The following is a 59,983-nucleotide window of genomic DNA, read 5'->3' as shown; positions in this document are numbered from 1 at the left end:
ACATGCAGAAGACTTGGTTGAGTGGATGACCAAGCCGTCCTCATCCTCCTCATCCTCTCTCACCCATGCTCAGGGTACTTTGTCTGGCAAAGCAGCTGCCAACGCGGCCTCTTCCCTCGGCTCAATGCCATCAGTGACTCCTTCCCTAGCCCCACCATGTCCTCCTGAGGAGTCCCTCGAACTGTTTGACCACAGTGTTGGGTACATGCTCCAGGAGGATGTCCAGCGTTTAGAAGGCTCTGATGATGATACTGAGCTAGATGAAGGCAGTAACGTGAGCCCAGAGAGAGAGGGTGCCCAAGAAGGACAGCAATCTGGCAGTCATGTTCCCCCTGCTGCAGCATACTGCCAGGTTTTCTCCAGTGACGAGGAGGGAGGGGATGATGAGGTCACTGACTCAACGTGGGTGCCTGATAGGAGAGAGGAGGAGGAGGAGGAGGAGGAGGAGGCATGTCACCAACGATGCAGGATGCCCTCCAGGGGCCAGCCTAAGGGCAGCACATTGACTGCATCACACCCCAAAGCTCCGCTTGTGAAGGGCACTACTGTCTCTGCACGTTATTCCAAAAGTTCTTTGGTGTGGGCCTTTTTTGAGACGAGTGCATCAGATCGCACCGCTGCTATTTGCAACATATGTCTCAAGCGTATCTCGTGTGGCCAAAACATCTCCCGCTTGGGCACCACATGCTTGTCCAGACATATGTCGACCTGCCATGCAGTTAGTTGGCAAGCGTACCTAAAAGACCCACACCAAAGAACAAAGAGTACCTCTCCTTGCTCCTCATCAGCTGGGATGTCCAACCCCACTATACCTTCATTCCTCTCTGAGACCTGCACTGAGAGGAATGAAGGTGTAGAATTAGGTGTGTCACAGCCAAGTACTTGCGGGCAATCTGCTATCGGTACACCGACGTCAGATTGTACCAGGCAAATTTCCCTGCCCCAGCTGCTGCACCGCCGAAAGAAGTTCGCTCCCAGCCATCCACATGCCCAGCGGTTGAATTCTAGCTTGGATAAATTGCTAGCACTTCTGACTGCTGCCTTTTCAGTTGGTAGACTCTGCCCCTTCCGTGAGTTTGTGGAATGTGCGGTTCCTCAGTGGCAGGTTCCCAAACGCCACTTCTTCTCATGGAAGGCGATTCCGGCTCTCTACCGGCATGTGGAAGGCAATGTCTTGGCCTCGCTGGACAGGGCAGTCAGCGGTAAGGTGCATATTACCGCTGACTCATGGTCCAGCAGGCATGGACAGGGACGTTACCTATCTTTCACTGCACACTGGGCTCTGCTGGCAGCTGGGAAGGATGCAGGACAAGGTGCAGTAGTGTTGGAGGTTGTTCCGCCACCACGCCTCCAAAATTCTACTAGTGGTGATTCTGCCACACCTCTCTCCTTCACCCCCTCCTCTTCTTCTTCCTCCATGGCCTCTTCCTGTGCTGATTTGTCCTCGGAACCAGCGGGGCTACGCAAGTACGCAGGCAAAAAGATGCCATGCGGTGCTTGAGCTGGTGTGCTTGGGGGACAGGAGCCACACTGGGGCAGAGATTCTGTCAGCTCTGCAGGGGCAGGCTCAGAGGTGGTTGACGCCACACCAGCTTAAGGCAGGAATGGTGGTTTGCGACAATGGCACCAACCTCTCGTCGCCCTCCAATAGTGACAACTGACCCATGTGCCCTGTTTGGCTCACGTCCTTAACTTGGTGGTGCAGCGGTTCTTGGGCAGGTACCCGGGCTTACAGGATGTCCTGAGGCAGGCCAGGAAAGTCTGTGTGCATTTCCGCCGGTCATATAATGCCAGTGCTTGGCTGACAGACCTCCAAAAGGAATTTAACCTGCCCAAGAACCGCCTAATCTGTGACATGCCCACCAGGTGGAACTCAATGTTGGCCATGCTGCAGCGGCTGCACACGCAGCAGAGGGCCATCAATGAGTACCTGTGCGACTATGGCACCAGGACAGGGTCAGGGGAGCTTGGTTTTTTTTCCCCACGCCAGTGGGCCATGATCAGGGATGTATGCACTGTCCTGTCATCATTTGAGGAGGCCACGAGGATGGTGAGCAGTGACAGGGCATGCATCAGTGACACTGTCCCCCTTGTCCACCTGTTGGAGCACACGCTGCGTGGAATAATGGACAGGGCACTTGAGGTAGAACAGAGGGAGGAAGAGGAGGACTTCCTTAGCTCTCAGGGCCCCCTTTATCCGGACAGTGTTCCTGCGTGCCCACCGATCACACAGGAAGAGGACGAGGAGGAGGAGGAAGATTGTGTCAGCATGGAGGTGGAGCCTGGCACTCAGCAGCAGTTTTCAAGGGATCATTTACAGTCCCAAGAAACACATGGACTTGTATGTGGCTGGGAGGAGGTGGCTGCGGATCATGTCGTCCTTAGTGACCCAGAGGACTCCGGACCGAATGCCTCAGCAAACCTTTGCTGCATGGCATCCCTGATCCTGCAAAGCCTGCGGAAGGATCCTCGTATTTGTGGTATCAAGGAGAAGGACCAATACTGGCTGGCAACCCTCCTTGATCCACATTACAAGGGTAAGGTTGCGGACCTTATCTTGCCATCACAGAGGGAGCAGAGGATGAAACATCTTCAGGAGGCCTTGCAGAAAGGTTTGTGCAACGCGTTTCCAGAGCCTGGGGGGTTACAATTTCCTGGTCCTCCTGGACAACGTGTTGCTGAGGCTTCGGTCAGTCAAAGAAGGAGCGGTGGAGAAGGTGGCCGTCTGACCGATGCATTCAGACAATTTTTTAGTCCGCAGCCCCAAGGTATGATCGGTTCCAGCAACCATCGCCAGCGTCTGATTCACATGGTACAGGATTACCTAGGGGCAAGATCAGACTTGGACACCTTTCCCACCGAAAATCCTCTGGGTTACTGGGTCTTGAGGATGGATCACTGGCCAGAGCTTGCACAGTATGCAATTGAGCTACTGGCCTGTCCTGCATCCAGCGTTCTTTCGGAACGCACATTCAGTGCTGCTGGAGGCTTTGTAACCGATCACAGGGTGCGTCTGTCCACCGACTCGGTCGATCGACTGACCTTCATAAAAATGAATCAGTCTTGGATCACCACCAGCTACCAAGCACCTGATGCTGATGTAACCGATTGATTTTTTGTTTAATGTGAGATCCCTTCAAGACTCCCTATGCTGATGCTGAGTGACTATCCTGTTATGCTGAGTGATTATCCTCTTTCTCCTCAATGATCACGCTGATAGCTTGGAAGAATATTTTTGGTTCTGGGCACCACCACCAGTGGCTAAGGCCCAATTTTTCTGCCCCTGTTTAACAGGGGCGTGTAATTACAATTTTTGATGCAATACTTTGCAGCAGGGCTCGTTCCTGCGTTCCAACTAGGGTATCTGTGAGGGGTTGCAGTGTTGTGGCACCACCACCAAAGGCCCAATTTTTCTGCCCCTGTTCAACAGGGGCATGTAATTACAATTCTTGATCTAATATTTCACAGCAGGGCCCTGTGAGGGCTTACAGTGTTGTGGCAACACCAACACCTAAGGCGCAAATTTCTGCTGAGTATATAGGGCAGGCCCCTACTTTCAAACATCCAACTTACAAATGACTCCTACTTGCCAACAGGAGACAACAGGAAGTGAGATGAAATCTACCCCTAGGAAGGGAAATTCTCTCCTGTAAGAATTAATATGGGAAAAACTTTTCTCCTTTACACTGATGCTTTATCACTAAAAACCCCACATTTTCAAAAAACATTTGTCATTGGGACAGAAAGTGAGGTGAAATCTTCTGAAGAGGAGCACAGACAGCAAAACAAATGTCACAGGGGTGATAACCCTTCCCTATGTTTTCCAAAAAGCTTAAAAAAGATTTTTTGGCTGGAGCTAAACACGTTAAAAATGTACCCGTTCAAAATGACAAACAGATTCTACTTAACAACAAACCTACAGTCCCTGTCTTGTTTGCACCGCCTGTATACTGCTGTTCAGAGTATATAGGGCCTGGGGGCCCCACACCTTTCTTTTTTTAATTTGGGTGCAGGGTTCCCCTTAATATCCATACAAGACCCAAAGGGCCTGGTAATGGACTGGGGGGTACCTATGCCGTTTGTCTCACTGATTTTCATCCATATTGCCAGGACCCGACATTACATTAAAGCCGCAAGCAGTTTTAAATGACATTTTGTGCAGGGACTGTTCTAAGCACGGGAAACACGCGCCACTTTACAGGCATACTATAGACACCCCCCAGGTATGATATTTAAAGGAATATTTCACTTTTTTTTTTCTTACTTTAAAATCACTGCTCCCGAAATTATGTCCGTTTTTAAAAGTTTTTTTTGCATTGATACATGTGCTCTGGGGTAGGACTTGGGTCCCCAAACACTTTTTAGGACAATACCATGAATATAAGCCTTTAAAATGAGCAATGAATGAATTTTCGAGTCCCATAGATGTCAATGGGGTTCTAACGTTCGTGCAAATTTTCAGTCCGTTCGCAGGTTCTGGTGCGAACCGAACCGGGGGGTGTTCGGCTCATTCCTACTCTCCTGGCCGGCAGCTGCCGCTCCGTTCGCACATAGTGTCAGAGGCGCAGTGGCGGTGTAGGACTGTGTCTGTGTCCCGAGTCCCGAAAGAATGGAAGCAAGCAAACATTCATTGATGGGCCCTGGGGAGGCTGCATTTGATGGGCGCTGGTGAGGCTGCATTTGATGGGCGCAGGTAAGGCTGCATTTGATGGGCGCTGGTGAGGCTGCATTTGATGGACACTGGAGAGGCTTCATTTGATGGGCGCTGGTGAGGCTGCATTTGATGGAAGCTGGTGAGGCTGCATTTGATGGGCGCTGGTGAGGCTGCATTTGATGGGCGCTGGTGAGGCTGCATTTGATGGGCGCTGGTGAGGCTGCATTTGATGGGCGCTGGTGAGGCTGCATTTGATTGGCGCTGGTGTGGCTGCATTTGATGGGCGCTGGTGAGGCTGCATTTGATGGACGCTGGTGAGGCTGCATTTGATGGGCGCTGGTGAGGCTGCATTTGATGGGCGCTGGTGAGGCTTCATTTGATGGGCGCTGGTGAGGCTGCATTTGATGGGCGCTGGTGAGGCTGCATTTGATGGGCGCTGGTGAGGCTGCATTTGATGGGCGCTGGTGAGGCTGCATTTGATGGGCGCTGGTGAGGCTGCATTTGATGGGCGCTGGTGAGGCTGCATTTGATGGGCGCTGGTGAGGCTGCATTTGATGGGCGCTGGTGAGGCTTCATTTGATGGGCGCTGGTGAGGCTGCATTTGATGGGCGCTGGGGAGGCTGCATTTGATGGGCGCTGGGGAGGCTTCATTTGATGGGCGCTGGTGAGGCTGCATTTGATGGGCGCTGGGGAGGCTGCATTTGATGGGCGCTGGTGAGGCTTCATTTAATGGGCGCTGGTGAGGCTGCATTTGATGGGAGCTGGTGAGGCTTCATTTGATGGGCACTGGTGAGGCTGCATTTGATGGGCAAAGGTGAGGCTGCATTTGATGGGCACTGGAGAGGCTGCATTTGATGGACGCTGGTGAGGCTGCATTTGATGGGCGCTGGTGAGGCTGCATTTGATGGGCGCTAGTGAGGCTGCATTTGATGGGCGCTGGTGAGGCTGCATTTGATGGGAGCTGGTGAGGCTTCATTTGATGGGCACTGGTGAGGCTGCATTTGATGGGCGCTGGTGAGGCTGCATTTGATGGGCGCTGGTGAGGCTGCATTTGATGGGCGCTGGTGAGGCTGCATTTGATGGGTGCTGGTGAGGCTGCATTTGATGGGCACTGGTGTGGCTGCATTTGATGGGCGCTGGTGAGGCTGCATTTGATGGCCGCTGGTGAGGCTGCATTTGATGGGCGCTGGTGTGGCTGCATTTGATGGGCGCTGGTGAGGCTGCATTTGATGGGCGCTGGTGAGGCTGCATTTGATGGGCGCTGGTGAGGCTGCAATTGATGAGCGCTTTATTAAAAAGGTGGGGTATGCATGGACAGGGCAAAGGAGGTGGAACCAAGGGGGGTGGCAAAATGAGGTTTCGCCTAGGGTGTCAAAAATCCTTGCACCAGGCCTGGATCCAGACCTCCTAAATTTAGACATTGAGTCCAATCAAGAGCTGTCCATTGGAGGAGTCCCATGGAGTTAATGGACTGGACTTCCTCCACACTGGGGGGGAGCTGACTACTAGTTATAGGTTTGGGTGGTTGCTATTTTTTGGTACAGATGGACCTGGAAAGTTTGTTTTGTGTCATAAGGGCAAACCGGGACTTTTAAGACCTTCTGATTTCAGGCAAAGGGGCACCTCCCCGGGGTTCTCAGCTACTTGTAAAAGATTCAGGGACACGATGTAGATGCCACTCCACATGTGTTGGATGAGACCAGCAGGTGTGAAGAAAGGTGCCCAGTTCATAGCTACCATCCGAAACAGATAGGGGAGTGTCCTGTGATCTAATCTAGTGGGGACATAATAATACGGGTTTGAGAAGGCAATTTGATGGCGCACCAGAATTGTGACCACATTTCAGGATGCAAAATCATTTCATAGAAAATTCTCTGCAGCACCGGGACTGATCCAGACAATCACCAGCCAGATATCTTATCAATGAAGACCTCCATCAGAAGACAAAGAACAGGACCCGGTGTGCATCCAACACAATGTCACAATTCGAATTGTTTCTATCGAAAGTATCTTCCATTACACAAAACATTTAGATTGGTATTGTACACTCCATTATCACATCTGGTTTAGGGTTCAGCCTGAGGGGCCCCTCGTCTTTTCCCAACAGCCCCTCAATACAAAAGATGAGGACTCACATGAAACCATAATGAATAGAAGGAGGTGGGAAGGTGGGAAGACGTGTTGAGGGGCCGATGGGAGAAGGCGAGGACAATTTTTAACAATATTAGATAAGATCCCCTTTTTTTTTACTGAACTTGAGATGATAAGGTGTTGAAACAATGTTTACTTTTTAATCCTCAGAAATTCTGATTATTTTAAAGTGTACGTCAAGGCAAAAAACTCTGAAACACAGAGTGGACATTGGCCTGTATGTAAGGAGAGGCCTGGCTTATTTCCATGTGGCCATCACACAACTGGTCTTCACCTCTACTAAGGATCTCAGGGTGTCATGGTTGTGTTTCCCACAACCCATGTACTAGGCCTCTCCTCCTCCTGGTCACTGCATACATTAAGCCCTTAATGTCTGACATAATCTCACACAGGCCTATGTTTTACTTGTGGTCCCAATAGAAGCTCCAGCAGCCCAACTGATCACCCGGGGCTCATGAGACACAGGGGCCACTTGATGCATGATACATGAGGGGGCTTTCTCTCATCAAGTGGGGGTTTCCTTGTCTGCTACCACCACCCACTCCAGAGCTGACCAGGCTTGCACCAGTAAAGTACACAACTCTTCTCCCCCAGCCATTGGCTGTGCTCACACATTACTTTCAGTAGATCACCACACAGAGGCCTCTAGTATTTTCTTTACTCCCCAGCCATATAGCAAACAGTCCATCCGAATGGACTTTTCCAGATGATGGCAAGACGAAATATGTCAGTGTTTTATATCACTGGATCTTGCATAACAGTAAAAGAGAAAGGTGGTACTCGCAACCAGTTCCAAGTCTGCAATCTAAGTTCTCGAAATCTAAGAGCAAAGTCCTCCACAGTCCCTTCCCCAAAGGGGAAACCCCTTTGTCGTCTTTTCCAGGCAGACTCCCTCCATCCAAGCTCCTCCTATGTTATAAAGCAGTACCCCGCATTGCCACTCCACCAGAAGAAGCAACCTTCCACTCTCCGACATCCACACTAACACAGACTGTGAATGTAGCCTATAGTCCTCCTTGAGATAACACACCTTCACTCCTTGAGCATTCATCACTATAAAACAACCCAAAAAAGATTTTGCAGCGAGTACAAAAATCCTGTTTTCTTTGTCATCTATTGAAGGACATCCAAAAGCAGTTCAACTGAGTGTTAGGCTCAACATCAAACAATCTCTCATAGGTACAATGTAAACAACGAATTGGGGAGTTCCTGCAAATCAAGGAGTTGCCTGAAGGACCTTATGTCTGTAGCTGGCGTCAGAAGAGGCCGAAATTACCACCTTGTAGGACTTGGAGAACCTGTGAACAGAAGAACAAGTGTCAGCCCTGCTAACCTGCACACCAAGGATCAATTGCATCCAAATGTTTTTTTATTCAAAGAATGGTCACATCACAAAACGGTGTAGTGCAACTTTTTGGAGCCACGCAGGACCCCTTCATCAGGCATGTGAAGGGGACCTGTGTGGCTCTGAAACATTGCACTACACCGTTTTGTGATGTGATCATTCTTTGAATAAAAAAACGCTTGAGCGCAATTGATGATCCTTGGTGTGCTGGTGAATATCTACACATCGCATAGGTTCCAGTATCCAGCTGGCTGTCACTACAGCACCCAATACTCTAAGAGCTTATTCCAGGAATGTGGTGATGGGAATATGGACTGTAGCCCTGCTAACCTGGGAAATGCCCAAGAAACACTCAAAGCCCTGGTGGAATAAAGCATAGAAGCTGACCCTTTGGACCATAAGCTTGCACAATTGTCTGTCTGAGTCACCTAGAAATTACTTAGAAAGTCAGGGCTCCCTTTCCTGGGCCCATTCGGAATGACAAAAGGAGAGTCCATCTTGCAGAACGAAATAGCAGAACTGAACTGAACACAAAGGGGGAGGGACAATGTCCAAATTAAGGTCAAATACAGAAACCCCCTTAGGAATCAAGTAAGGTCCATTTCTTAAGATTACCTTGTCCGTATGTAGAACCAAGCAGGGTTCCTGGCTGTGGGACTTGGCTTCAAATATAGAGCTTTCAGGGGCCCAATCTAACATGCAATGTAAGCTTTTTTTCCCCACTTTTATCAAAAGAAAGACATTGTACAGCAGGTTGCACACATAGAAGTCCTTACCAGCACAATACAAGATTTTCAGCCTCTTGGCTATATCGGTCCACCAGACCTTCACTCACTTCAACCTCCTTGCTATACTAGACCTTCAGGCCTTCCTCGGCTTCCTGGCTATAGTTACCACCAGAGCTGCAGGCTCTCCTTAGCCTCCTGGCTATACTGGCCAACCAGACCTTCGGGCTCTCCTCAGCCTCCTGGCTATACTGGTGCACCAGACCTTCAGGCTCTCCTCAGCTTCCTGGCTATACTGGTGCACCAGACTTTCAGGCTCTCTTCATCCTCCTGGCTATACTAGTCCACCAGACCCTCAGGCTCTCTACAGCCTCTTGGCTATACTGGTCCACCAGAGCTTCATGCTCTCCTCAGCCTCCTAGCTATACTGGTTCACCAGACTTTCAGGCTCTCCTCAGCCTCCTGGCTATACTGATTTTCAAGCTCTTCTCAGCCTCCTGGCTATACCGGTGCACCAGACTTTCAGGCTCTCCTCATCTTCCTGGCTATACTGGTCCACCAGACCTTCAGGCTCTCCTCAGCCTACTGGCTATATTTGTCCTCCAGACCTTCAGGCTTCCCTCAGCCTCTTGGCTATACTAGTCCAACAGGCCATCAGGCTCTCCTAAAACTCCTGGCTATTGGGTTGTCAAGCTTGGGCTACACATGCTGCCTGTCTGTTTAAACTCCATCTCACTGTACACTGAACCACTCACGTCTCTTTACAGATGGTCTGGTTAAAGACCCGGTCTCTCAGGCCTGGACACACATTCCCTGCTTGTCTGTCCACACTCACCTGGGGGAGAGGTAACCCAGTCTGGCTACACTAATTCCCAATTCTGTATCAACACCAGCTTGGCAATCAGCCACACACTGGAACAGGAAACTTTTCATTGCTGATCCAGCCATTACCTGCATCCTCCTCCCCAGAGCCCTCTGATAAGTTCAAAAGGAGACTTGTGAAGCACTGAAAGGACCAACTTAAAGTCCCATAGGGGTAGAGGGGATTTAATTGGGGAGCTACACAGAAGACACATTGTACAAAGATTAGAGATTAGGTAGTCAACTGTCTCTGGAAAGGAAAGGTAAGAGCAGAGATCTTGGCCTTGATGGTACTAAAGCTGGCCATGAATGATTCTTTGTTTCAATCAGCCAAAGGGATGGATGGAGGAATCCTTTCCACTGTGCCATTGAATTCTGACAGTGGGGACTCCTCTATCATAGCACACTGATCAGCACTGCAGCCGGTTCCCTGCAGCCACTGATCAAATGAAAGTTTTCCAACAGTTCTGTTTGACAGAAGTTTATCGTTAGAATGACAAACTGCCATAGATGGATTGAAATTTAGCAAACCCCTGCTGAACCAGTCGAATTTCATCCCATCTGTTGCCAGCGTAATGATCAAATGGTAGAGCTAGGAAAGAAAGGATCCATCCCATAGAGAAACTGTTGGGGTGAAGGCCTTTAGATCCACAACAAGCAAAGTTCACCATCCATATCCGATGACAGACCTTGTGGGAGGTAGAATTCCTAGCCTTTACCATTGTAGGAAGAACAGTCCCAGAGATGCTATGCTGTTAAAGCCAGCGACCAAGAAGCAGGTTGGTAAATCGGTCCATGGGACAGAAGATCTGGACAGGCTGACAGAGCCAACACTGTTTTACCAGTTCATCGCACTTTCCTGGGTCCAATCGATAGTCAATGAGGACCACCAGAATGTCCTTTGATCCTGCAAAGCAGCCAAGAAAGAAGCTTCAGGGGTGGAAAGGCTTAGATAAAGGGGTACTGGTCCCACACAGCTACCAGTGTATCTACTGGTTCAGTCAGAGGATCCCTGGACCTGTAAACAAACCTGTCCGGTATGTTGTTGAATCTACAGGCCAGGAGGTCCTCTCTTGGGTCAAGATGTTTCTGGCTGAGAAAATATACCTGTCAATTGTCCACGCCAAGTATGTACACGTTGGAAAGAGCCGGAACATGTTACAGGATCATGCTACCTCTTTTGGTGCAGTGGGACAATGTGTTCCTTCATGATGGTTGTCATATTGTCTGACTGAATACAAAGTGAATAAGCCAAAACAAGGTCACACTTATACAGGAGAGCTAAACAACCGAAGCTCCAGGATGTTTATGGTGGGATGTGATTCCACCAACAACCATGTTCCCTGTACCCACAGGCTGCTCAGGATTGCCTCGGTGGGGGCAGCGGGGTGGATGGAGTCTTAGGCACTCCGGGGGTGGAGGAGCTTTCTTCTGGTAATGCTATATTTTATGGAGTTTATGATATTTATAGTACATTTTACTCACTTCCTTGTTACGCAAGAATAAACAAAGTAACAAAACGACTGAAAGCAAAAAAAATAAATAAGAATTAAAAACTAAAATCAGAAAAAAAATTGTAAAGGGGAAAAGGGAATACCTAAGATCAACATCGCTGGTCCAATCCCAGCTTCACCCGCCATGATCTTTATAGAAGTGTCAGTCAGAAAAGGAAAATAAATCTGGTGAGAAAAAAAATGAAAAAAAATAATCAGCAGAAGGACATCATCTAAGGACACTAGCAAAAAACAGAGCCTCACAGAGTGGGTGGGGTTATAAGGATACACTGGGGGTGGTCCCAGCAAAGGAAGTGGCATAGAACCCAGGGTCTATGAATCAATTCACATTGTGACATTCACTCAATGACACCCGCCGACTATCTGCGAGTGTCATTGCACACAGGATTGGCTGCATTTTTACAGATGGTAATTGCCTGTAACTGTGAAGGGAGGGGATATGGCAACGGGGGGATGGGAAGTAGATGTCGGAGATATGTCCTTCTTTGAAGTTTTTAGGAAACATCTCTGATGTCCAAATCCTCAAGCAAGTGGAATAGTAAGCACCTTGTTAAGGAGTGAGATGGCTGTAGCTACAGCCGGATGGACCACTTAGTGCCAAGCTCCTCATTAAAGAGGTACAGCACCAACAACCACTCGAGGGGTGTACAAACTCTCTCAGGGTGCTTCCAGTGTTCATACAACTAAATAAGTGGACATGATGGGAAGATTTTAGAGGCCTTCAGGGCCCTGTAGGACCAAAGACCAAAAACAGGACTTCTGAAATGGACAGGCCGATGCTCCAGTTTTAGGGTACGGCACATCAATAAGAACTGAAATGATCTCCTAATTTGAAGTTAATAGCAGAGGACTCCGAATCTTCGGTGGAAAACTCATCAGTCTTAGGCAATCCCGTAAAAAGTTTCCACGGTCCAAGGCTTGGAAGCAAACAAGACCACAGTCATATAAGGCACTGCCAGGGTTTGCTGCCTCGGTGGTCAGGGTCAGACATAATCTGAGAGAAGGGCAGGCCCAGCAACCCCTTATGTAGCAAGAAAAGGACTCAGAGGAGGTGATAAGACTCCAACACTAAAAGACTCCACATATACCTTATAAAAGGGGTGCGCTGAAGGCTGACCCCCAACCTATTAGACTCCAATACTAAAAGAAGGCTGAAGAAACGCTAAAAGAAGGCTGACCCCAACCCATTAAACTCCAACACTAAAAGACTCCACTCTATGTATAGCTTATAAAAGGGTCGCACTGAAGGCTGACCCCAACCCATTAGCGGTAAGTGTGACAGGGACCCCTGATCTAGATGGGCTGTCTCCTTGTATGTAATCGAACATGTTGCAGCCACCAGTTCAGTAAGCAACGTACAGGTCCAAGCAAGTGGGCTATGGTCTTGAGTAATCATGGAGCAGCTGGTAGCTGGCAGAGAACAGTCAAGACTGAAGGGATGAGGTGCCAGAGGTGTTGAAGCGTTCCTGCAGTCTGGTAGTAACAATAGATCTGGCAATGAAGTTCCTTGTGGCTCTTGTAGCAGGAGCAGCAGCAGGGAGATGTTGCCTTGACACTACCCGATGGGAGAGTCGGTGAAATGCACGCCGCACTCCACCCAGCAGAATTACATCAGCATTCAGTCCTACAGCGTTAAACCCTTCCATGGCAATCCAACTGGAAAAGAGGAATTCAAAATAAGCACCCAGTGTCTACAGAACATAGGAGAGCTCCCGGTGGCCGGCCAAGGATGGCCCACTCATAGAAGTGAGTCTTCAGAGACAAAGCAAGTGCAATGGCAAAGCCCATATCTCTGGATCTGGAAAGATCTCAGCAGCTACCTTGGGCAGAACCAGTCTGGGGAGCCCTCCAGTGCCCGAGGGTCCCTGTGAAGTAACAGCAACACTAAAAGTCAAGACTGACTGTGTTGGATAGCTGTGAGAAAACAGTGAAGAGATCTGCAAAGGCATTAAGATAGAGCTTGATTCAAGAGAAAAAAAGTTGCTAGGAAAAAAAACGTAGACTAGGTCTTATAACTGCAGAACTTAGTAGGATGTCCATCTTCCTATGACATCAGTAAAACCTGAGGCATGCTGGGAGTAGGAGGAGTGATCCCAGGGCCAGCTTTTGCTTTTTTTTGCTTGTCCAATACTTCCTGTGTCCCTCCAATAGATGAGAAGAAAATGTATTTCTTCTACCAATGTAGGGCAAAACATGAAGTTAAAACTGCCTCCTCGGGCCATTTTCATTCAGTCATCTGCTGTCAGTGGGGGGGGGGGGACCTTCTGATAGGATAGACAAATGGTCCCAATTACTATTATTGCCCAATAAACTGGTTCTGGCCCGCTGCACCTGTGATGTGACGTATTTTGGGTTTCTCCTTGGGGTCACACGCGCCTGTCTGCATGTGGGGTGAATTTCCATCATCTCAGAGGACCGTGCATTCCGAGATTGAGTAAATAACCATTCCCAATGAGAAATGATGAGTGATTTCATGTATTTTTCTAGACGTGCACACCTTTTATTAGGACTCAATCATTTCCTATTTATTCTTCTCTCTCCCTCATAGTGGAGAATGGCCAGTCATCACCGTCCCTCCACCCTGACTTGTTCTGCTCCCGGTTCGGTTTGCTTCCTAGAGGAATGTTGGTGTCTGGACACTTAGTACATCTAAGCTTGGACTGTTTGAGGAATCCAGGTGTCTAGGCCCCTGGTGCTCAACCTGTGGCCCTTTGGTAATGGAGTTTGTCCCTTGGGCCTAAAAAGGTTGCTCAGTGCTCTACCCACCTAGGCTCTTATTTAAGGTCCAAAAACAGTCTCATCAAAGTAGAAAGCGGGAGACTAAAAAGAGCCTCCATAATGAAACTCACTGCGGTATATGTACAAAAAAAGTTTATTGATACAGACCATAAAAATTCAATCAAAGTAACACAAAAAACATACAGAACCTTCACCTTACCATGATTAAAAAAAATTCATGACAACGTTGCCAAGAAAACGGATAAAAACAGCCTGGGCGCCCAAGCATACACACACACACACCCTAAATAGCAATCAATTGACCCGTAAATGAAGGCTGAGCTATAACATCAATTGACACCCAAAGTCCAATAGGTATGAGAAATTTCATCCAGAGCCTGAAAACAAAAGGTCAAGTAGGGAGGGATCAACATCTGGGAATACAGTTCAGAGTGGAGAAATCAAGACTTCAATCCTGATGGCAAAGAGACATCGGCACCGCATAGCGTGTGGGACATGGGAGAAGGTTCAGTATCTCACAGAAGTGAGTAGACCCCTCACATTTGTGTAAATCTTTTCTTCTATCTTTTTATGTGACAACACTGAAGAAATGACACTTTGCTACAATGTAAAGTACTGAGTGCACAGCTTGTATAACAGTGTAAATTTGCTGTCCCCTCAAAATAACTCAACACACAGCCATTAATGTCTAAACCGCTGGCAACAAAAGTCAGTACACCCCTAAATGAAAATGTCCAAATTGGGCCCAATTTTCCCTCCCCGGTGTCATGTGACTCATTAGTGTTACAAGGTCTCAGGTGTGAATGGGGAGCAGGTGTGTTAAATTTGGTGTTATCGCTCTCACTCTCTCATACTCATCACTGGAAGTTCAACATGACACCTCATGGCAAAGAACTCTCTGAGGATCTGAAAAAAAAGAATCGTTGCTCTACATAAAGATGGCCTAGGCTATAAGAAGATTGCCAAGACCCTGAAACTGAGCTGCAGCATGGTGGCCAAGACCATACAGCGGTATAACAGGACAGGTTCCACTCAGAACAGGCCTCACCATGGTCCACCAAAGAAGTTGAGGTCACGTGCTCAGCGTCATATCCAGAGGTTGTCTTTGGGAAATAGACGTATGAGTGCTGCCAGCATTGCTGCAGAGGTTGTAGGGGTGGGGGGTCAGCCTGTCAGTGCTCAGACCATACGCCGCACACTGCATCAACTTGGTCTGCATGGCTGTCGTCCCAGAAGGAAGCCTCTTCTAAAGATGATGCACAAGAAAGTCCGCAAACAGTTTGCTGAAGACAAGCAGACTAAAGACATGGATTACTGGAACCATGTCCTGTGGTCTGATGAGACCAAGATAAACTTATTTGGTTCAGATGGTGACAAGCGTGTGTGGGGGCAACCAGGTGAGGAGGACAAAGACAAGTGTGTCTTGTCTACAGTCAAGCATGGTGGTGGGAGTGTCATAGTCTGGGGCTGCATGAGTGCTGCCGGCACTGGGGGGGGCTACAGATCATTGAGGGAACCATGAATGCCAACATGTACTGTGATATACTGAAGCAGAGCATGATCCCCTCCCTTCAGAGACTGGACCGCAGGGCAGTATTCCAACATGAGAAGGACCCCAAACACACCTCCAAGACCACCACTGCCTTGCTAAAGAAGCTGAGGGTAAAGGTGATGGACTGGCCAAGCATGTCTCCAGACCTAAACCCTATTGATCATCTGTGGGACATCCTCAAACGGAAGGTGGAGGAGCGCAAGGTCTCTAGCATCCACCAGCTCCGTGATGTCATCATGGAGGAGGGGAAGAGGACTCCAGTGACAACCTGTGAAGCTCTGGTGATCTCCATGCCCAAGAGGAGAAAGAAAATATTTACAAAAACGTGACTGAGAGGTGTACTTACTTCTGTGAGATACTGTACCTTCTCCCACGTCCCACACGCTATGCGGTGCCGATGTCTCTTTTCCATCAGGATTGAAGTCTTGATTTCTCCACTCTGAACTGTATCCCCGGATGTTGATCCCTCCTTACTTGACCTTTAGTTTTCAGGCTATGTGGATGAAATTTCTCATACCTATTGGACTTTGGGTGTCAATTGATGTTATAGCTCAGCCTTCATTTACGGGTCAATTGATTGCTATTTAGGGTGTGTGTGTGTATGCTAAACTTTTTTTGTACATATACCACAGTGAGTTTCATTATGGAGCCCCTTTTTAGTCTCCGCTTTCTGCTTTGCTGAGACTGTTTTTGAATCTTGTAGAACCTGGAACCCCATCCATTAATCGGCTGAATCGGTGGTGTACACATTATTATTCATTTTCAGTGATGGTATTTTCCCCTAAATTTAATGCTCTTATTTAAGGTCAACAGTTCATTGCAGTGGCTTGTTTGTTAACAGTTTGGGTTTTTTCTTATTAATAAATGGATATTGCTGAGAGGAATATAAAATGTGACATCAATAATAATAAGGGGGCTGTATGGAGCACCGATATGTAAAAGGGATCTCTAATACTCATGTAATATGTTCTTTGTAGTATGTCTGTGAGTTCTTACCATCCCCCTAGTACCCTAGTGTCCAAATTGTAGCCCGAGGGCCGCATGCGTACTTATCCGTGGTCCAGTGCCACGTCTTCTCCACATTGCAGGGCTGCCATCACCTCCACCTTCTTCTCAGAGCACCACAGCCAATCAGTGTTCAGACATCTTCTTGAAGGGCTAGGTGACTCTTTGGAGTTTAAGCAACATGTCACTATGTCTCATCTGAGCCGCCCCCCCCCGGTACAGTTTGTGCCTGTTTGCCCTAGACGGTTACCTGCCCTCCGGTGCCTCCAGCAACCTCAGCACGTCAGTGCCTTCATTGCCCCCACCAAAACCTACATCACCAATTTTTCCAGTGACCCCACAGCACCCAGTCTCATGCAGTGCCTCTTTTAAATCCAGTTCACCTTTAGCAACTCTACCGAACCTGCATCCCTAAGCAACATTAAGAACGCTTCCGTATTTTCTGGACTGTCTCTCTCCCTATGGAAATGGACCCAAGTTCATGACATCTATAGTATTACATACACTAAAAAATCGCCGTTATTGTCCATTTTTTATCAGTATCCTTTGTTAACCCAATTGATGGCTTTAAAATTAATTTACAATGGGGTGTTATGTATTACTGTTCTACAAAAGTCAACAGGAATGTGTGATCTGGTGATCCACTGCAGAAGAATGAACTCATCTAAAGTCCCGGGAATCCGTGATCTGGTTTGATGGTATGGACGCTGAAGGGAGGTCATCATCCCCAGTGGAGACACTCTCCAGGAACCAAAGAGGGAACAGATCTTCTCCTACCTGTAAAGGAGAGGGATCCTGTGGCAAACATAAGGAGGTAAGTGAGAAGGGACCACCAGGCAACAAGCTCACTTCCAGGACCACATATGAATACAGGTTTCCCCTCCAGGTTACATTTTGTTTCCTCTGTCCGGAGGAGAAATGTGTTGCCTGGAACCTAATCTAACCTGGAGGGGAAACCTGTTTTCATACGTGGTCCTAGAAGTAGGCTTGTTGCCTGGTGGTCCCTTCTCACCTACTTATGTTGGCCACAGGATGCCACCTCTTAACAGATGGGAGGAGACTTGTTCCCCCCCTCCCACTTCGGTGCCTGGATAGGGTCTGTAGTGGGGATAATGACCTCCCTTTGCAGAGTCCATACCGCCAAACCATATCTCACAGTGCCGTGACTTCAGATGGCAGCATTTGTTTACCCCAGTTGTCTTCCCGGATAGGCTACGAGATATGGAAGATCCTCCAGAGGACACTTCCATTTCTGTGTTTCCTCTGTCCGGAGGAGATGAGTTGCCTGGAATATAGAAACTGAAGTGTCCTAGAGGATCTTCGTGTTTCCTGACCTTGGGGAGGAACTCCATATCTCACAAGCTGTCCCTGAAGATGACTAAGGTAAACAAATGCCACCATCTAAAGCCCCAGCACTGTGTCGTCTGGTGATATAGTTTGGCGGTAAGAACTCTGTGAAGGGAGGCCAGTGCGGACCTTATCCAGGCCCCCAAAGGGGGAGGGGGGGGGGGGGGGGGACAGGTCTCCTACCTGTAAGGAGGGAGGGATCTTGTAGCCAATATAAGAAGATGAGAAAGGGCCACCAGGCAACAATCCCACTTCCAGGACCACGTATGAGAACTGGTTTTCCCTCCAGGGTAGGTTCCAGGCAACACATCTCCTCTGCACAGAGGAAATACAGAAACTGAAATGTACTGGGAGGATCTTCTTTTAATCTTTAACCCGACAATCTGTTTCTGGATCCTGGGGAGGAGCTCTATCTCTCATAGGCTGTACTGGAAGAAGATTGGGGAAATTAAATGCCGCCATCTAAAGTCCCATGAATGGGTGATTTGGTGACACATACTGTAGAAATACGAACTCCACCATCTGAAGATTACAAATATAGAAGACACAGATATGGAGGTGTCTGTAGTGCATGTTTATTGTTCTTTACATGCAGAGATTGTAAATGATAAATCCAGAGATTTTCAGATTTTATTGCACTAAACCCATTTCCAGCATTCTTAGGAAGCCCCGAACGCACATTTCCAGGATATAGCCGCCCCCTTAATAAAATCTCTTATATTATAAAATTACATTTGTCACAGAAGACCTGGACAGCTAAAACGATATTGCACACAAAATTAATGACATCACTGAAAGCACGATGAGTACCGACAATTCATCTCAGATATTCCTATAATCTTCTAAGTACCTTTAAGTTTAAACCCTCAGCAAGTGCAAGAAAAGGACGGCAATTACTGCAAGATTTGTGGTGTTCAATTTATACACCCCCACCCTCTTAATGTTTTCCCAACAATACAATAGGCTGAGCCCAATAGCTCCTGGATGAAGGCCATTAAGAATCCTGCTTTTCCCTTCTTGGGAGCTGCTAACCAATTCCTGGCTCTTGGGTCGTCACACAGCAGCAACTTACCACCAGGCGTAGGTTACAGCTTCAGGACATCTTATGCTGCTTAGGAAGTGATCTTGAGGGGCAGATCGGTCAGAAACCACAGGTGTATGTAATAACAAATGGCTCTCCGATGAGTAATTCATCTCATAATTTCTTGCAGTTTCATTTATCTAATTACAAGTATGTGACTGTGTAGTAGGTATGGCACATTTTTTATAGTTTGAGTGGCAAAAACTGAAATTCTCTTAATATGCAGATTAGTAGATGATCTCTCTGTAGTGTAACCCAATGACAGCACACTTATTTCTGCCCCCCGGGCTGAGATCAATGCTCTGCCATTCTTCTGAGAACCCTTTTTCATTAAAATTCTTATCTACCCTTTGAAGACCAAAGGAAACTACCCTGAGATCTTCACAATGGTTGGCACTTCAAGGCTAACCATATGAACATTACTATACAGGAACATAGCTGCAAGGTTAGTGTTTTCCTATTATGTAAACTATGGGATGCACCGTGTCTGGTGGTGACACAGTGAATACAACAAACAGAAATGACTGGCCTGAAAGCTGCACCCTTTGCAGTACCTTCCAATCAAAAAAAAATAAGATCAAACAGAACTTACTGACCAGGCCTGACAGCTGCACCCATTGCAGCACCTTCCGAATCAATACAACTGACCAGGCCTGGGATATGCCCCCACCACTGTAGCACCTTCTAATCACTGTAACGGACATCAGACCAAAATGACTAAGATATGCACTCACTGGAGCACCTTTCAATCAATGCAATAAAGGATAAGTTCACCTTTAAAAATAAATTGCACATCTTTTTGCAGGTAAAAAAACTGCATTTATTATTTTTTTTACGTGGAGCATGGAAAGCATTGCACCCGTAATCAGCAGATCGGGGGTGCCATACAGGACTTACGCAGACTTCTCAGTGTATCTGTCTGCTTATACCCCATACGGGCAGACAGATACACGCTGACAGGAAGAGACAATAAACTACCAGAGCACTTAACCGCGCCATGGTAGTTCATTGAAACTACAAGCTGACAGCCACAAAGCCCGTTTGGACTTTAATGAATGGTGGGGCAAGGCGGGTGGAGTCTCGCATGGTCACATCTTATTCAAACAATGATAGCGGGCACCCAGAGAAGATGCCTGACCACTGTCACTAGGGAGGGGGGTAGAGGAGGAGAGGCTGTAGCTGCTGGAACATGTTACATGTTCCACCCTAAATACAGGCGGAACATCTAACATGTTCCAAAAAGTGAACTTATCCTTTAACATCAAACTGACCAGGCCTGAGATCTGCCCTCCATTGTAGTACCTTCTAATCACTACAACTAACACAAAACAGAAATGACTGACCAGGCCTGAGATCTGCCCCCATTGTAGTACCTTCTAATCACTACAACTAACAAAAAACAGAAATGACTGACCAAGTCTGAGATCTCCCCCATTGGAGTACCTTCCAATCACAAGAACACCAAAACAGAAATTACTGACCAGGCCTGAGAGCTGCACCCTTACGGCACCTTTCAATAACAACACCAAACGACTGGCAGGGCCAGAGAGCTGCACCCACTGCAGTACCTTCCAATCAAATCACTTAGAGGGTGATTTGCATAGCTGTATGAAAACACCATCTAAGTCCCTTGTGACATTGCCCAGTCACCGTGCAACAAAAAAATAATTTAAAAGCTTAATTTAAAAAAATTAAATCTTAATTTCTACTATTATCCATAGTTATAAAAACAAGACAAACAGCTTTACAGAGGAGTCTGAACATGTAAGTGAAGCCCAATCTAAGACTTCTAGTGTCATACACATCATAAAATCCTTGCCAAGTGGTTGGCTGCAGAAGCCCCATCAGATGAGGACATGCCCTCATTTCTATCGTTCTATGCAGATTTATCTCATAGGATGACAGAGACAGACATCCTTCCAATTGGAGTGTCATCAGAGAACTTTACACACATTTTTGGCTCTCTATACAGAGGAGGATTTTGTATCAAAGCACACAGGAAGTCTACGTTTTCGGAGCATTCTGAAATATTTTTGGTGCTACAAAAGCCTATTGAAAAGTCAGTCCCTTGAATGCCTCGTGTATGGAGGGGAAACCAAGAGGGAAATCACCAGCACTCCAAAAATGAGTTTGGAGGATTTATTCAGAACACGGCCAACATTTTGGGGGCCTCGCAGAGCTACCTTCCCTTGGGTGACAACTCAACAGAAGGTATACACAGCCAATGATAACCCATAGAGTCCCCTCACTCTGCAATGACATCATAATCTGGCCAAAATGAATGCAAAAAAAAACACCTTACTATGCCCCATTATGGATTCCATCAGATGTTCTGATTTTGGAAGAGTACACAAGCAACTGACTCACTGTTATAAGGCAACAAAAGCCCCAGTTATAGTACATTGCTAGTATACCTTACATACAGTGCTTTGAAGAAGTATTCATACCCCATTGACATTTTCCACATTTTGTCATGTTACAATCAAAAACGCAATTGTATTTTATTGGGATTTTATGTGATAGACCAACACAAAGTGACACATAATTTTGAAGTGGAAGGAAAATGATAAATGATACAAATAAATATCTGAAAAGTGTGGGGTGCATTTGTATTCAACCCCCTTTACTCTGATACCCCCAACTAAAATCTAGTGGAACCAATTGCCTTCAAAAGCCATATAATTAGTAAACTGAGTCCACCTGTGTGTATTTTAATCTCAGTATAAATACAGCTGTTCTGTGAAGCCCTCAGAGGTTAGAGAACCATAGTGAACAAACAGCATCATGAAGTCCAAGGAACACACCAGACAGGTCAGGGATAAAGTTGTGGAGAAGTATAAAGCAGGGTTAGGTTATAAAAAAAATCTCCCAAGCTTTGAACATCTCACGGAGCTATGTTCAATCCACCATCGGAAAATGGAAAGAGTATGGCACAACTGCAAACCTACCAAGCCATAGCCGTCCACCTAAACTGACCGGCCGGGCAAGGAGAGCATTCATCAGAGAAGAGCCAAGAGGCCCATGGTAACTCTGGAGGAGCTGCAGAGATCCACAGCTCAGGTGGGAGAATCTGTCCACAGGACAACTATTAGTCGTGTTCTCCACAAATCTGCCCTTTATGGAAGAGTGACAAGAAGAAAGACATTGGTGAAAGAAAGTCATAAGAAGTCCTGTTTGTAGTTTGTGAAAAGCCATGTGGAGGACACAGCAAGCATGTGGAAGAAGGTGCTCTGGTCAGAGGAGACCAAAATTCAACTTTTTGGCCTAAAAGCAAAACGCTATGTGTAGGGGAAAACTAACACTGCCCATCACCCTGAACACACCATCCCCACTGTGAAACATGGCGGTGGCAGCATCATGTGGTGGGGATGCTTTTCTTCAGCAGGGACAGGGAAGCTGGTCAGAGTTGATGGGAAGATGGATGGAGACAAATACAGGACAATCTTAGAAGAAAACCTGTTAGAGTCTACAAAAGACTTGAGACTGGGCGGAGGTTCACCTTCCAGCAGGACAACGACCCTAAACATACAGCCAAAGCTACAATGGAATGGTTTAGATCAAAGCATATTCATGTGTTAGAATGGCCCAGTCACAGTCCAGACCTAAATCACATTGAGAATCTGTGGCAAGACTTGAAAATTGTTGTTCACAGACGCTCTCCATCCAATCTGACAGAGTTTGAGATATTTTACAAAGAAGAATGGGCAGAAATGTCCTCTCTAGATGTGCAAAGCTGGTAGAGACATCCCCAAATAGACTTGCAGAGAAAGGGGGTTCTACAAAGTATTGACTCCGGGGGGCGCCATACAAATGCCCCCCCACACACAGATTTATTTGTATCATTTATCATTTTCCTTCTACTTCACAATTATGTGACACTTTGTGTTGGTCTATCACATAAAATCCCAATAAAATACATTTACGTTTTTGGTTGTAACATGACAAAATGTGGGAAATATCAAGGGGTATCAAAACTTTTTCAAGACACTGTATATATGTATATTACATGCTATTATGTTTTCTGCTTGTTCATGTGGGCGGGATTATGACATCATTAGGACATCGTGGAGGGACTTCGATTGCTATGGGTCACCACTGACTATATGTGTTTATAGGAAGGGGACCCCTACGAGGCCCTAAAACATTGGACTATATGACATTGCGTGCTGAATAAAATCTTGCACATAAAATTTTGTAGCGTCACTGACCCCCCCTTTGCTGCCGGTTTTGCACCGCGCCCATTACATCACTACGCGCACCCTTCTGAATCATATGTGGTCCAGCACTGTCAGAACCGGGCAGCACCCCAGAAAATGTTGTTATATGGCAGGAGAAGAACATCAGGTGAAAGTTGGACTCCGGGCTCCCCCATCTCCCCTCTAACTGCTCACCTAAGACCAGGGTCACCTGATGCTCTGCTCCCGAGTCTCCTCTCCTGCTTACAGCAGGTGGTCCATGTCACTGCCCGTATAATGTGGACATTTCTTAATCAGTTACCTCCAGCTGCAAGGTCCTCTAAAGGCAATCTGCAACGGTAACGTCAGAGCATGGGGGACCGTCGAGGACCACTTGGCCCAGCAACATCAGCAGCGCTCGATTAGCAGCCCCCCAGAAACAGCACCAGCAAGGGTCATGGACGATGGACTGAGGTGCGTAAATCTTGGTTCACGTGGTAAAACAAACATATAGAATGGATTATAGAGGAATGGGGAAGGGGGTTATGTTTTGCCCAGGCCTAAGAGCTGCACCCATTGCAGCACCCTCCAATCAGATCACTTAGAGGGGAGATTTCCATAGCTGTATAAAAGCATAGAAATACTACAGTCGCTGTGCAGCAAAAAACGAGTGGATTCCCATAGGAGGCTCAACAAACACACAGAATCCACAACTGCTGCCAGTTAAGGGTATTTGTGACCCAAGGGTACCGCTGGCAGGGCCAGGGGATTATGAGGGTTGGGCCATGGATTATTATTAGTAATTAGCTCTCTCCTGACTGGCCAAGCTCCTCAATGCTATACACATGATCTGAATGCCCATGGGTTCCCAGCTGCACAAACTAAGCTACATGACTGGCAGAGAGGCATGGTCGCTCAGCGAATCTTGTATTTTCCAGTTCAGGGTGGAGACTGGACCGGATCCCAGAGCCAGCAACTGCAAGTGCTTAGCTCTTCCCTCTCATTGGCTCAGCAGATAAAGTGCACATCAAGTCCTGAGAGACGTCCTCACTGCAGAGAGCAGGAATCCTTCTCCTCCACCTCCACCTCCTCCTCCTCCCCTTCATGGTCATCCTCTTCCTCGTTCTGTTCCGGATGCGTCTCTTCATCCTGCAGCTTGTCCCTCAACTCCATCAGAAGGTCCCGACTCTCACTGGCTGGCAGGTTACTCAGGTAATATTGAGGGGCAAATTCCACCAACCTGCAGGGGGCAGAGGAGAGATGGGATCAGTGAACGGCACTGTGGTCAGTGGCAGGACGAGGTCCCGGACCTCTCTGCCGAGCCTACACAATACAGATGGGGCAGGATTGGGGTCTCTCTACTGGACACAAACTTCTATTTTCAGTTCTGGTTGGAGTGATGAAGTGTTGCCCCATGATGAGATTCCCCTTTACTTCCTGTTCTGGTGACACTCTCCAGACTGCATTCTCCTATATTCTCATGGAAGGAGATAACGCTCCATTACTTGAACATATTATGGGGAGAGCAGGAAAGCCAGGCTCAGCCAGGACCGGCAGTCAGGAGACACTAACCGATACAATTCTGGTCCACAACTGAATAAAAAGGGAGTTCCCCTTTAAATTACACTGCACCTGGTGGGGGCAGGAGGGACAGAGAAAATCATTATACATTTATCAATTAAAAATATATGAGCTGGCATTGATCTCCTAGTCAGATTCTCCTCGCCAACTTTCTGCACCACCTGGAGCAATTGACCTTCTGTACCATCAGAAGGCGGGGCTTTGAGCTTATTTACCTTTAGGGGTGGGGCTATGATCTACTCTACCACCAACCAAGGGGTGGGGGTATTAACTTCTTTACCATCGGGGTGGGGCTATAAGCTCCTTTACCACTGGGGGTAGGACAGCGATTCCCTACTACCAACCACAGGGCAAAATTATGATCTCTTTTACCCAAGGGGAAAATATGATCTCCATGACCACCCAGAGTGTAGGGCTATGATCTCCATTACCACCCAGGGGGTGGGGCTATGATCTCCATTACCACCCAGGGGGTGAGGCTTTGAGCTCCATTACCACCCAGGGGGCGGGGCTTTGAGCTCCATTACCACCCAGGGGGTGGGGCTATGATCTCCATTACCACCCAGGGGGTGGGGCTATGATCTCCATTACCACCCAGGGGGTGGGCTATGATCTCCATTACCACCCAGGGGGTGGGCTATGATCTCCATTACCACACAGGGGGTGGGGCTATGATCTCCATTACCACCCAAGGAGATGGACTACAATCTCCTTTACCACCAAGGGGTGGGGATATTAGCTTATTTAGCATCAGGGGATATTACCTCCTTTCCCATCAGGGGGCAGGGCTATGATTTCTTTCTCCACCAAGGTGTGGGAATTTTAGCTCCTGTACCATCAGGGGGTGGGGCTATGATGTCCTTAGGGACAGAACAGCGATTCCCAATTAACAACCATGACGCAGAGCTATGATCTCCATTACCACCCAGGAGGTGGTGCTATGATTTCCTTTACCACCCAGGGGGTGGGGCTATGATTTCCTTTACCACCCAGGGGGTGGGGCTATGATTTCCTTTACCACCCAGGGGTGGGGCTATGATTTCCTTTACCACCCAGGGGGTGGGGCTATGATTTCCTTTACCACCCAGGGGGCGGTGCTATGATTTCCTTTACCACCAAGTGGGTGGGGCTATGATCTCCATTACCACCCAGGGGGTGGGGCTATGATCTCCTTTACCACCCAGAGGGTGGAGCTATGATCTCCTTTACCACCCAGGAGGGAGGTTCTATGCTCTCCTTCAGAATGTTCTCCATCTGTCTCTGAACACTCATGAACATGAAGGCAGACAGTACTTCATAAATAGCTCCAACATTGGCCGGGGAGAGTTCTTCCAGGTAACTGACCCAAGCAGACAATATATCAGGAAGTATTTTGGGGGATGGGGGGGTATCTGGATATTACAGAGAATAAATCTCCCCCAATCTGTGTTTTCGGGACGGCCCTGAACACACCCCAGCAGGACAGAAGGGCGGGATCATGAATGAGGGGCCACTCACATTTCAGGGAGGATTTCGGTGGCCACACTGATACAGTTGTCCTGAGTGATGCTGAAGTCATGATAGAGGACCCAGGTCGGGGGAGGGGAGCAGCCATAATACACGGAGGAGGGGTGCAGATAGGCCACATGCTTGTGAGTGAGCATGACGTAGTTCCCTTGTCCGTCCACATCCCGAGCAGCCTGAAAAATGGAACAGCAAGAAATCATCAGTAAGAAATCACCCCGCTGTCCCTCCCGTTATAGACATATATGAGGATATACACACGGCTCTCCTCGCCTCACCTTGAGGAATCCTCCAGACAGCAGGGCCCTGAGGACGTTCAGCATGCACTCCGGGTCGGGGAAGGATGGATCGGTCACTGGCAGTTCGATCCTTGTCATGGTGTCCAGCAGTTCATTGCGGAGCAGGTCAGCCTGGTGCAGAGCGCGGGGACAAACCGCAGCATGGACACACCAACTGTCCCCATCTACACAAAGAAGAAATGGGATGTGTCTACTCGCTGTAGGATTGATTTCTCGGGGTCTAATGAGAGAGATAGCAATTGGGGGACTATTGGGTTATACCGCCGCCTTCAGAAGGGCAAAAAAAATAAATAAAATGGAGACCAGACCAGTATAACCCCCTCCCGCTACCAGCATGCCTCAGTTTTGTAGCAAAGCATGATCATAAACATGGCGGGTGGTGCTTGTCCCCTAACCTCCCTGGCGGTCTGATTTATGAATGTCAAAGCAGTACATTGATTTGCATAGAAATTTGTCGTTTTATATTATAGGCCTGTAATTGTTTTGCATGGAAATTTGTTGGTTTATATTGTAGGCCTGTAATTGTTTTGCATGGAAATTTGTTGGTTTATATTGTAGGCATGTACCATATTTATCGTCGTATAACACGCATCCCAATTTAGGAGGGAATTTTAAGGAAAAAAAAACTTTTAGGAGGGAAGTTGAAGGAAAAAAAACTTACATTTAAATGCCCATCATTGCAGCCATGTCAGTGCAGCCTTGTCAGTGCAGCCTTCCCCAGTGAAGCCTTGTCAGTGCAGCCATGTCAGTGCAGCCATGTCAGTGCAGCCATGTCAGTGCAGCCATGTCAGTGCAGCCTTCCCCAGTGAAGCCATGTCAGTGCAGCCTTCCCCAGTGCAGCCTTCCCCAGTGAAGCCATGTCAGTGCAGCCTTCCCCAGTGCAGCCTTCCCCAGTGCAGCCTTCCCCAGTGCAGCCTTCCCCAGTGCAGCCTTGTCAGTGCAGCCATGTCAGTGCAGCCTTCCCCAGTGCAGCCTTCGTCAGTGCAGCCTTGTCAGTGCAGCCATGTCAGTGCAGCCTTCCCCAGTGAAGCCATGTCAGTGCAGCCTTCCCCAGTGAAGCCATGTCAGTGCAGCCTTCCCCAGTGAAGCCATGTCAGTGCAGCCTTCCCCAGTGCAGCCTTCCCCAGTGCAGCCTTCCCCAGTGCAGCCTTCCCCAGTGCAGCCATGTCAGTGCAGCCTTCCCCAGTGCAGCCTTCCCCAGTGCAGCCTTCCCCAGTGCAGCCTTCCCCAGTGCAGCCATGTCAGTGCAGCCATGTCAGTGCAGCCTTCCCCAGTGCAGCCTTCGTCAGTGCAGCCTTGTCAGTGCAGCCATGTCAGTGCAGCCATGTCAGTGCAGCCTTCCCCAGTGAAGCCTTGTCAGTGCAGCCTTCCCCAGTGAAGCCTTGTCAGTGCAGCCATGTCAGTGCAGCCATGTCAGTGCAGCCTTCCCCAGTGAAGCCTTGTCAGTGCAGCCATGTCAGTGCAGCCATGTCAGTGCAGCCTTGTCAGTGCAGCCTTCCCCAGTGAAGCCTTGTCAGTGCAGCCTTCCCCAGTGCAGCCTTCCCCAGTGCAGCCTCGCATCCTGTGATCCCGGACCCCTGCCATCCTGTCTTTCAAAATTCGCCGACTGCGATTTGAAAATGGCGCCGCCGGCGCCGAAATACACAGAGCCGGTCCTCGGCTCTTCTCGGCAGCTCTCGTTTACTTTCGGCTCCACTCGTAGTCCCGAGCGGAGCTATCCGAACCTAGCCGAGTACACTTGGCTAGGTTCGGGCGGCGCTCGAGTGAAGACGAAAGTGGCCGAGAAGAGCCGAGGACCGGCACTGTGTATTTCGGCGCCGGCGGCGCCATTTTCAAATCGCGGTCGGCGATTTTGAAAATCTGGCAGCTCCGGATCGCAGGGGATCGGCGTATAACACGCACCCGCAATTTTCCCCTGATTTTAAGGGGAAAAAAGTGCGTGTTATACGCCGATAAATACGGTAACTGCTTTGCAGGGAAATTTGTTGTTTTATATTGTAGGCATGTAATTGTTTTGCATAGAAATTTGTTGTTTTATATTGTAGGCATGTAACTGCTTTGCATAGAAATTTGTTGTTTGATATTGTAGGCATGTAATTGTTTTGCAGGGAAATTTGGACACAGCGGGAGGACATCGCAGGATCCTGGGGACAAGGTAAGTACCTGTACCTGGATACTGCGATGCAATCTCAAGTGTGGCTCGGGGTTACAGCTATTGGTACTGAAAATTAACCCCGAGCCACTCTCGGGAATACTGCCACGAAGGTTAATGGTTAAGGATTACATGGTGACCACAAAAATCCTAGTTTATTTCTTGTCCATTGAGAGACCCAATGGTTTCCTGCAACAGCCCAATGGAGGGGCGGACAAAAGCAACACTACCAGGTCCCCCCCCCCAAATAAAACAACAAAAAGGGGGTCTGCCTGTAGCTCAAACAGCTGTCTGAGGGATGTTACTCCTGAAGCTGGCATCAGAGGAGGCCAAAAGCTCCACCTGGTAGGACTGAGAGAAGGTGTGAGCAGAAGACCAGGAGGCATATCTAGGAAAGAGTAGCCTGATGCCAAAGAACCCAAAAAAGGCACCAGGATCTAGTGGAGTGCGCCTTGACAAGACAATCCTCAATCCTTGAGACCTCAAGCTTGGATGATTATATAAACCGTGTACAGATGGTAGAACGAAAAGCTGGTTCACGGTTTTCGATGAACATCAGGAATAATCGACTTTCTGAAGGAAGCAGTAGCTGCTAGGTAGGCCCACACAAAGAAAACACCATTCAGGGAATAGAAAACGAGCTCCTGATGAACTGCAGGTGGGCAGAGGGACAGCAGAAAGATGTCCTGGTTGAGATGCAAAGCCAAAACTACCTTAGATAGAAAGGAATTTCTGGGCCTCAACAGCATCTTGTCCTTGTGTAAGACCTAAAAGGGTTCTGTGCAAAGGCCACTAGTTCAGACACTTGCAGGGGAAAAACACAATGGACTATACAGTATATAAAGAGACTGATGGCTCATCCAATTACAACCCCCTGAGGAAGTCATGTGACCCGGTGACGAAGCATGTAGGGCGGAGCTACACTGGAGGATGTCATCACTATTGGGGAATGCAGGGAGACAATTACTTTGTTGTATAAATGCTGTGCATGAGTCTGGAGCCATTTTTATGCAACAAAGCGATTGTGTTGGGTGCTTTGCAAGCGCTTGGATAATGTGAGAGACACTCTGCTCAAAGTGCTTGATTAAAAAGGAACTGCAGTCTGCTCACATACTTTGTAATAAAAACATCTTTGCCATTCTGAAGCTTCCCTCCAACCACTATTATTTTATATATACTGCGATTCTGTACTTGCCAAAATACGCTGCAGAAATTTCCCTCCACTGAGTCTGGCTGCAGCCAATTTTAACTATGGGCAGCTGAAGCTGCTGCCTGATCACTTCCTGGATTTACACAGACACACAGAGAGGCACAGCTCTGCAGCTCTCATTGGCCCTCTTAAGACTCGCACCCCACCTCCCCTTCCTGGCAAACTCATGAGAGAGAGCTGTGCATGATGTTATAAGCCTAGACTAATGGACAGACAAGAAACAGGAAGTGGGCTGTATAAGGGATTTACTGGCAAAAAAAAAAAATGTTTTACTATCCAAAGATAAAACAACAACAACAACAACAACGGCAGAAGATTTAATAGATGGAAAGTTGAACAAAATGACTGAAGGTCCGCTTTAAGGAATAGAAAGCCATCAGTCTCAGGAAGAACATCCCTTGATGGTGTTAAGGGTCAAAAGCCGCTTCAGACCCACCTACGTAGATATGTCTGATAAAGAATTTCCTGGGGTGAAAGTTTCTTGCCCGGCACCGAGTGGAGTATGCCGTATATGTGAGGTGACAGACCTCGCTAGACTTCTAACTTTCAACATCTTGGGAAATCACCAGTACAGAGATGTTTCTGTCCCTCAGAACCTGGACATCAACAGCAATGCCATTAAAGCAAGCGCTAGAGAAGCAGGGTGGTTAATCAGTCCTTAAGACTGAAGGTTCAGAGCAGAAAAAGTCAATGGAGAGTCTTTGTGGAGTCTTATCAGATCAGAGCCTCACATCCATCTAGACTCATCTATAGCTATAAGCATGATCGGAATACCAGAGGCAAAGCAGATGAGGAAGATGTTTCAGGTGAGAAAAGGGTCAGAGTGTACTGATCCCACAAAGTCACCAGAGCATCCATTGCTTCTGCTAGAGCAGCCTTTCTCAACCTTATAAGCCCAGGGGAAGACTTAAAATTATTTCCAGGTCTCGGGGAATCCCTGATAAAACCTATTCATTGAGGATCAGTGGGAACAATGCCCCTTACTTTGGTGGTCAGTGTAAGAATAGCCCCCTTACAGAGAGCTATAAAGATCAATGGTGTCATACCACTGGCTCCTCCAAGTGGCATTGGCTCAGAACTATGTAGGCACCATCAAACAGGAGGTAAATCAGCCACAGCTCAAGGAACCCCTAGCCACCTTTGGAGGAACCCTAGGGTTCCACGGAACGCTGGTTGAGAATGGCCGTGCTAGAGGATCCTTGTACCTGGAGGCAAACCTATCCATTCTGTTGTTGAACCTGTAGGCCAGGAGGTCCATGTCCGGCATTTCCCACCTGTAAACACAGGTCCTGGATTACCTTCGGGTGTAGGGACCATTCCACCGGGTCTAACGCTTCTGGCTTAGGAAGTCTGCATGCCCATTGTTAATGTCTTGGATATAAAAACGGCGTTCAAAGCTCAAACTTGTGAAGATCTGCCCAAAATGGGAACTGAGCCTCCAGGCCAGAGGAAACTTGTTTTTTAGTGGCAGACAAATTGTTCTGTCCAAGGACTGGACTGACTTGTCCCACAATGACAGAATGTTGTGTTGTAGGGGTCTGGACTACATCGATGGAGGCTACTGTTGGCTCCAGAACTCTCACGTAGAATCGAAGAGTTGAATGACTCCTGGTCTGAATCGTTGGATGACTGGGACTGAAGAGTTCATGTCTGGGGACATTTGGGGAGAATTTGAAGTTTTAGTGGGAAAGGAATGCCCTGAGAGCTCAGTAAAGCTAGCATAGCAGTTAGTACCTTGGTGAACACCCAAGGTGCATGGCTTAAGCCAAGGCAGGGCCACAAACTAAACGTGCAGAGGACCCAGCAAGAGCGAGGAATGAGCCCACCCTGACTGAGCCCTAAGATTCTTTGGTTGAGGAAGATGGGTGGTCCTGCCACATCAGTGGCTCCTTGACAATGGTATCCACAGTGATCCCAAAGAGACCCTGTCCTGCCAAGGTCACGCAGAGTAAGAGCTTCCAGAATTTTGCAGTCCAACCCTTTAAAGTGTTCCCCACATGTGAACGGAGAATCATAAGGGGAATGAGATGGGTACGGCACTCTACAGCTGGTGCTGAGGAAACCCTCATCCCCGGATACAGTAACTCAGCATGGAAGGACCTGCAATCTCCACTTAAAAAAGAAAAAAAAAATCAAAAAGAAGGAGCCAATAAAAAAAAAAACAGAGCAGAGAAAAAGACAATAAACTGAGGCATGTTGGGAGGAGGAGGGGATATCCTGGGCTGGCCCACAATGCCCATTCCTCCAGTAGGCGGCAGTATAACACGACAGTCTCTGAATCCCCGTGTCCCCCAATGGAGAAATAAAGTGAGAATTATAGGGGAATGTTCCCGACATCCCGGGATTGGGGGGTAATCATTGATCATTTGGGGAGTCACAATCACCGAACAGACGGACATCTTCACATGACTCTGTACACTTAGACGGGATTAAACATAGACTTAGCAGACAACCGCCAGACCCTCGGGCATCCAATTACTGTCCCCATTCTCTAGGGTCCAGCGGCTGGCCCCAATCTCAGGCATCCATTTATTGGCCCCCCGGGCTCGGGTGTCCAGCCGCTGGCCCCCGGTCGTGGACATCCAATTACTGTCCCCGTTCTCAGGCGTCCAGTGGCTGGCAACCGGTCTTGGGCACCCAATTACTGGCACCGTTCTCTTGGGTCCAGCGGCTGGCCCCAATCTCGGGTGTCCATTTATTGGCCCCGCTCTCGGGCGTCCAGCGGCTGGCCCCAATCTCGGGTGTCCATTTATTGGCCCCGCTCTCGGGTGTCCAGCGCCTGGCCCCGTTCTCGAGGGTCCGGCATACTAGTAGCATTTACAGTCGATCCTAGCAGTACTCACGCTCCTTGTAATGATCGTACACGTGGATGAGAGTCATGTGATCCCCTTCCGGAAGCTGCAGGTCGCGGCGGGCACACAGGACGGACTCGCTGTGCGGAGGGGGCAGGAAACAGCGGGGAGCAACTACGGCAGGAGAGAGGGGACAATGAGCGGGAAATACAAGGAGAAGAGGACATCAACTACAGCACTGCAAGCTCCACCCACTAATATCTATAACTCCGCCTACTGCGCCAGGATCAATGCATGGAGCCAAGCTGGAAGTAAGATACAGAGAAACAACATGAGAAAAACTTCTACAGAGGGTGCAGTACGCTATAAACCACTACCTCCAATACTTGTCATAGCTCCACCCACTCACATCAATAACTCCACCCACTCACATCAATAACTCCACCCACTAATTTCTACAGAGGGTGCAGTCCGCTATAAACCACTACCTCCAATACTTGTCATAGCTCCACCCACTTACATCAATAACTCCGCCCACTCACATCAATAACTCCACCCACTAATTTCTACAGAGGGTGCAGTCCGCTATAAACCACTACCTCCAATACTTGTCATAGCTCCACCCACTCACATTAATAGCTCCACCCACCAATTTCTACAGAGGGTGCAGTCTGCTATAAACCGCTACTTCCAATACTTGTCATAGCTCCACCCACTCACATCAATAACTCCACCCACTCACATCAATAACTCCACCCACTAATTTCTACAGAGGGTGCAGTCCGCTATAAACCACTACCTCCAATACTTGTCATAGCTCCACCCACTCATATCAATAACTCCGCCCACTTACATCAATAACTCCACCCACTAATTTCTACAGAGGGTGCAGTCCTCTATAAACCACTACCTCCAATACTTGTCATAGCTCCACCAACTCATATCAATAACTCCACCCACTCACATCAATAACTCCACCCACTATGGCCCATACATCTATAGTCATCTTCTTATAATCCAACCCCTATTCATTTCTGTAACTCCACCTACAATATCTTTAACTTATTATAACTCCACCCACTCCTATCCATAACTCCACCTACAACCCACCACAGAGCTGTCTTTTATTTATAACTGCACCTACTATGCTCCATATATTTATCTTTTCCCTCCTTTATCCCCACCCACCAATCTATACAACTCCACCCACTTATCCGCCTACTATGCACTGCTCATCTATCCTTTACTTCGTAAAACTCCACCCACTCGTATCTATAACTCCACCTATGACACAACATATATTATTTACTTATAACTCCGCCCACTAATTTCTACAGCTTCACCTACTAGGCTTCTTATATTTATCCTTTTTGTCTTCTAACCCCACCCACTAATCTTTATAACTCCACCCACTCACAGCTCCACCCACTACTCACATATATCCATCTTTGACATATAACTCCACCCACTAATTTCTACAACTCCACCTACTAAAGCTCTATATATTCATCCTTTCCTTCTTACAACCCCGCCCACTAATCTCTAACTCCACCCACTACTCACCATTTATGTATGTTATCTATAGCTCCTCCCACCCATATGTAGAACAACACCTACCATGCCATTTATATTTACCCCCTCCCCTTTTTATAACCCCACCCACTAGTCTTTATAACTCTGCCCACTGATCCTATGACACCATGGTTCCTCCACTCCACTATGACTTCAGACTTTCCTCTCAGCCCGCCACCAATCAGTACAAAGCGTCCTGCTTATAGAGGCCAGCACAGTAGTTGCACTTTGTAGTGATGGTGGCACCCTCAGTATTTGCACTTTGTAGTGATGGTGACGCCCTCAGTAGGAAACGTCCTTTGTCAGTGCTCACTCCTACATTCCCCCCTCCCCCCCCCCCCCTTAGCACCTTACACATACCGCTTAGCATGGCGGCCAACGTCAGCATCTCACTGACGCACTGGAATTCGCAGGCCGCGATGAGAGATTTGGAGATCTGAGGATCCAGAGGAAACTCTGACATGACAATTCCAACCTCGGACAGATTGCCATCGTCATCCAGTGCTGCCAAGTAATCCAGATCTTCAAGAGCCTGCATGAGGAACTCCGGAGCTGAGGAGAGAGAGAGAGAGAATACTACATTGAATGACTGGGGGGGAGGGGGGAGGGAATCCTCCAGAGTATGGAGGGGGTCTAGCCAGGCAGCACGCCACCTCTTACCAGGCCGGTCCAGAAAGTCACACTGTCCAAGGTCAGCGATGTCCAAACGTTTCAGCAGCAGAACCATACGACTCAAGTTCTCCTGCAGAATCCGAGGAGGAGAAAACTCCAACATCCGACTCTCGAAGGTGCTCTCAGGATACAAGCGGTAACAAATCCCTAGAGAGGGAAGAGGGATTCCATATTACTACTCAATGTGAAAATTGACAGTCGGGTTATACTGCCACCTACAGGAGGATCTACACACTCACAACCCCTCCCACTCCCAGCATGACTTAGTTTTGTGCAAAAGAATATCATCTTAAAAAAAAGAGGGGAAAACGGCTGTGGCTCTCAATGAAATGGAGAGTACAAAAAAAAAAAAAAAAACGATTTTCTCTCGTGTCAACTGAGGTACCAGAATTAAGAGATGGTCAGGACTTCCAAAACCAGTCCAACTGAGGGGTGGGCAACAGCAACATAACACTAACAGGCTTACAACACACAGAACGGGGGGCTGCCTACAGCTCAACAATCACCTGAAGGACCTTACACCCAAAGCTGGTATCAGATGAGGCCTGGATATCCCCCTGAAGGACCTTAAAACGAAAGCGGTTATCAGATGAGGCCTGGATATCCCCCTGAAGGACCTTACACCCGAAGCTGGTATCAGATGAGGCCTGGATATCCTCTTGAAGGACCTTACATCCGAATCTGGTATCAGATGAGCCCTCGATATCCCCCTGAAGGACCTTACACCTGAAGCTGGTATCATATAAGTCCTAGATATCCCCCTGAAGGACCTTACACCTGAAGCTGGTATCAGATGAGGCCTGGATATCCCCTTGAAGGACCTTACATCCGAAGCTGGTATCAGATGTGGCCTGGATATCCCCCTGAAGGACCTTACACTTGAAGCTGGTATCAGATGAGGCCTGGATATCCCCCTGAAGGACCTTACAGCTGAAGCTGGTATCAGATGAGGCCTGGATATCCCCCGGAAGGACCTTACACCTGAAGCTGGTATCAGATGAGGCCTGGATATCCCCCTAAAGGACCTTACACCTGAAGCTGGTATCAGATGAGGCCTGGATATCCCCCTGAAGGACCTTACACCTGAAGCTGGTATCAGATGAGGCCTGGATATCCCCCTGAAGGACCTTACACCTGAAGCTGGTATCAGATGAGGCCTGGATATCCCCCTGAAGGACCTTACACCTGAAGCTGGTATCAGATGAGGCCTGGACATGCACCTGAAGGACCTTACACCTGAAGCTGGTATCAGATGAGGCCTGGACATGCACCTGAAGGACCTTACATTCGAAGCTGGTATCAGATGAGGCCTGGATATCCCCCTGAAGGACCTTACATCTGAAGCTGGTATCAGATGAGGCCTGGATATCCCCCTGAAGGACCTTACACCTGAAGCTGGTATCAAATGAGGCCTGGATATCCCCCGAAAGGACCTTACACCTGAAGCTGGTATCAGATGAGGCCTGGATATCCTCCTGAAGGACCTTACGCCCAAAGCTGGTATCAGATGAGGCCTGGATATCCCCCTGAAGGACCTTACATCTGAAGGTGGTATCAGATGAGGCCTGGATATCCCCCTGAAGGACCTTACACCTGAAGCTGGTATCAGATGAGGCCCGGACATCCACCTGAAGGACCTTACACCTGAAGCTGATATGAGATAAGGCCTGGACATCCACCTGAAGGACCTTACACCAGAAGCTGGTATTCAATGAGGTCTAGAGACCCACTTGAAGGACCTTACACCCAAAGCTAGGACCAGATGAGGTCTGGACACCCACTTGAAGGACATTATACCTGAAGCTGGTTTTAGATGAGGTCCGGACATCCATCTGGTAGAACATATAGAACATATAGAACATGAAAAGAAAGGATGAAGAGGTTGGAAGGGAGGGGCGTTGTCATCCTAGTTTACGGTTTCTTTTCTTCTTGCATTCTTTATTAAGTTTTGTGATAAAAGTGACAAAAAATGCTGTATGTGCATATGCTGATTTGCAAATGTATGCATAGAAATCCTATTTCTTATTGACATGTACGCTTTTGGATTATATACCTTCAGATTTGTATTTTCTTGGTATGTACGACAATAAAACTCTTTTAAATAAAAAAAAAAAAAAAAGAAGAAAAGATGCAGAAAAGTCGAAGAAGCACCCACAGATCTACAGTGGAGTATGCTTTGACAGGACAGGGGGGAGGGGGGATGCCAATCCTAAAGACTATAATAGCTTGAATGATAGAAGAAAAGAAAGGTTCTCCTTTACGGGGACAGTCAGAAATTACTGAGTCAGTCCTAATGGAAGAAGTAGTCGGGACGTAAACCAGTACAGTACAAACCACATCCAGACAATGGAGGAAGATCTCCTTCTGATGAATTGGAGCCGGACAGAGAGATGGAAGAAAGATGTCCTAGTTGAAGTGAAAGGACAAAAGTATCCAAAACAAGTCCAGAGGCACCTTGTCGCGCAAGACTGGAAGGGGTTCTTTCCATGATAAGGCCACCAGTTCTGACAATCGCTTCGAAGAGGTGACGGCAATGAGGAACCATGTAAGTTGGAGTGGAAAGGGGGACTATCCTGAATGGGTTCAAAAGGGTGATTTCTGAAGTGCCAAGAGAACCCAAATCAGACCCCAAAGAGTCACTGGGAGGCACACAGGGGAAGCCATATGGGAGACACCCTGCACAAAGGTCTTAAATAATGGAGGGCTAGCGTTCTCTGGAACAAGATGGCAAGTGCAGAGACCTAACCCTTGTTGATGCCAAATGCTGACCTTGACCTATTTGCAGAAAGGCCAGAATTCGTACTATGGAGAAATCTCATGAGGATGAGTTTCTCTTCTCGCACCAAGTGAAGTATGCCTTCCATGTGCGATAGTAGACCTTGTGTGAAATAGACTTCCTAACCTTCACAGAACCAGAGATGCCCCTGTCTCTCAGAACCTGGAATTTAACAGCCATGGCATTAATGCTAGCGATCGTAAAGGAGGGGGGTAAACAGGTCCCAGAGGCAGAAGATCTGGAGGAGGCCACAAGGCATCTATCAAAAGAATATAGGTGGAAGTACCACATCTGATTCAGCGATATAAGGATTGCTGGAACACCCACCCTCTCATTCTGTAAAGCAGACAAGGAAGAAGACTCAGGTAGGAGCTATGATGTTGATCAGAACGTGTCGACTGCTCCCTCAACATGAGATTGTACAGATGTCCCACAATCTTGAGGAAAACTCAAGCTGCAGAAGATAGGGCCCACAGCTAAGTGCAGGAATTGATGACATGGGGATGTGCAAGTCTTCACAGTGAAATGAGGCTTTGACAGACTTGGCTGGTTCCATCGATTTAAGACCTTAAGACACAAGAGGGGACAGGTTCCAAGGAGGACATGGCCATAGATGTTATGCCTGACTCCTAACATCTAAGGGAGCAAAAGGTGAGAGGTTGTGCTGGTCAAAAAGACATAGCAGAATATATTAGGTCTCAAGTAACAAAAAGAGGAAGGGAAGACTGGCTTCCAAGCTACCTTGTTCCCACATGGAAGAAGAATCCAAAGTGCCTCTTCTGATGGGAACAGAATGAGGATTTGATTCCCAGAAGGGGAACCTTCTTATTTAGAAGGATAGAGCTCAGGATGGCCAAAAGGTTCTACAGGAGCCTAAGTGGGCACCCAGGAAGAGCTCTCTGCGGCCTGCACAAAGAGTGCTAGGTCTGGGATATAAGGAGAAGGTGTGCAGTGTCAACCAGGACCTACCAGGTCCTAGCTGAAATGGTGTAAGCAGGGCTAAGCGGAAGGATATACAGAATAGAGGGACATGTAGAGAATTCAGAATGAGGCTCCCTATCAGACCACTAGGTGGAGCCAGTCTACCAAAGACTACAGAGCAGGGGCAAATCAACCTGCCTGAATATAACGAGGGGGGCATCCAACACAAGCATAGGGAATATCTGGGGAGCAAGAATAGGGATCCTGGGGTAGCTTACTCTCCAGGAAAGAAAGTTCAGCATTTCCTCAACCTAAAAGGGCAGCTATTGGAGATGTACGTTCACATTAGGCTGAGGGCCCCTTTATAACAGGACAATGAATTTATTGCAGTAGTAGTATGGCCATTTGTGAAAGATTCCCAGAGTCACCAGATCCTACCCAAACCCACAGTAACATGGTGAGGAGGCTCTGCCGGGGCAGGAATAGATCTGTGCAACCGGCAGCTGCCAACTCGCCCATTAACCCTGAGGAGGTCCAAGTCCATTCAACCCCTGAGGGCAAAATGTGATTTATAACCTTCTAATCAAAAGGTCTTACTAAGGGGTGTGACACACAAGGTGAAGGGTGAATGGTTCCAACACAGAAGGGTTAAACCAAGAAGTAAGACATTGATTGGTGGTGGAGGATCTAGAACAGTGCTGGTTATGGTTTGGATCTCTAGGATTTCATGGAGAAGTTATGGCCGATGTCTGGAATGACGTGACGGGGGAAATGAGGAGACAGAGCGGCACTATCAGCGGTTATCATGGAGGGTGTGAGTCACTGATCGATGTTGGCAGCTCAGATAAGGATCGGGGCAGGTCAAAAGATTTACTGCAACAGCCATATAAAAGGTGACTCACTATCCCGAACTGTCAACAAGGACAAGGAAATCAATAAGAGACCTGTACACCTGTACCCGATGAGCCACTTCTGTATGTCCTGTACACCTGTACCCCATGAGCCACTTCTGTATGTCCTGTACACCTGTACCCTATGAGCCACTTCTGTATGTCCTCTACACCTGTACCCCATGAGCCACTTCTGTATGTCCTCTACACCTGTACCCCATGAGCCACTTCTGTATGTCCTCTACACCTGTACCCCATGAGCCACTTCTGTATGTCCTGTACCCTATGAGCCACTTCTGTATGTCCTCTACACCTGTACCCCATGAGCCACTTCTGTATGTCCTCTACACCTGTACCCTATGAGCCACTTCTGTATGTCCTCTACACCTGTACCCCATGAGCCACTTCTGTATGTCCTCTACACCTGTACCCCATGAGCCACTTCTGTATGTCCTCTACACCTGTACCCCATGAGCCACTTCTGTATGTCCTCTACACCTGTACCCCATGAGCCACTTCTGTATGTCCTGTACACCTGTACCCCATGAGCCACTTCTGTATGTCCTGTACACCTGTACCCTATGAGCCACTTCTGTATGTCCTCTACACCTGTACCCCATGAGCCACTTCTGTATGTCCTCTACACCTGTACCCCATGAGCCACTTCTGTATGTCCTCTACACCTGTACCCCATGAGCCACTTCTGTATGTCCTGTACCCTATGAGCCACTTCTGTATGTCCTCTACACCTGTACCCCATGAGCCACTTCTGTATGTCCTCTACACCTGTACCCTATGAGCCACTTCTGTATGTCCTCTACACCTGTACCCCATGAGCCACTTCTGTATGTCCTCTACACCTGTACCCGATGAGCCACTTCTGTATGTCCTCTACACCTGTACCCCATGAGCCACTTCTGTATGTCCTCTACACCTGTACCCTATGAGCCACTTCTGTATGTCCTCTACACCTGTACCCTATGAGCCACTTCTGTATGTCCTCTACACCTGTACCCCATGAGCCACTTCTGTATGTCCTGTACCCTATGAGCCACTTCTGTATGTCCTCTACACCTGTACCCCATGAGCCACTTCTGTATGTCCTCTACACCTGTACCCTATGAGCCACTTCTGTATGTCCTCTACACCTGTACCCCATGAGCCACTTCTGTATGTCCTCTACACCTGTACCCGATGAGCCACTTCTGTATGTCCTCTACACCTGTACCCCATGAGCCACTTCTGTATGTCCTCTACACCTGTACCCTATGAGCCACTTCTGTATGTCCTCTACACCTGTACCCTATGAGCCACTTCTGTATGTCCTCTACACCTGTACCCCATGAGCCACTTCTGTATGTCCTGTACCCTATGAGCCACTTCTGTATGTCCTCTACACCTGTACCCCATGAGCCACTTCTGTATGTCCTCTACACCTGTACCCTATGAGCCACTTCTGTATGTCCTCTACACCTGTACCCCATGAGCCACTTCTGTATGTCCTCTACACCTGTACCCGATGAGCCACTTCTGTATGTCCTCTACACCTGTACCCCATGAGCCACTTCTGTATGTCCTCTACACCTGTACCCTATGAGCCACTTCTGTATGTCCTCTACACCTGTACCCTATGAGCCACTTCTGTATGTCCTCTACACCTGTACCCTATGAGCCACTTCTGTATGTCCTCTACACCTGTACCCTATGAGCCACTTCTGTATGTCCTGTACCCTATGAGCCACTTCTGTATGTCCTGTACCCTATGAGCCACTTCTGAGGGTCCGTCTACTCTACTGCCTGAAATCGGCTGGGGGGCCGTCTACTCTACCGCCTGAAATCGGCTGGGGGGCCGTCTACTCTACCGCCTGAAATCGGCTGGGGGGCCGTCTACTCTACCGCCTGAAATCGGCTGGGGGGCCGTCTACTCTACCGCCTGAAATCGGCTGGGGGGCCGTCTACTCTACCGCCTGAAATCGGCTGGGGGGGGCCGTCTACTCTACCGCCTGAAATCGGCTGGGGGGGCCGTCTACTCTACCGCCTGAAACCGGCTGGGGGGCCGTCTACTCTACCGCCTGAAACCGTCTGGGGGGCCGTCTACTCTACCGCCTGAAATCGGCTGGGGAGCTGTCTACTCTACCGCCTGAAAATCGGCTGGGGGGCCGTCTACTCTACCGCCTAAAAATCAGCTGGGGGTCCGTCTACTCTACTGCCTGAAAATTGGCTGAGGGTCCCTCTACTCTACCGCCTGAAATGGACTGAGGGGCCGTCTACTCTACCGCCTGAAATCGGCTGGGGGGCCGTCTACTCTACCGCCTGAAATCAGCTGAGGGGCCGTCTACTCTACCGCCTGAAATCGGCTGGGGGGCCGTCTACTCTACCGCCTGAAATCAGCTGAGGGGCCGTCTACTCTACTGGATCCATCAACTCTACTGCCTGATATACAAAACCCGACTAGACCCTCATACAGAAGACAAGGCTCTGGGACCCTCGTACAGAAGAGAAGATGATAGGAGATACAGATGGTCTTTCATTGGGTAGTGGAAAATGCTCCCTCCTGAAGGCTTCATCCGGACCTCCTATGTCATGCCAATCTTCCCCATATGAAGATGACCCACGGGACACCCTCATACTGCGACACCCCATTATTTATTTACCATCGGGTCCCTGCGCTCTCATCCTTCGGATCTCGGCTCTGGATTTACTGATCAGACGTTGGACCTGAGAATCGGCACGAATTCGGGGATTGTAAACCTGGAAGAGAAGACGTCAGAGAAGATAACGAACATCACAGAGCTACATGTCGGCAAAGCGCTACACCGGCCGGACCCCGTGTGTCCCCCCCCCCCGCTGTATACTATATCTGATAGAGGAGAGCCATGTCCCGCTCACTAGGTGTGTTCTCCCTCCCCCGCTGTATCCGACAGAGGAAAGCCGTAGTGGGATATCACCATAGCTCCTCGGAGGAGGTCCCTTTCACCCCACAGTGGGCGGAGGAAAGGAGCGGTCTTGGTGTCATTACATTCCAGTCATCAATACTCACAGATTGCACCTCACTCCCGGTATCGATGACGAATTGTATCCCGGTCAGAGAGAAGGATAACTCGGCCACGGCGGTTGTGAGGAAGACATGGCGCTGGTAGTCGGAGTCGCCATGGGACGCCTCGTAGACGCTCTGTATAGAGGAGCCAGCACTGGGGAGAAGAGCCATCGGCAGCAGGGAGCCCAGACTGGGACTCAGGGACACGGACTCGGTGAGGAGCGCCGCCGAGCACCTCTGTACTTCCTGTGAAGAAGAAGCCGACATCCGTCACCCCCCCTGATATCGGGGTACACACCCCAACCCCCATCATACAGATATTGAGGTACACCCCCCATAATACAGATATCGGGGTATACACCCCAACCCCCATCATACAGATATTGAGGTACCCCCCCCCCCCATAATACAGATATCGGGGTACACAACCCCAACCCCCATCATACAGATATCGGGGTACACACCCCAACCCCCATCATACAGATATCGGTGTACACACCCCAACCCCCCACCATACAGATATCGGGGTACACACCTCAACCCCCTACCATACAGATATCGGGGTACGCACCTCAACCCCCATCATACAGATATCGGGTTACACCCCCAACCCCCATCATACAGATATCGGGGTACACCCCCCAACCCCCCACCATAGATATCGGGGTACACACCCCAACCCCCATCATACAGATATCGGGGTACACACCCCAACCCCCATCATACAGATATCGGGGTACACACCCCAACCCCCATCATACAGATATCGGGGTACGCACCTCAACCCCCATCATACAGATATCGGGGTACACCCCCCAACCCCCATCATACAGATATCGGGGTACAACCCCCAACCCCCCACCATAGATATCGGGGTACACACCCCAACCCCCATCATACAGATATCGGGGTACACACCCCAACCCCCCACCATACAGATATCGGGGTACACACCTCCAACCCCCCAGCATACAGATATCGGGGTACACACCCCTATCATACAGATATCAGGGTACACCCCGCCCCCCCATCATACAATCACACACACCTCCTCACTGGCCAGGAACACCAGCACGTCCCCGGGCTCATTCCTCCGGTGGATATCCAGCACCATGTGACAGGCCGCCATCACCTGGTCATGTGACTGAGACGGCCGGTACACCACGTCCGGCATGTGATCCCGGCCCGGAACCGTCACCACGGACGTACCCGACCCAAGGAACTCCAGCAGACGGGGCTGCAGAGCCGGCGAGGTCATGACCACCAGGCGCAGGGCGGCTCTCTGCCGAATGATGTCCTTAAAGAGGCCCAGCAGGAGGTCGGTGGCCACCGTCCGCTCGTCCACCTCATCCAGGATCACCACACTGGCCGTCTGCATCAGAGGGTTGGAGGTCAGTTCCTGGAGGAGCAGGGAGTCCCAGCAGAACCTACCGGAGAAGAAACCACAAGGTGTAAGAAACCTGGATAAGACTGACCACCACACCAACCTGGAGGGTGGATGTACACAGCCACATACAGTCCTGCTCAAAAGTCTGCACACCCTGCCAGAGATTGTGACATTTTGGCATTAATATTGAAAATATGACCGATCGTGCCAAAAAACTGTCTTTTATTTAAGGATAGCGATCACAGGAAGTCATTTATTATCACATCATTTTTTGGATCTTTTTTTAAATCATAATGATAACAGAAATCACTCAAATGGCCCTGATAAAAAGTTGACATACCGCGGAATGTTTGGCCTTGGTACAGACACAGAAGGCGGCACACAGAGGGTTAAAATGGCGATTAAAGGTTAATTTCACACAGTTTGTGGCTTTTTAAATCACAATTGGTGTCTGTGTATAAATAGTCAATGAGTTTATCTCTCACATGGATGCGCTAAGCAGGCTAGACACTGAGCCATGAGGAGGTAGAAAAGAACAGTCAAAAGACCTGCGTAACAAGGTAATGAAACTTTACAAGGATGGAAGAGGATATAAAAAAGATATCCAAAGGCTTGAATATGTGAATTTTTGGCACGATCGGTCATATTTTCAATATTCATTTCACAATTTCTGCCAGGGTATGCAAACTTTTGAGCACAACTGTATCTCAACATGGCCAAGTAGACTGCAAAGGTATGGATACCTTGCCATGACCCAATGGCCATAACCCTACCACTGGGTCATAGTGGTAGGGTTATGGCCATTGGGTCATGGCAAGGGCTGTGGGGATTTCGCTGTTGGGACATGGTAAGGGCCACTGGTCATGGCGGTAGGGTTGTGGTTAAGGCTGTGAGATTAAGGTCTATAGGGTTATGGTTAGGGCTGTACAGTTATGGGTAAGGCTAGGGTAAGGGCTGTTGGGTCATGGCAGTAGGATTATGGTAAGGGCTGTTGGGTCATGGCAGTAGGGTTATGGTAAGGGCTGTTGGGTCATGGCGGTAGGGTTATGGTAAGGGCTGTTGGGTCATGGCGGTAGAGTTATGGTAAGGGCTGTTGGGTCATGGCGGTAGGGTTGTGGTAAGTGCTGTTGGGTCATGGCGGTAGGGTTATGGTAAGGGCTGTTGAGTCATGGCGGTAGGGTTATGGTAAGGCTCTTGGGTTATGGCGGTAGGGTTATGGTATGGGCTGTTGAGTCATGGCGGTAGGGTTATGGTAAGGCTGTTGGGTCATGGTGGTAGGGTTATGGTAAGGCTGTTGGGTCATGGCGGTAGGGTTATGTTATGGGCTGTTGAGTCATGGCGGTAGGGTTATGGTAAGGCTGTTGGGTCATGGCGGTAGGGTTATGGTATGGGCTGTTGGGTCACGGCGGTAGGGTTTTGGAATGGGCTGTTGGGTCACAGCGGTAGGGTTTTGGTATGGGCTGTTGGGTCATGGCGGTAGGGTTTTGGTATGGGCTGTTGGGTCACGGCGGTAGGGTTTTGGAATGGGCTGTTGGGTCACGGCGGTAGGGTTTTGGTATGGGCTGTTGGGTCATGGCGGTAGGGTTTTGGTATGGGCTGTTGGGTCATGGCGGTAGGGTTATGGTAAGGCTGTTGGGTCATGGCGGTAGGGTTATGGTAAGGGCTGTTGGGTCATGGCGGTAGGGTTATGGTAAGGGCTGTTGGGTCATGGCGGTAGGGTTATGGTAAGTGCTGTTGGGTCATGGCGGTAGAGTTATGGTAAGGGCTGTTGGGTCATGGCGGTAGGGTTATGGTAAGGCTGTTGGGTCATGGCGGTAGGGTTATGGTATGGGCTGTTGGGTCATGGCGGTAGGGTTTTGGAATGGGCTGTTGGGTCATGGCGGTAGGGTTTTGGAATGGGCTGTTGGGTCATGGCGGTAGGGTTTTGGTATGGGCTGTTGGGTCATGGCGGTAGGGTTTTGGTATGGGCTGTTGGGTCATGGCGGTAGGGTTTTGGTATGGGCTGTTGGGTCATGGCGGTAGGGTCATGGTAAGGGCTGTTGGTATGGGCTGTTGGGTCATGGCGGTAGGGTCATGGTAAGGGCTGTTGGGTCATGGCGGTAGGGTTATGGTAAGGGCTGTTGGGTCATGGCGGTAGGGTTATGGTAAGGGCTGTTGGGTCATGGCGGTAGGGTTATGGTAAGGGCTGTTGGGTCATGGCGGTAGGGTTATGGTAAGTGCTGTTGGGTCATGGCGGTAGAGTTATGGTAAGGGCTGTTGGGTCATGGCGGTAGGGTTATGGTAAGGCTGTTGGGTCATGGCGGTAGGGTTATGGTATGGGCTGTTGGGTCATGGCGGTAGGGTTTTGGAATGGGCTGTTGGGTCATGGCGGTAGGGTTTTGGTATGGGCTGTTGGGTCATGGCGGTAGGGTCATGGTAAGGGCTGTTGGGTCATGGCGGTAGGGTTTTGGTATGGGCTGTTGGGTCATGGCGGTAGGGTCATGGTAAGGGCTGTTGGGTCATGGCGGTAGGGTTTTGGAATGGGCTGTTGGGTCATGGCGGTAGGGTTTTGGTATGGGCTGTTGGGTCATGGCGGTAGGGTTATGGTAAGGCTGTTGGGTCATGGCGGTAGGGTTATGGTAAGTGCTGTTGGGTCATGGCGGTAGGGTTATGGTAAGTGCTGTTGGGTCATGGCGGTAATGTTATGGTAAGGGTGTGGATGGGAGTACAATGACACAGAATGTAAATTGGGGTGGATAGAGTGGAAAGAGTTTGGGGAAGTAGGAAGAGTTTGGAGAAGAGCTCGGGAAAGTGGGAAGAGTTCAGGAAGGTGGATAGAGTTCGGGAAGTGGGAATTAAGTGGTGGAGGGGAGGTAGGTGTGCGGGGAGATACACCATTCGTGTAGATGAACTGACAGACGGGGGATGTGAGGATTGCTCTGGAGGGTTCCTTCACCTGTCTGGGGACCCGATCCCAGGAAGATTGTATTGCCAGGACTGTCCCTGAAGGGAGAATGACTTCTGTACTCAAACTGTGCCACCCTCCTCCCCTTATCCCCCCAGTACCCCCCCCCCATGTGTCAGTGGAGGTCCAGACCCCCGGCTCACCTCAGTATGGTGTTGGGGGTGGTGCAGTCCTCATGAGGGACAGAGAAGCCAACTTCATGGCCGAGGTTCAGGTCCATCTCATCCGCCACTCGGACGGCCAGGCTGAAGGCGGCGGCAGCGTGAGGCTGGGAGGAGATAACGGCGCCCTCCGAGTATTCCTGGGAGAGAGCGAACTCCGCACACCACTGAGGAACCTGAGAGGACACAGAGGTCACATGACATGGGGTACAGGGGCCCTGAATACCCCAACATACACCCTGAGTGAGCACCCTTCACCTGAGATAGGGGCCCTATATATCCTGACATACACACTGTGCCAGGTATGGGGCCCCTGTACCTCCAAACACCGGGACACTAAAGGGCCACTATACCTCCAAACACCGGGACACTAAGGGGCCACTATACCTCCAAACACCGGGACACTAAGGGGCCACTATACCTCCAAACACCGGGACACTAAGGGGCCACTATACCTCCAAACACCGGGACACTAAGGGGCCACTATACCTCCAAACACCGGGACACTAAGGGGCCACTATACCTCCAAACACCGGGACACTAAGGGGCTACTATACCTCCAAACACCGGGACACTAAGGGGCCCCACCAGCCACACATACTGAAGGTACAGACAGAACCCATTATAGCGCCCCCTGGAGATCCTGACACACCATGATAGAGCACAATGTACAGTAACTGGGCCCCCCCGATCCTGGCATAGACAGGGCCCCCCACATCTAGAAGGATCGGTATGACAGTCACCTGTGTGCTCCGCCCAGACCCCGCCTCTCCACTGACGAGGACGATGTTGTTGCCCTGCAGACTCTCCAGGAATTGGTATTTCACCCCCCAAACCGGCAACATCCGGCGCCCAGCCAGGAAGAGGTAATAGCGGGAGGAGAAGGGGAGACCATCAAAGGGGTTCTGTTCAAGATCTCCATCCTCCTTCCCCTCATCTTCGTCCTCCAGAATCACCACCTCCTCCTCCCGATCCTCTGAAGGGACCTTCTCTGACTCCTCCTCCCGATCCTCTGAGGGGACCTTCTCCTCATCTTCATCCCGATCCTCTGAGGAGACCTTCTCCTCATCTTCATCCCGATCCTCTGAGGAGACCTTCTCCTCATCTTCATCCCGATCCTCTGAGGAGACCTTCTCCGACTCCATCCTGACTGTAAGAGAAGAGAATCATATGACAGACATGACTACCACTGAGGAGCCCCGGGACAGACATGCCTACCACTGAGGAGCCCCGGGACAGACATGCCTACCACTGAGGAGCCCCGGGACAGACATGCCTACCACTGAGGGGCCCCGGGACAGACATGACTACCACTGAGGAGCCCCGGGACAGACATGACTACCACTGAGGAGCCCCGGGACAGACATGCCTACCACTGAGGAGCCCCAGGACAGACATGCCTACCACTGAGGGGCCCCGGGACAGACATGACTACCACTGAGGAGCCCCGGGACAGACATGCCTACCACTGAGGAGCCCCGGGACAGACATGCCTACCACTGAGGGGCCCCGGGACAGACATGACTACCACTGAGGGGCCCCGGGACAGACATGACTACCACTGAGGGGCCCCGGGACAGACATGACTACCACTGAGGGGCAACGGGACAGACATGACTACCACTGAGGAGCCCCGGGACAGACATGACTACCACTGAGGGGCCCCGGGACAGACATGACTACCACTGAGGGGCCCCGGGACAGACATGACTACCACTGAGGGGCCCCGGGACAGACATGACTACCTCTGAGGGGCCCCGGGACAGACATGACTACCACTGAGGGGCCCCGGGACAGACATGACTACCACTGAGGGGCCCCGGGACAGACATGACTACCTCTGAGGGGCCCCGGGACAGACATGACTACCTCTGAGGGGCCCCGGGACAGACATGACTACCACTGAGGGGCCCCGGGACAGACATGACTACCACTGAGGGGCCCCGGGACAGACATGACTACCTCTGAGGGGCCCCAACATACAGATCTGGTAGAAGCATACAGCAAGTGAAAGCTGGGATAAGAATTAGTGATCCTGAGGATCTAAATGCCACAGAAGATCCATTATTATATCTGGGCTCTCCCTAACAACCAATCAGATCTGACTTTACACCCTGACCAATGACAGCCGAGTTCTAATTGGCTGCTCTGTACAGAGGGATGTCCCCTCCCCCCACCGTCCCCATCACACATACATCTCACAGGGTGTCACTTCTGGGTGGCTGCTGAGTGATCTTCCATGTCTTCCGCCCTCACTGACACCCACTTCCGGCTCATTCACCGGCACTTCCGCCCTCACCGACACCCACTTCCGGCTTACTCACCGGCACTTCCGCCCTCACTGACGCCCACTCCTGCCTGAGCTACCCGGACTTCCGCCCTCACTGACATCCACTTCCGCCCTCACTGATCTAAACTTTCGCTCTCACTGACATCCACTTCCGCCTGAGCTCCCCGGACTTCCGCCCTCACGAAGAGGCACTTCTTTGAAATCATTTTCTGTCCGCCCGATTCCCACATTTCCCGACCCGCCAGATCACACGGAACAACAGCAACCGACAGTCACTGTCCGGACACTGGAGGGAAAGTTCAAGGCAGAGAGAGATAGCGAGGGTAATACGTCACACGGCCGCCATTTTGCCGGAGACCCGTCCGCCATGTTGGGTGTGACGGGGGGGGGAGTCCTGCAGACAGCAGAGCTGAGTGTGGAGGGGCAGGGGAGAGGCGCCTCTAGCTGTACAATTATCACAGTTTTAACCACTTCAGCCCCAAGACTCTGTCTGAGATTTGTTGTTTACAAGTTAAAATCTGTTTGTTTTTTTTGCTAGAAAATGACTTAGATCCCCCAAATATTAAATATTTTTTCTAACACCCTAGAGAATAAAATGGCGGTCGTTGCAATACTTTCTGTCACACTGTATTTGCGCAGAGGACTTACAAGCGCACTTTTTTTCTGGAAAAAAAATAAACATTTTTTGGATTAAAAAATAACACAGCAGTAAATTGGCCCAATTTTTTTTCTATATTATGAAAGATAATGTTACGCCGAGTAAATCGATACCCTACATGTCACACTTCAAAATTGCTCGTGGAATGGCGACAAATTATGACCCTTAAAAACCTCCATATGCGCTGTTTAAACGTTTCCACAGGTTATCAGTTTTGATTGACAGAGGAGGTCTAGGGATAGAATTATTGCTCTCGCTCTCTCGATCGTGGCCATACCTCACATGTGTGGTTTGAACGCCGTTTTCATATGCGGGCGCTTCTCGGCGGGACGGGGCGCCTTACTGTTTTTTCTTTTTCTTATTTCTTTTACTTTTTATTTTTACACTCTCCCTTTAAAAAAAAAAAAAAAAACTTTGTGTCACTTTTATTCCTATTAGATGGAATGTAAACATCCCTTGTAATAAAAAAACAGCAGGACAGGTCCTCTTCTATATGAGATCGGGGGGGGGGGGGGGGGGGGGGTAAAAAATATCTCACATCTCATATTTACACTGAAATGCAATAAAAAAAAAATAATAAAATCTTTTTTTTTTTACAAAAAAAAATGTCCCCCTTTAAAAGTATCGGGTGGAAGTGACTATTGATGTCGCTTCCGCTCTCCAATGGTATGGAGCCAAGCGGGGGGGGGGGGGGGCTGGGGGGGCCTGGGGGGGCATCTTTCCCTCACTCGGCATCAAGGCTGTGAGGGGAAATGACGTAACCATCTCCACCGCATACTGACAGATCCAGTAAGAGGCGGAGACGACCGGAGCGTGACGGGGCTGGCGCCTCTCCCACCACAGATATAAGTAACCCAACAGCTCATACCAAAACCCTACCACCATGACCCAACAGCCCATACCAAAACCCTACCGCCATCACCCAACAGCCCATACCAAAACCCTACCGCCATCACCCAACAGCCCATACCAAAACCCACCTCCATGACCCAACGACTCAAACCAAAACCCTACCACCATCACCCAACGACTCAAACCAAAACCCTACCACCATCACCCAACGACTCAAACCAAAACCCTACCACCATCACCCAACAGCCCATACCAAAACCCTACCGCCATCACCCAACAGCCCAAACCAAAACCCTACCGCCATGCCCCAACAGCCCAAACCAAAACCCTACCTCCATGACCCAACGACTCAAACCAAAACCCTACCGTCATGACCCAACAGCCCATACCAAAACCCTACCACCATCACCCAACAGCCCATACCAAAACCCTACCGCCATCACCCAACAGCCCATACCAAAACCCTACCGCCATCACCCAACAGCCCAAACCAAAACCCTACCGCCATGCCCCAACAGCCCAAACCAAAACCCTACCTCCATGACCCAACGACTCAAACCAAAACCCTACCGTCATGACCCAACAGCCCATACCAAAACCCTACCACCATCACCCAACAGCCCATACCAAAACCCTACCGCCATCACCCAACAGCCCATACCAAAACCCTACCTCCATGACCCAACGACTCAAACCAAAACCCTACCGCCATGAACCAACAGCCCATACCAAAACCCTACCGTCATGACCCAACAGCCCATTCCAAAACCCTACCATCATGACCCAACAGCCCATACCAAAACCCTACCGCCATGACCCAACAGCCCATACCAAAACCCTACCGTCATGACCCAACAGCCCATTCCAGAACCCTACCGCCATGACCCAACAGCCCATACCAAAACCCTACCGTCATGACCCAACAGCCCATACCAAAACCCTACCATCATGACCCAACAGCCCATACCAAAACCCTACCGCCATGACCCAACAGCCCATACCAAAACCCTACCGCCAAGACCCAACAGCCCATACCAAAACCCTACCGCCATCACCCAACAGCCCATTCCAAAACCCTACCGCCATCACCCAACGACTCAAACCAAAACCCTACCACCATCACCCAACGACTCAAACCAAAACCCTACCACCATCACCCAACGACTCAAACCAAAACCCTACCGCCATGACCCAACAGCCCATACCAAAACCCACCTCCATGACCCAACGACTCAAACCAAAACCCTATCACCATCACCCAACGACTCAAACCAAAACCCTACCACCATCACCCAACGACTCAAACCAAAACCCTACCACCATCACCCAACAGCCCATACCAAAACCCTACCGCCATGACCCAACAGCCCATACCAAAACCCTACCGCCATCACCCAACGACTCAAACCAAAACCCTACCGTCATGACCCAACAGCCTATACCAAAACCCTACCGTCATGACCCAACAGCCCATTCCAAAACCCTACCATCATGACCCAACAGCCCATACCAAAACCCTACCGCCATCACCCAACAGCCCATACCAAAACCCACCTCCATGACCCAACGACTCAAACCAAAACCCTACCACCATCATCCAACGACTCAAACCAAAACCCTTCCACCATCACCCAACAGCCCATACCAAAACCCTACCGCCATGACCCAACAGCCCATACCAAAAAACTACCACCATGACCCAACAGCCCATACCAAAACCCTACCGCCATGACCCAACAACCCATACCAAAACCCTACCGCCAAGACCCAACAGCCCATACCAAAACCCTACCACCATGACCCAACAGCCCATACCAAAACCCTACCGCCATGACCCAACAGCCCATTCCAAAACCCTACCATCATGACCCAACAGCCCATACCAAAACCCTACCGCCATGAGCCAACAGCCCATACCAAAACCCTACCGCCATGACCCAGCAGCCCATACCAAAACCCTACCGCCATGACCCAACAGCCCATACCAAAACCCTACCACCATGACCCAACAGCCCATACCAAAACCCTACCGCCATGACCCAACAGCCCATTCCAAAACCCTACCGCCATGACCCAACAGCCCATACCAAAACCCTACCGTAATGACCCAACAGCTCATACCAAAACCCTACCGCCATCACCCAACGACTCAAACCAAAACCCTACCGCCATGACCCAACAGCCCATACCAAAACCCTACCGCCATCACCCAACAGCCCATACCAAAACCCTACCGTCATGACCCAACAGCCCATACCAAAACCCTACCGTCATGACCCAACAGCCCATACCAAAACCCTATCGCCATCACCCAACAGCCCATACCAAAACCCTACCGTCATGACCCATCAGCCCATACCAAAACCCTACCGCCATCACCCAACAGCCCATACCAAAACCCTACCGTCATGACCCAACAGCCCATACCAAAACCCTACCGTCATGACCCAACAGCCCATACCAAAACCCTACCGCCATCACCCAACAGCCCATACCAAAACCCTACCGTCATGACCCATCAGCCCATACCAAAACCCTACCGCCATCACCCAACAGCCCATACCAAAACCCTACCGTCATGACCCAACAGCCCATACCAAAACCCTACCGCCATGACCCAACAGCCCTTACCATGACCCTACCGCCATGACCCAACAGCCTTACCATAACCCTACCGTCATGACCCAACAGCCCATACCAAAACCCTACCGCCATCACCCAACAGCCCATACCAAAACCCTACCGCCATGACCCATCAGCCCATACCAAAACCCTACCGCCATTACCCAACAGCCCATACCAAAACCCTACCGCCATGACCCAACCGCCCATACCAAAACCCTACCGCCATGACCCATCAGCCCATACCAAAACCCTACCGCCATCACCCAACAGCCCATACCAAAACCCTACCGCCATCACCCAACCGCCCATACCAAAACCCTACCGCCATGACCCAACAGCCTTACCATAACCCTACCGCCATGACCCAACAGCCCTTACCATAACCTTACCGCCATGACAAAACAGCTCATACCACGGGGGGGAGGGGCCTAGATCATCACAAGATGAACAGGGGGATAATGGATCAATAAATAAGCAACAATTTTAAAAGGCAGATAACAAACACACAAACATAACGGGCCAGACATGAAATAAATGCTATGATATGAACAATAAATAATAAAAAATGAATTAATTAAAAAACAACCAATTAATTCATCAATCAATTAGTGTAAAAATGATTCATTATTCTATATGTGCGTTACGATACACATAAACGCTGATCAATAATATATTTAAGAAAAAGAACATAGAGGGGACATTAGGCACTAAATTAAAAAGGCCTATAGAACCTTGAATTACGAGTATAATCCATTCCAGGAGAATGCTTGTAATCCGAATCACTCGTCTATCAAAGCGAGTTTCCCCATAGAAGTCAATGGAAACGAAGATAATTCGTTCCGCATTGACTTCTATTGCATGCAATACCACATGTGGCCAGAGGTGGGGAGGGGGGCGCCAGAGAGCCTCGGAAATATTCGGGGACAGCTCGGCTGAAATTGGAAAAATCCCTTCGGAAAGGCTCGGAAACACTCGGGAAGGGAGTATTTCCGAGTGTTCCGAGGTTTTCCGAACGGCTCCGAACCGTTCCGAGTGTCACCGGCGTCCCCCCCACCACACTGCTGGCCAAATGCGGTACTGCACACCCCATTGGCTTGAATCCTGCTGGTTTTTGTGAGACAACACTCACAAGCAGAGTCAGGACTTTTGCTCGTCTTTCCAAACGCTCGTTAACCGCATTACTCGTTAGCCGAGGTTCCACTGTATAATAAAAAGGCAATATTTCAATAAGTATGAAGAGAAGAATGTGGAGCCGGTATGGTGGGAAGAGAACCCACATTCTACAAAGAGGAGCGAGGGAGCCGAGAATCATTAATATGACCAATAAATCAAACTCTGGATAATATTCAAGAAATGGATGGAATTAATCGTCTGTCCGATGAGGTGAACACCATTAATGTCTATGGGACTCGAATGTGAAAAATCAAAAGTGTTTGGGGACCCGGGTCCTGCCCTAGGGGAGTGTTTGGGGACCCGGGTCCTGCCCCAGGGGAGTGTTTGGGGACCCGGGTCCTGCCCTAGGGGAGTGTTTGGGGACCCGATTCCTGCCCCAGGGGAGTGTTTGGGGACCCGGGTCCTGCCCCAGGGGAGTGTTTGGGGACCCGGTTCCTGCCCCAGGGGAGTGTTTGGGGACCCGGGTCCTGCCCCAGGGGAGTGTTTGGGGACCCGGGTCCTGCCCCAGGGGAGTGTTTGGGGACCCGATTCCTGCCCCAGGGGAGTGTTTGGGGACCCGGGTCCTGCCCCAGGGGAGTGTTTGGGGACCCGGTTCCTGCCCCAGGGGAGTGTTTGGGGACCCGGGTCCTGCCCCAGGGGAGTGTTTGGGGACCCAGGTCCTGCCCCAGGGGAGTATTTGGGGACCCGGTTCCTGCCCCAGGGGAGTGTTTGGGGACCCGGGTCCTGCCCCAGGGGAGTGTTTGGGGACCCGGTTCCTGCCCCAGGGGAGTGTTTGGGGACCCGATTCCTGCCCCAGGGGAGTGTTTGGGGACCCGGGTCCTGCCCCAGAGGAGCGTTTAACGGACCCGATTCCTGCCCCAGGGGAGTGTTTGGGGACCCGGGTCCTGCCCCAGGGGAGTGTTTGGGGACCCGGGTCCTGCCCCAGGGGACTATTTAGGGACCCGATTCCTGCCCCAGGGGAGTGTTTGGGGACCCGGGTCCTGCCCCAGGGGACTGTTTGGGGACCCGATTCCTGCCCCAGGGGAGTGTTTGGGGACCCGGGTCCTGCCCCAGGGGACTATTTAGGGACCCGATTCCTGCCCCAGGGGAGTGTTTGGGGACCCGGGTCCTGCCCCAGAGGAGCGTTTAACGGACCCGATTCCTGCCCCAGGGGAGTGTTTGGGGACCCGGGTCCTGCCCCAGGGGAGTGTTTGGGGACCCGGGTCCTGCCCTAGGGGAGTGTTTGGGGACCCGGGTCCTGCCCCAGGGGAGTGTTTGGGGACCCGGGTCCTGCCCCAGGGGACTGTTTGGGGACCCGATTCCTGCCCCAGGGGAGTGTTTGGGGACCCGGGTCCTGCCCCAGGGGAGTATTTGGGGACCCGGTTCCTGCCCCAGGGGAGTGTTTGGGGACCCGGGTCCTGCCCCAGGGGAGTGTTTGGGGACCCGGGTCCTGCCCCAGGGGACTGTTTGGGGACCCGATTCCTTCCCCAGGGGAGTGTTTGGGGACCCGGGTCCTGCCCCAGGGGAGTATTTGGGGACCCGGTTCCTGCCCCAGGGGAGTGTTTGGGGACCCGGGTCCTGCCCCAGGGGAGTGTTTGGGGACCCGGGTCCTGCCCCATGGGAGTGTTTGGGGACCCGGTTCCTGCCCCAGGGGAGTGTTTGGGGACCCGGTTCCTGCCCCAGGGGAGTGTTTGGGGACCCGGGTCCTGCCCCAGGGGACTGTTTGGGGACCCGATTCCTGCCCCAGGGGAGTGTTTGGGGACCCGGGTCCTGCCCCAGGGGAGTGTTTGGGGACCCGGGTCCTGCCCCAGGGGAGTGTTTGGGGACCCGGTTCCTGCCCCAGGGGAGTGTTTGGGGACCCGGGTCCTGCCCCAGGGGAGTGTTTGGGGACCCGGGTCCTGCCCCAGGGGAGTGTTTGGGGACCCGGGTCCTGCCCCAGGGGAGTGTTTGGGGACCCGGGTCCTGCCCCAGGGGAGTGTTTGGGGACCCGGGTCCTGCCCCAGGGGACTGTTTAGGGACCCGATTCCTGCCCCAGGGGAGTGTTTGGGGACCCAGGTCCTGCCCCAGGGGAGTGTTTGGGGACCCGGGTCCTGCCCCAGGGGAGTGTTTGGGGACCCGGGTCCTGCCACAGGGGAGTGTTTGGGGACCCGGGTCCTGCCCCAGGGGAGTGTTTGGGGACCCGGGTCCTGCCCCAGGGGAGTGTTTGGGGACCCGGGTCCTGCCCCAGGGGACTGTTTGGGGACCCGATTCCTGCCCCAGGGGAGTGTTTGGGGACCCGGGTCCTGCCCCAGAGGAGTGTTTGGGGACCCGGGTCCTGCCCTAGGGGAGTGTTTGGGGACCCGATTCCTGCCCCAGGGGAGTGTTTGGGGACCCGGGTCCTGCCCCAGAGGAGCGTTTAACGGACCCGGGTCCTGCCCCAGGGGACTGTTTGGGGACCCGATTCCTGCCCCAGGGGAGTGTTTGGGGACCCGGGTCCTGCCCTAGGGGAGTGTTTGGGGACCCGGGTCCTGCCCCAGGGGAGTGTTTGGGGACCCGGGTCCTGCCCCAGGGGACTGTTTGGGGACCCGATTCCTGCCCCAGGGGAGTGTTTGGGGACCCGGGTCCTGCCCCAGGGGAGTATTTGGGGACCCGGTTCCTGCCCCAGGGGAGTGTTTGGGGACCCGGGTCCTGCCCCAGGGGAGTGTTTGGGGACCCGGGTCCTGCCCCAGGGGACTGTTTGGGGACCCGATTCCTTCCCCAGGGGAGTGTTTGGGGACCCGGGTCCTGCCCCAGGGGAGTATTTGGGGACCCGGTTCCTGCCCCAGGGGAGTGTTTGGGGACCCGGGTCCTGCCCCAGGGGAGTGTTTGGGGACCCGGGTCCTGCCCCATGGGAGTGTTTGGGGACCCGGTTCCTGCCCCAGGGGAGTGTTTGGGGACCCGGTTCCTGCCCCAGGGGAGTGTTTGGGGACCCGGGTCCTGCCCCAGGGGACTATTTGGGGACCCGATTCCTGCCCCAGGGGAGTGTTTGGGGACCCGGGTCCTGCCCCAGGGGAGTGTTTGGGGACCCGGGTCCTGCCCCAGGGGAGTGTTTGGGGACCCGGTTCCTGCCCCAGGGGAGTGTTTGGGGACCCGGGTCCTGCCCCAGGGGAGTGTTTGGGGACCCGGGTCCTGCCCCAGGGGAGTGTTTGGGGACCCGGGTCCTGCCCCAGGGGAGTGTTTGGGGACCCGGGTCCTGCCCCAGGGGAGTGTTTGGGGACCCGGGTCCTGCCCCAGGGGACTGTTTAGGGACCCGATTCCTGCCCCAGGGGAGTGTTTGGGGACCCGGGTCCTGCCCCAGGGGAGTGTTTGGGGACCCGGGTCCTGCCCCAGGGGAGTGTTTGGGGACCCGGGTCCTGCCACAGGGGAGTGTTTGGGGACCCGGGTCCTGCCCCAGGGGAGTGTTTGGGGACCCGGGTCCTGCCCCAGGGGAGTGTTTGGGGACCCGGGTCCTGCCCCAGGGGACTGTTTGGGGACCCGATTCCTGCCCCAGGGGAGTGTTTGGGGACCCGGGTCCTGCCCCAGAGGAGTGTTTGGGGACCCGGGTCCTGCCCTAGGGGAGTGTTTGGGGACCCGATTCCTGCCCCAGGGGAGTGTTTGGGGACCCGGGTCCTGCCCCAGAGGAGCGTTTAACGGACCCGGGTCCTGCCCCAGGGGAGTGTTTGGGGACCCGGGTCCTGCCCCAGGGGAGTGTTTGGGGACCCGGTTCCTGCCCCAGGGGAGTGTTTGGGGACCCGGGTCCTGCCCCAGGGGAGTGTTTGGGGACCCGGGTCCTGCCCCAGGGGACTGTTTGGGGACCCGATTCCTGCCCCAGGGGAGTGTTTGGGGACCCGGGTCCTGCCCCAGGGGAGTGTTTGGGGACCCGGTTCCTGCCCCAGGGGAGTGTTTGGGGACCCAGGTCCTGCCCCAGAGGAGCGTTTAACGGACCCGATTCCTGCCCCAGGGGAGTGTTTGGGGACCCGGGTCCTGCCCCAGGGGAGTGTTTGGGGACCCGGGTCCAGCCCCAGGGGAGTGTTTGGGGACCCAGGTCCTGCCCCAGGGGACTGTTTGGGGACCCGGGTCCTGCCCCAGGGGAGTGTTTGGGGACCCGGGTCCTGCCCCAGGCCAGTGTTTGGGGACCCGATTCCTGCCCCAGGGGAGTGTTTGGGGACCCGGGTCCTGCCCCAGGGGAGTGTTTGGGGACCCGATTCCTGCCCCAGGGGAGTGTTTGGGGACCCGGGTCCTGCCCCAGGGGAGTGTTTGGGGACCCGGGTCCAGCCCCAGGGGAGTGTTTGGGGACCCAGGTCCTGCCCCAGGGGACTGTTTGGGGACCCGATTCCTGCCCCAGGGGACTGTTTGGGGACCCGGGTCCTGCCCCAGGGGAGTGTTTGGGGACCCGGGTCCTGCCACAGGGGAGTGTTTGGGGACCCGGGTCCTGCCCCAGGGGAGTGTTTGGGGACCCGATTCCTGCCCCAGGGGAGTGTTTGGGGACCCGGGTCCTGCCCCAGGGGAGTGTTTGGGGACCCGGGTCCTGCCCCAGGGGAGTGTTTGGGGACCCGGGTCCTGCCCCAGGGGAGTGTTTGGGGACCCGGGTCCAGCCCCAGGGGAGTGTTTGGGGACCCGGGTCCTGTCCCAGGGGACTGTTTGGGGACCCGATTCCTGCCCCAGGGGAGTGTTTGGGGACCCGGGTCCTGCCCCAGGGGAGTGTTTGGGGACCTGGGTCCTGCCCCAGGGGAGTGTTTGGGGACCCGGTTCCTGCCCCAGGGGAGTGTTTGGGGACCCAGGTCCTGCCCCAGAGGAGCGTTTAACGGACCCGATTCCTGTCCCAGGGGAGTGTTTGGGGACCCGGGTCCTGCCCCAGGGGAGTGTTTGGGGACCCAGGTCCTGCCCCAGGGGACTGTTTGGGGACCCGATTCCTGCCCCAGGGGAGTGTTTGGGGACCCGGGTCCTGCCCCAGGGGAGTGTTTGGGGACCCGATTCCTGCCCCAGGGGAGTGTTTGGGGACCCGGGTCCTGCCCCAGGGGAGTGTTTGGGGACCCGGGTCCTGCCACAGGGGAGTGTTTGGGGACCCGGGTCCTGCCACAGGGGAGTGTTTGGGGACCCGGGTCCTGCCCCAGGGGAGTGTTTGGGGACCCGGGTCCTGCCCCAGGGGAGTGTTTGGGGACCCGGGTCCTGCCCCAGGGGACTGTTTGGGGACCCGATTCCTGCCCCAGGGGAGTGTTTGGGGACCCGGGTCCTGCCCTAGGGGAGTGATTGGGGACCCGATTCCTGCCCCAGGGGAGTGTTTGGGGACCCGGGTCCTGCCCCAGGGGAGTGTTTGGGGACCCGGGTCCTGCCCCAGGGGAGTGTTTAGGGACCCGATTCCT

At 50.9% G+C, this 59,983-nt stretch overlaps 1 protein-coding gene across 1 annotated transcript; it reads right to left on the bottom strand.

The window, feature by feature from the left end:
• Window positions 1–21,485: 21,485 nt before the first annotated feature.
• DQX1 (DEAQ-box RNA dependent ATPase 1) lies at window positions 21,486–49,383 on the bottom strand. The gene is made up of 12 exons (XM_073617780.1): window positions 49,242–49,383; window positions 47,790–48,196; window positions 47,029–47,222; window positions 43,603–43,981; window positions 42,558–42,800; window positions 42,172–42,268; window positions 34,919–35,077; window positions 34,619–34,810; window positions 32,738–32,860; window positions 26,512–26,696; window positions 26,228–26,409; window positions 21,486–24,389 (listed from the first exon to the last, which is right to left on the bottom strand). Exons 2-12 carry the CDS (start codon window positions 48,189–48,191, stop codon window positions 24,197–24,199), a joined length of 2,349 nt encoding a protein of 782 aa, XP_073473881.1. The 5' UTR covers window positions 48,192–48,196; window positions 49,242–49,383; the 3' UTR covers window positions 21,486–24,196.
• Between the last annotated feature and the right edge of the window lie 10,600 nt (window positions 49,384–59,983).

The sequence above is a fragment of the Aquarana catesbeiana genome, linkage group LG01, assembly GCF_042186555.1.
Source record: "Aquarana catesbeiana isolate 2022-GZ linkage group LG01, ASM4218655v1, whole genome shotgun sequence".
Lineage (NCBI taxonomy): Eukaryota > Metazoa > Chordata > Amphibia > Anura > Ranidae > Aquarana > Aquarana catesbeiana.
Note: the sequence above shows the minus strand (reverse complement) of the source record. Positions and strands in the feature narration are given on the sequence as shown.

Bases quoted from the DNA above. Each gene is read 5' to 3' on its own strand.
- DQX1 (XM_073617780.1), bottom strand. From the start codon at position 48,191: ATGGAGTCGGAGAAGGTCTCCTCAGAGGATCGGGATGAAGATGAGGAG. The intron at 47,223-47,789 runs GTGACTGTCATA...GTGTCCTCTCAG, and splicing joins GGTCTGGGCGGAGCACACAG to GTTCCTCAGTGGTGTGCGGA. The intron at 34,811-34,918 runs GTAAGAGGTGGC...CTCTCTCCTCAG, and splicing joins TGACTTTCTGGACCGGCCTG to CTCCGGAGTTCCTCATGCAG.